The sequence below is a fragment of the Pseudophryne corroboree genome, chromosome 10 (genome assembly GCF_028390025.1).
Source record: "Pseudophryne corroboree isolate aPseCor3 chromosome 10, aPseCor3.hap2, whole genome shotgun sequence".
In the NCBI taxonomy this organism is placed as follows: Eukaryota; Metazoa; Chordata; class Amphibia; order Anura; family Myobatrachidae; genus Pseudophryne; species Pseudophryne corroboree.
Window position 1 is genome coordinate 45,543,161 of NC_086453.1, and position 72,089 is coordinate 45,615,249.

Below are 72,089 nucleotides of genomic sequence, written 5' to 3' on the forward strand. Positions count from 1 at the left end.
TTCCACCCATCTCTCTCCCCCTATTCCTCCTATTTCACTCTTGCCTTTCTATCATCTTCCCTTCTCACTCCATATTCCTCCCATATCACCCTCTGTTTTCTCATTGGTGGGTGGGTTGATGAATTGATGAACCTTTGCTGGGGGATGGAGGTGAGAGTTGCTGATTTGTGGGCTCTCCAGTGGGAAAGAATTTGAGTAGTCTCTATATGTGTAAACTCTGCAGGGGTTGTGTGCTGGGGTACTGACTTCTGGGTGGGATGCTTTGTAAAAGGTGCATAGCTTCAACTCGAACTGCATGAGCAGTAGCATGGGTCTTCTGGCTTCACATACTATGCTTGCAGTACAGGAGAGCTGCATGGGATGTTTGAGGTGTTCTCCTATGGTGGGGGTGCAGTGTGACATGCCTGGTTTGGGATATTTTGGTGTTAGGTTTGGGGGGTGGGGAGGGCTGTGTCCTGTCAGGTATCCAGTGAGTGCAGACAGGGGATAGGGAAGGGATCTCTCCCCGGGTCTCTACTTGCCTTGCGCAGACAGACAATGGAGGTGATTCAATTGCCCATGGTTATTTACCATGGGCTAGTTGATCCTCCAAAAGTAGCCTGATGCCGAAACTTATCTGTTTTTTCAGGGGGTGACTGGAAAAGTGCCCTGTTTTTGCAACAGAGACCCTGAAAACACATGTGTTCGGAACTAATCCCAGATCTAATATATGTGTTTTTGACCAAAATTAGGACATTTTTTGGGAGAGAAAAAACAAAGGGCTGTAATTGAATTGCCCCCCTCCCCCCCCTCAAAAAAAACACTGGTCAAAAAACTGCAGTAAAAGAAATTTTTTTCTTACGAAAATATTTTGGTGATTAGTGAATTCCCCCAACAGCTTGCCTATAATATACAGTAGATGTTATATCATTAAAAATATTTTTCGGACATATTTCATTAGATGAGCTAAAACCCATTTGTATAATATATCAAATTGAGTTTACGTACATAATGTTTTCAAGTGAAACATTATAATAATAAGCTTGTATACATTGCATTGTTCATTATGTCAACTAGTAAAACATGAATAGTATAATTATGTTAAAGTCTGACAAGTAGAAGAATATGCAGCTGATACAGGGTCATGTGCAAGTTGGCTGCAAATTACATCTTTGTAAATAAATGCAGATTTCCACCTATGTTAAGAGCTGGAAGGACTTCCCCTAGTCATCTGCTTATGAAACTAGCATACATCACTGTTAGCCAGCATTGCACCAGTCCTATCCTTGGTGCAAGAGATCTGTCTGATTTGCCTGCCATTCCGGCTACATGCCCTCAGAACACTTAGAGGTATAATTACTGAAGCTTCTAAAAATGAAAAGTGTTGATGTTGCATCACAACTCTGTCTATTGCATTCTAGAAAATTATAGACAGAATCTGATTGGTTGCAATGGGCAACATCACCACTTTTCATTTTGAGAAGCTTTAGTAAATATATCCCTCAGCCTATGTGACGGAACGTTACACACAGTCTGCTGCAAGTGAATTAGCCACTGAGGTGCCTGTGACTCTGAAAACTCTGTTATTCCTGTAGTTGCTGAAAGTTTCTTACACTTGGCTATGGAGCGTGTGCAATGCAAAAACTTGCAAGATCCTTTGGCAAAGTGGACATGTGTGCAACTGAATCAGCTAATATGTCTAGTATACTTTGCATCATAACTATTGAGCTTGATCTTATAATCATAATAGTAAAAATGTAATTATAGAAAATGTGTATATAGTTCAACTTAAATTGTGTCAACAATTAAAAACAATGATAATATGTTTCAGATATCCAATGTAACAGTTATCTCATTGTGTTTTGTCTTTACAAATTCAGGGATTTTCCTCCTTCAGTAGACTTTAATTTACTGGTTTGTACAGTTCTTATCCTCTTGCAGTATAACCTAAATAAATTGCTTTACTTATTACTTGTATATTTTCTTTTTGTTCTTTTTTTTGTATACTATAATTAGATATCTATTAGTTTCAGGTTAATTTATACTTCTGATTGGAGATCATTAAATTTGATGGACATAGTTTAAAAATGCCTAGTGGGAACATCTTCAGTGTGATTCTCTTTCTTCTGAAGTCTAAAGAGCCCTACACACTGGTCAATACCAGTGAAACATATGAACAATCTCGTTCATTAATGAACGAGGTACCAATTATATCTTTCAGTGTGTAGGCACCAGCGATGAACGATGCGCGGCCCAGCGCTCATTCATCGCTGGTGCCAGCTCGTTTAAACATGCAAACCAATATGGACAATCTTGTCCATATTAGCATGCATTGCTATGGAGCCAGGTGACGGGGGGAGTAAAGAAACTTCACTCCGCCCATCACCTCCCCACCGCCGCCGGGTCGCCCGTCTGCTGTATCGGTCATCAGGCAGCTCAGTGGCAGGTCGCTATGTGTGTAGGGCCCTTAAGTAGAGATCTTATTTAGAGCACTTTCCAGCCTGGAAGGTATTGATTTTATAAAAGACTCTTTAAAGTCCTGGCCTATGAAGACATAGAGGATGGGATTAATGCAACTGTTGAAATAAGCCATACAGACACACATAATATTTATTGTATTATCTATGTGCAATGGTATGTAATTTGTTGGTACTAATGGCCAAGTGTAATATGGAAACCAGCAGATAAAGAAACACGTCAGAACTGCAATGATAATCCTGTACGATCGCTGAGATTTTTTTGGTCTTTTAACATTTTTAAGTTTAGAAAGGATGACACCATAACACAACAGAATAATGGTGAAAGGAAGCAAAAACATTGTGACAAATCTGATGATTTTCATCATCTTTCCATGAGCTGTTGTTAAAGCACATTTTCCTATACACTCAGAAATATCAATATAGGCAACATTTAATGCCACATGAGGAACACTTAACATTAGACTCAAAACCCAAATTTGTACCGAAATTGTGCGGACACGGTTTGGTGTTCTATGAATCTTAGACCAAAGCGGCCACATTATCGATGCACAGCGATCAATACTCATGGCGGACAGAAAATTGACACTAGCACACATGGTAATATACAGTACACCGGTACTGATTTTGCATAATGTGTTGAAAACATAATTATCTATATACAAAGCCCATTCTCCAAATTTAAAAGGAAGAGATGCACAACATATGAAATCAGCTATGGCCAGATGGAGGAACCATACAGCGCTGGCTTTCTTCATCTTGTATCCAGCAATCCAGATAACTAAGCCGTTCCCTGTAATTCCCAAAACAAATGTGATGCTGTAGAAGATATTAGACAGGATCCGAAAGATTTCGAAAAATGAGCGGACAAATATGGCGGTTTTGTAAATCCAGTTATAGCCTTCACTGTCCGTAACATTGAACGTCCTGGTGAATTGAATTCCAAACCTAAAATGAAAGCAGTTTGGGCAGAAAGAGCGATATTATTACTCAGTGCATTCTATATGTAACTTAAAAACTACGATGCAGAAAAATAACTTAGGAATGCTACTTTATTTATATTTTGCTATTTAACTCATTAATGTAAATAAAAGTTAACTAAAATAATAATAATAATAATAATAATAATGGAACATGATATGCACAGAGTCACATGATTACATAATCACCTCAAAAACTGTATCAGACAGATGACAGCAGCTCAGTGAATGAGTGAGTTAATTAAAAAAATAGGATGGGATACAATGGGATCAGTATGAGATCCGGCGGTCTGGATCCCGGCGGTGAGTGCAGCATGTCCCCTCGTGGGCTCGCTGCGCTTGCCTTGCTTTGGGACCGATTGCAACCTTCGATCACCACAGGGTTCTATTCCCCAAAGGGTGGTGGTGAGGACCAAAACCCAAGTGGGAAAACCAGCCGGGGGTTGGGACTCTGACCAATCCCATCCAGCGGTCAATTGATTGCCTCCCGATACAACAACTATAACTAGATTACTAACATACAGCAAATTATGAGATGAAAAACTGCTACTGCTTTTGGAACTAACACAACATACATAAATGACAAATTGATGTTAAAAAATAGCAAACATAAATTACAGTACAGTAAGTGAGAGCAATCCTGCCAGCAGTTATATAACATATGCATTTGTGACATAACATTATGTGCCAGATGTAATAAAGTCTGAGTTGGCCGGAGGTGCTGGTGCCTGGCTGAACATACACTTTTTTTAAAGCAACAATCATGTACAATGCATGGTTTTGACTTGTACATGATTGGCGCTTAAATTTTTTTTCTAAATTCAGCCGGGAACCTGCACCACCAGCCAATTCGGCCTTCATTACATCCAGCCCTATATTTTAGTATAAAGCTGTTGGTATGTTAAATGAACTGCCAATAGCTCACATCGCATAGCTGTAAACCGCTACTGCTCATGCATCTACAGTATAGTCCGGTTACTGATACATTGGAACCCAGCTGGAAAAACCTTCAAACAATTCACATTGTACAACTGTTAACATTTCTAGGTGATTTGTTATTTGCAATACATACTATAACAAATATCAGGATATCTGGAGAAAGTCTGTGGTGGATCATGAGGAGTACTTTTATATATTAGACCACAATACATGTGTCAAAATAATGCCAGTATGATAGATAGATAGACAGACAGACAGACAGACAGACAGACAGACAGACAGACAGACAGATAGATAGATAGATAGATAGATAGATAGATAGATAGATAGATAGATAGATAGAGAGAGAGATACACATGTTTTCACATACACCTTTCCCCATTTAAGCCATTTGGCCAAATTAGCCATGCAATGGAATTTGCGACTTTGCAATGCTTTGTGGTTTTTCTTAAGATCTGATACTTTAATCTGCTACTTTATACAAAATTGTTTGCACCAAAAAAAAAATTGGGAATCCATCCAATCACTACTAGTGGTGGATCGTCTTAGCCATGCTAAGCATTTTGTGACAAATTAATTAAAAAGGGAATGGTGTATGAAGACAGATCTGTAGATAAAGATGGAGCCACGCTCCATCTTCCCACTTCACTCATTCCAGAGTGAAGTTAGAAGTTGTGTTGGCCTATGACAAGTTTCATGCTGAACTGAGTCTTTTTACCACCACTGTATAATGCTGGTAATCACTGCTTTGTAATTCGGGAGGCAGAATCACTATGATGCAATCATGCCATCACAACCCTACACCCCCCACTTATGCCATGTCACACTCCCTCTGTGCTATTCTGGCTGCCTCAAAGTCAGCAAGGTAGATAGATAGATAGATAGATAGATAGATAGATAGATACTGTAGATAGATACAAATTGGGGAGTAATCACTATACAATGTAAATTGGTATTTAGTGATGGTAGGAGACCTGATTCAGAGATGTACACTACTGCAATTGCAGCTGTGTTGGTGCTCAAACCATATGCATCACTATATTAATGAGTGTGACTACATCTGTATTAGTTTAAGCATTCCCCGCTTAACTGAGTAAAACAAGAGACACCACTGATAAATTTTATTGCCACTATGCATATACATTCTCGCAAACCACATCGACAAGCTCCCTACAGTTTTAATGATCTCAAAAAGAGGGGGCGTAGACTTGAAAGACATGCAGGAAGAAAACCTGGTAGAGGATAGGAAAAACTAATAAAACATTATTAAGAATATTAATACACAATCACCCATAGGAAATTAAGAGTTTTTGGCACATGAGATCACAGCAGAAAACAGTAGGCCAGTTCACTTTTTCCATACATTGAAGATGCTTTGCAAGCCAGCATTCCTGCAGCCTGATAATCCATTCTCTAAGGTAAGATGCAAGAACTTATTTTCAGATAAAGTATCTGCCATCCAGGGTGGAATCTCCACAGTGCCATCAAAGGAGTGCCAAATTACCAAGCCGGACAATCTAAGCCACCTGTTATCATGGACCAGTTTTGACCCAATGGATGCAAAAGACATTGCTGAAATTGCCTGAATGTTGCGTCCCAACACCTGTGATCTGTACCCGGCCTCAGCCAATCTTCTAATAGGGTGTATGCACATAATAGTCCCTGTATTTGCAAAAATAGGTCAATGCTCTCTGTAGACAGGAAGTCCTCCTGAACCCTTGAAGGCAGCAATTGTTAGACCTCTTAAAAAAAACTAAGTTAGATCCCAACTGCATGACCAACTTTCTAGGAAAGGTTATTGAGAAAGTTGTTGCAAATTAACTGGAAACCTGCCTGACAATCCATGATATTTACAGTATGATCCATTACAATCAAGATTCAGGGGAAGACACAGCACTGAAACAGCCCTGGTTAGTGTGTTAATTGATCTTCCCATGGCAAGAGACAGAGGTGATTGTTCAATCTTAATTCTTCTGGATTTCTTTGCAGCATTTGATACCATGGACCATGGGATTCTGATTGAGCATCTAAAAAAATGTACCTGGACTGGACGGCACAGTCCTTCGCTGGTTCATATAATTTCTCACTGGCAGGTTACAGAGAGTTTTTTTCTGGAGTACACTTATCACCAGTGCCACTACCACGTGGTGTTCCATAAGGTTCTATACTATCCCCCATGCTTTTTGCCGTATACATGCTAACACTGGGTGATATAATCAGATGCCATGGCCTGGTCTACCACTGCCATGCAGATGATACACAACTGTACCTGTCCATTGCTCCATGTACTGAGAATCCAATATCAACCCTAAATGGCTATCTAGCTTAAATCTAGGAGTGGATAAGTGCCACTTGGCTGCAACTAAATCCTGATAAAATAGAGGTCCTTATGATAAAGGAGAAGACTGCAGCATTAAAGGACAAGACTGCAGCATAGCCAGCCAATTGGACTTACACTTGGGGAATCAGAATTTCAAACCACTGATCATGTGCAGAATCTTGGCATTGTCCTGGTTGGTGGCTTGACACTTAAACCTCAGGAGCCAAATGTAATAGAGTGAGAGTTTCAGAAAGTGAGAGATTTGGTAAGGTTTTTCAGGGTTTTTTTTTAAAGTGCCAATCATTTACACTGCAAAACCAGGTTGATCATGCTGTGCAAATGATTGCCACTTTTGAAAAAAACTGCAAAGCCTTACCAAATCTCTCACTTTCTGAAACTCTCACTCTATTACATTTGGCCCCTGATATCAGCCACAATCAAATTCTCATTCTTTAATCTGAGAAAAATAGCCAGAATCAAGGACTTAATTCCCCCTGAAGATCTGACAAAAGTCATACATGCATTTGTATCATCTTAATTAGAATACTGCAATGCCCTCTACATTTGTTCACCCAGCAAAATAATTGCACTGCTTACAGCTGGTACAAAACACAGCTGCTAGGCTATTAATCAACCATCCCCATTCCAGCCACATAAAATTCTTCTCTACTCCCTCCACTAGCTACCTGTAAGGTAGCGAATCATCTTCAAGATTTATTTTACAGGCTTTCAAAGCACTACATGACAAGTGCACAAGTTACATACCTGAAGCAGCTCTTGATCCCATACTGCCTTGCTCAATTATTACGATCTGTAGATGAAGGGCTTTTAGCAGTAATTAGAATGTCCTGTAATTCGTCTGGGTTCGAGCTTTTAGCCATGAGGCTCTGACTCTATGGATCTCTCTTCCCCAAACAGTTCTAGAGGCTCCAACTCAAGAAACCCTCAAAAACAGACTCAAGACTTTCCTGTTTACTGAAGCCAATCCATATTGTCCCTTTAATATCTCCATGCCCTCTGTATTTTATGAAAAGCTTTTCTGTACTACATTGTTTCTGTACTCTATTATGTTAATTTTGTTAAGTTCCTTGAGTCCTCTCGAAGAAAGAGTGCATATAAATAAAATTATTATTATGATTATATTGAGGAGGGTGCAGATTGAACACAGGCTGTGACAACTCCACCAGTGATGCAACATCAAACACACATCAACTCATCGAGCATGCCCCAAAATCCAAAAAGACTTCAAAGACCATTGCGATGTCATACAATTTGCAATCACTGTTGCAGGCCGTGGTTTGGGCAAGCATAGTGAGGTTTGTCTCACCTTTTTGAACATGGTCATCTTTTTGCAGGCACAGTTCAATATCTCTCAGGTGGAAAGCTAGCGGTGCAGTGCATTCTGTGAAATAATCATGCTCTTCCATCCCAGGTGAAGCACTGTACCACACATGATGCCATCATGCTGGGTTGCACAAACGCGCTGTGCAATATGCAGGGCACCGCAGCAAAGGGGTAAACAGGGGAGTTTAAGTAACAGATGGACAGACTGTCATCTAATCTTCTCATTATATTGTTCCCATGCAACACCGACACACTGATGATACCCTACCCACTCCCATTGGCTACCACTGGGTAATTTTTATTATTTATTTATTTATTTATTTATTTATTTATTAACAGTTTCTTATATAGCGCAGCAAATTCCATTGTGCTTTACAACTGGACACAATTATAAGACAAAACTTGGTAAAAACAAACAGCCATAGAGGTAGGAGGGCCCTGCTCGCAAGCTTAAAATCTATGGGGAAATAGACATTAATACACAAGGATAGGTGCTGTTTATTGCATAGTTGTCCAACAGATTGCAAAGGTTCTTGGTGGGCTGCATGATATCACATCACAGCAGTGATGAACCAGGGTCAGGAGGACGGGAGTGTGAAGAAAGAAAATATGTGGGGGATATGTGTGTACTGTACTGTGGGGATATCATTGGACAGAAAAGCTATGAAGGTAATGTGATCGGTTCTGGAGATTATGAGAGCATGGATTAGGGATTTAGCAGCATCTTGTGTATGGTATGATTGTATTTTGGATATGTTTCTTAGATGCATGTAACATGATTTTGAGACAGATTGAATGTGGGGAGCAAAGGACAGTTCTGAGTCAAGTATGACACCTAGGCAGCAAGCTTGTGGGGTAGGGTTGATTGTAGAGTTCTCAACAGTGATAGAAATATCAGGTTGGTAACTGTTATTGGCCGGTGGAAATATAATTAACTCTGTTTTGGAAATATTAAGTTTGAGGTGGCGAGATTACATCCAAGATGAAATGGTAGAGAGGAATTCAGTGCCCCGATCCAATACAGATAGACAAATCAGGGGAGGATATGTAGATTTGAGCATCATCTGTGTACAGATGATACTGAAATCCAAAAGAACTGATTAGTTTCCCAAGAGATGAGGTATAGATTAAGAAAAGCAGAGGACCTAAGATTGAGCCATGTGGTACTCCAACCGAAAGAGGTAGCAAAGAGGAGATGGATTCAGAGAAACGGACACTGAAAGATCGAACAGATAGGTAGGATAGGAACCAAGAGAGGTCTGACTCCTGAAGACCTAGGGGCTGCAGTGTTTGTATGAGAAGAGAGTGGTCAACAGTGTCAAAAGCAGTGTCAAAAGCAGCAGAGAGATCTAGAAGAATGAGTAGTGAGTAACCTTTAGACTTCGCAGTGACCAGATCATTCACTACTTTAGTCAGTGCTGTCTGTGTGGAGTGTTGGGAGTGAAATCCTAATTGATGTGGGTCCAATAAGTTGTATGAGTTAAGAAAGCATGTGTGGCAAGTGTAGGTAAGTTTCTCAAGTAGCTTGGAGAGACATGGGAGCTGAAAGATGGGACGGTAGTTTGAGAGAGAGTTAGGGTCAGAATTATGTTTTTTCAGAATGGGAGTAATCACTGCATGCTTGAACAGTGAAGTAAAGATACCAGTAGAGAGAGAGTGATAACAGATGTTAGTTAAGGTTGGGATGAGCACAGGAGACAGAGATTTACTTATTTGTGAGGGTATAGGATCAAGAGGAGAGGTAGTAGAGTAGCAGGATGAGAAGAGTGTTAATACTTCATCTTCATTTGTGGGATCAAATGAAGAGAAAGTGCCAGGGGGTTCAGGTAATGAATTGAGTAGATCACTGGATGAGGAAGAGCATTCCATTTCATCTTGGATCTTGTCAATCTTGTCCTTGAAGTAGGAAGCAAGATCTTGATAGTGGCTGGCGGGTTAGTTAAAGGAGGGTTGAGAAATGATTTAAATGTATTAAAAAGTAATTTGGGGTTAGAGGCTTGAGCAGAGATGAGAGTTTGGAAATATGTTTGTTTGTCAGTGTCCAGAGCATTATGATAAAAATGGTAGACAGTCTTATATGTAAGGAAGTCACTTGGAATACGAGATTTATGCCACTAGCATTCAACTTTATGTGACAGTTTTTGTAGATGTCTTGTTACTTTAGAGTGCCACAGTTGACATCTAGGCCTACGTGGAGTGTGATGGGTAGATGGAGCCACTTCGTCAAGGGCTATTTCCAGAGTCTCGTTCAGGGGTGATACAGCCATCTCAGGAAAAGTGAATGCAGAAATAGGTGAAAGCTGTTGTTGCAGTGAGGTAGAAAATTCTTGAAGATTAATTGCATTAATATTTTTTGCAGGTTTGAGGAGGATTGGAGGATGTCAGTGGCACAGAGTTTGAAGTATTAGAGAAGAGCATGCAGGTGATTAGGTTGTGATCTGAAAGAGGGAAAGGAGTGTTAGTGAGTTCAGAAATGGAGCATAGTCTGGTGAATACTAGATCAAGGCAGTGGCCCTCCTGGTGAGTAGAGGAGTTAGTCCATTGTGAGAGTCCTAGAGAGGTTAGAGAGAGTAGAGGGTATTTTGGGGTCATGGAAGTCTCACAGCACCTCAGAACCTCTGGGCCTGAAACAGTATCCCCCTTAGTCCATGCAATTGCTGGGCCTGGATGTCGATGTCCTCTATACACTGCTACTTCTGTTCTCTATAATATGCAGTAGCCTGGATTCACTGGAAAAGTCAACATGTGGGTTTAGTTGTCCGCAGCAGTTGTGCGTTTAGGTTCTCTTCCTTGCCATTGTTACGAGTCTCTGCTCTCCTGTGATTGGGAGCTTGGAGTAGGTATATACTGGGCCTAATTGCAGCAACTTTGCAAATTGCAAATCCAATCGTTTGTAATGCAAATGCAGGAGGAGGTGCAAAGCACTTCCTTCCTGCATTTGCAATAGCAGTATTGCGATACAGTACATGTGATCACAGTACAGGATGAATATCGCAACCATTAGTCGTGAAGTTCATCTGCAACAGTAGGCTGAGTAAGCATGAGCTTACTCAGGCTTGCCATCACAGGGTGGCTTGCAAGGCCAAGGAAACTGTGTCTTGCGACACAGTAATTGGCCTTGCCACTCAAAGAAAATGGGGGCAACACGACCCTGTTTCCTGCAATGCCAGCTGCCCCCGCACCCGGACTTCCCCCAACTTCCTCTGTCTATCAATCAGGCAGAGGCATTCTCATTTCTACGATGTGATCCCAGGACCAATTCTGCACATGCACAAAATGGGTCCTGAATGTGCACAGTTTCCTAACCATCGGAGTGAAGAGTGAGACAGTACAAGTATCACAGATATGAGTAATGTACACAATTTCAATGCTGCTGCCTGTAGTGTATGTGAGTACACAGTGAACAACAGGTGAGTGATTTAATGTATGCTAATACCCATGGAAGGAAGAAAGTGAGAATCTTGATGCTAATGTGTACCTGCTGTATCCTCAGTTATGAGTCAGTGCAAATGATCAATGAGCAGCCTCACATGAGCAAACAGGGAAACCCAGAAATAAAAAGTACCTGTAGATGATTTAAAAGGACAGGGTGGTGTTGTTGTTCAGTTGTCTGTTCTGTGCACAGGAGATGCCCTGGTGTGTCCAAAGATGTGCACATTCTGCTGGATATGGCTTTCTCAATTTGGTCAACCCTAGATACTGTACTCCAGGGTATTTTATATTAGATCCTTACTGAGAAGGAATTGTAAGCAACAGGGCCATCATAAACCATTCAGCAGAGTCTGCAAAGCAGGCAGATGGTGGGCAGGAGAGTCGCTCTCCCTGCTCTGCTACACTGCTACTGTGTACAGTGACATGAGGTGCTGCTGGCTGAGACTCCCACAGTCAATCTGTATGACAGACAGAGGTGCTGGAAGCAGAAGGACAGGAGATTTACGGTGGGGTTAGAGCAGATGCTTATTCTAACATTGTCTTCTATATGTTTTATTCAGTTTCTCTATATTCTGGGTCCAGTATTTTTCTTGCCCCCTCTCTCTCTCTGTCCATCATTTGTCCCCCCCCCCCATCTCTCTGTGCAGCATCTGCCCCCTCTCTCTTCCCAGCATCTGGCTGCCACCCTCCCATCTCTACCTAGAATATGATTGCTTTCCCATTTCTCTGCCCAGCATCTGCCCCCTTTCCTATCTCTGCCCAGTGTCTATGTACTCCCTCTCTTTGCCAAGGATCTGGTTGCCAACCCTAATCTCTGCCCAGAATCTGTGTGCTTTCCCATTTCTCTGCCCAGCTCCTGTCCCCCTTTTTCACTGCCATTGTCTGTGTCCCTCCTCTATCTGCCCAGGATATGGTTGATTTCCTATTTCCCTGCCCAGCATCTACCCCCTTCATCTCTCTGCCCAGCATCTGTGTCCCCCCTATCTCTGCCCAAGATCTGGTTGCCACTCCCTGCTCAGAATCCGGTGGCTTTCCCATTTCTCTGCCCAGAATCTGGCTGCCCTACCTTTTTTTTCTACCCAGTATCTCTCTCACCGTATCTCTATCCAGTATTTGGTTGTCTCCCTCCTCTCTTTGTCTCCCTGTACCCCATCTATCATATCTGTACTCCATCCTTCTTCCACCATTTTCTAACACCCACTTTTCCCTTGTTACATTCACAACTCATTGTTCCTCTTACTTTCACCTTCTCATGCCTCCTCTTTCTTTTTCCCATTCTGCTCTCTTCACACCTTAAATCACTACTACTGTGGGAATTATGTGTATAAGGGTCAATACTACTATGGGCATTATGTGTATAAGGGGCACTACTGTGGGTATTGCGTATAATGGGCACTAATGTGGGCATTGTGTATAAGGGGCACTACTGTGGGCATAGTGTATAAAGGGTACTACTTAGGGATTTCTGTTTGAGGCACTACTATGTGATATAACATGAATAAGGGACAGTACAGTATGGTATAATGTGAATCAGCGGCACTACGTGCGGTGTAGTGGGAATAACATTGTGCTACTTTGTGGTGCAATTGAATTGGGGGTACTAATGTGTGGCCATACCCCTTCCATGTGAGAATACACCCCCTTTTTGAACCTTCAGTGTGCATTGTTACGTTTTTATATATGTGGCATAGGGCACCAATTTATAGTTGCATGGAGGCACTGAACAACATAGTACGTGCCATGGTAAGCCATTTCAAAGCCATATTTCTGACACTTGTATCCCTTTCCCCGTTCACTGTTGTGGTGCAACACCTGTGATTTTCTACTGTACTTGCCAGAGCTACATACAATACATTGGTGCACCAACAAGGATATGTACTTTTAGGGGTCCTGAAGTGTCATTCTTTTTACCACATTAGTTCTTGTTACCACACTGTTCTCATCTCACAGTGTAAGTAAGTGTTGGAGCTACAGATTGCTCAAAAGTTGTTGCTCACTTTTTTCTTCTGGACTTGGTATATTTTGGTTACTGATGAATTTGTGCAGTTGCCTGCAGGGCCGGTGCTAGGGTGTTCGGCGCCCTCCTGCAAAATATAAATTTGCGCCCTCCCATACTTTACATGCAGGGCCGGAGGGTTACCATGGCCTCTTGGGCCCCTGAGCTGCAGGAGATCCGTGTAAGCCTATGAATGTGAACTCTCTGCCCATACACACCCTGTGCAGCGCTAGTTACGGCCCTACACACAGACAGTGCCGTAAGTAGACATTTTAGCGCTGTGTGCACAAGAGGGCATTGGCGGCCTCCCTGTATGCAGAACAGGGGCACTGCGCGCCGCAGGCGCACGTAAAAAATTAGGGGCGTGGCTTCATGGGGAAGGGGTGTAGCCACAAAACAATACCAATTCATATTACATATTATAGTAGTCAATTAAACACAAAGAGAAAAGGTCGCACAAGTCGTTTCTATTTCTTCTAAATGACCCCCTTAAATTTTTAAATTTTGTTCATGTGAATTGTCTTCACTGGGGGGTGCTACCACAGGCAAAATAGGGTAATATGTATACAAAGGAAAGAGAACAGAGTTGCCTTTTTGTGATGCACACTACTAGTTATAAAAATTAACTTTTAATTTGTATCAATAAAACCGTTGCGAAATATAAAGTAAAATATAAAGAGATGAAAAGATAGAAAGAGTCTTTAAAATATATGACTTCCTGCACACAGGGCGTCCGCTAGGCTATAAATTCCGTATGCCTGTATAGTGTACAAATAACTGTACGTCTCTCCGTATTTATAGGTAGACGTTATGTAATCTCCAGCAGTGATTCAAATCTTATTTCGTGTTGATAAGCAAATATGCAAATGCTAGCAATTCATATCTTGTTTTCTATTGCCTTTACTGGCATATTATGTGATTTTTAAGGATGTTTATATATTGTTTATTACTCTTATATTTTCAGGGTGGCTATTATAGGTCGTATGTAGTAGAATAGACTGCCATTCAATCCATGTGTAGGATAAACACTGTGCTGATCTCTAAAGAATCAATCTGCACGTAGAGAGAGCCCTAAAGTACCGGTCTCTTTATTTGTGTCACTAGAAAATCAGAAAGGATTCAATGTTGCATAACAGTTTAACTGTGACTCATAGATTTGCTCCTTATTGTAATCAATTAAATGGGATTAGGTCCCTTTTACACAAGTACTTATTTACAAATATAATCTCCCAAAGTGTGTGTCCTTTATTGTCAGTAAGAGGTGACACAGTCTAATTGTTGCTTATGTGTTGCTCAAAAAGTTACAATAGTGTGGCTGTTTCTCACAGATGTAGCTTCTATTGGCACACACAGTTATGGCTTGATGTTGTTATACTGTATCTATTCCCTTCATTGGTGACCAGGTTGTGGGATCTTGCTATGACTCATATAGTGCTGTACGTATTACAATTCTGCAACAGTTTCAATAGGAGTGCCTCTCATGCAAACAGCTATAAGGACATGAGACGCAGTGCATGTTCTTCTCTGATTGTATTTTGTATCACGTATTAAATCTCATACTATAGTGTGCTGACAGTAATAGATAGTGAGAATCACTGTCATTCCGTCTCTCTATACACTGATTGAATTCTTATATTACTGCAAGTCTAATGGATGTTACTGTTTTACGTATCTATTCTTCATCTGCAGTACTATCACATAGGTTGGTTGTGACTTATAGACTCCCGCATGTGTTTTACTGTTGTAATTAATCCAATAGGATTGATTCCTGTCAGCACAGACAGCTTTCAATATATGCAATTACACAGCGTCTATCTTTTATTATCAGCACAAGTCACACACATTCTGGCCGTAGCTCAGTGGTCAGTATTGTTGCTGTGTCTATAGAGATCGGCTACTATTAATTGTCCTTTATTATCAGCATAGATCATAAGCACTGACATTAGTCAGTATTGTTACTGTCTCTAATGGACTCGACTCCTATTGATAAATATGATTACACTGCATTCACCCTTTATTATCAACACGGGTTACACACACTCTGACCGTAGCTCAGTAATCAGTATTGCTACTGTCTTAAATGAGCTCAGCTGCTGTTAATAGATATGGTTATACAGCATTTACCCTTTATTATCAACACAGGTCATGCACACTGACCGTAGCTCAGTGGTCAGTATTGTTGCTATTTCCAATAAACTCGGCTCCTATTAGTAGATGTAATTATATAACGTTTATCCTTTATTATCAGCACAGATCATATATCATAATCATAGCTCAGTAATTAGTATCGTTGCTGTCTCTAGTGAGCTGAGCTTTTGTTAATATAGATAGCTATTGGTTGCTGTTATTGCATTATATTCAGGACGTATTCCACCTGAATGAGTATATTGTTTGCTAAACTGTCTGTTTAAACATACTTTCTGTCTGTGTGATAGCACTCTTCGAAGGGTGTGGTGTCTCAGTATCAGTCTGAAGTACTGGTATATTAAATCACTGGCACAGCTGTCTAGACACACTTTATATCTGTGTGAGTACACCCTTCGAGGGGTGTGATATCTCAATATCCACCTAAATAGCTATCTTGCTAGATTGCTGTATTGCACGTTGCTATCTACATTCACATTTGTCTATCTAAATTGCTGTATTGCACATTGCTATCTACATACACATTTATCTATCTGAATTGCTGCATTGCACACTGCTATCTACATACACATTTGCCTGTCTAAATTGCTATGTTGCACATTGCTATCTACATACACATTTGTCTGTCTAAATGGTCTCTCCCCTCCGGGAGTGTGTTTAATGTGTAGTTCACTGCCCCGGCATTTAGTTAATGGCGGACGCCGTTGTGCGCAGGGAGGCCTGACGCACGTTTCGCAAATGCTTCTTCTGAGGCTAACCAGATTGCCTCCCAGCTCCAAAATTTATACCGACACACGGACCATCAGAGCCAATCACTGCCCTGATTCCCTATGACGTTTATTGCGATCATGTGACCAGCAGGTTCACCGGGATGTGCGGATTTACCCAAGATTGTTGTAATCAGTTATCAGCACTAACCCGATGTTTTTAAGTGTAATAGATTCTGAAATGTAGTGTGTTAAATTGAATTAAATACGTGCCCACTCAGACTCCGTCATTCAATGATGAATACAGATAACATTTATAACTCATGTATAAAGTGTCTGATGTTGAGGTTTATTGAGACATAGTAGTCACACTGAAATATCCATCTCCATCATTTCTGTCAGTTGAGCCATCCTGTTTATATCTCAGTAATAATTCAATATAATCCAATATGATCAGGATCACCATACGGTATAAAAGACCATAAGTCGATTTAATCATTACCTGTGGTTTCAAAATTAATTTCAATTGTATTTGTGGTTATATATATAATTTAATTCTAACTCTAGTGTGCATGACCTGTGTTGATAATAAAGGGTAAATGCTGTATAACCATATCTATTAACAGCAGCTGAGCTCATTTAAGACAGTAGCAATACTGATTACTGAGCTACGGTCAGAGTGTGTGTAACCCGTGTTGATAATAAAGGGTAAATGCAGTGTAATCATATTTATCAATAGGAGCCGAGTCCATTAGAGACAGTAACAATATTGACCAATGTCAGTGCTTATGATCTATGCTGATAATAAAGGACAATTAATAGTAGCCGATCTCTATAGACACAGCAACAATACTGACCACTGAGCTACGGCCAGAATGTGTGTGACTTGTGCTGATAATAAAAGATAGATGCTGTGTAATTGCATATATTGAAAGCTGTCTGTGCTGACAGGAATCAATCCTATTGGATTAATTACAACAGTAAAACACATGCGGGAGTCTATAAGTCACAACCAACCTATGTGATAGTACTGCAGATGAAGAATAGATACGTAAAACAATAACATCCATTAGACTTGCAGTAATATAAGAATTCAATCAGTGTATAGAGAGACGGAATGACAGTGATTCTCACTATCTATTACTGTCAGCACACTATAGTATGAGATTTAATACGTGATACAAAATACAATCAGAGAAGAACATGCACTGCGTCTCATGTCCTTATAGCTGTTTGCATGAGAGGCACTCCTATTGAAACTGTTGCAGAATTGTAATACGTACAGCACTATATGAGTCATAGCAAGATCCCACAACCTGGTCACCAATGAAGGGAATAGATACAGTATAACAACATCAAGCCATAACTGTGTGTGCCAATAGAAGCTACATCTGTGAGAAACAGCCACACTATTGTAACTTTTTGAGCAACACATAAGCAACAATTAGACTGTGTCACCTCTTACTGACAATAAAGGACACACACTTTGGGAGATTATATTTGCAAATAAGTACTTGTGTAAAAGGGACCTAATCCCATTTAATTGATTACAATAAGGAGCAAATCTATGAGTCACAGTTAAACGGTTATGCAACATTGAATCCTTTCTGATTTTCTAGTGACACAAATAAAGAGACCGATACTTTAGGGCTCTCTCTACGTGCAGATTGATTCTTTAGAGATCAGCACAGTGTTTATCCTACACATGGATTGAATGGCAGTCTATTCTACTATATACGACCTATAATAGCCACACTGAAAATATAAGAGTAATAAACAATATATAAACATCCTTAAAAATCACACAATATGCCAGTAAAGGCAATAGAAAACAAGATATGAATTGCTAGCATTTGCATATTTGCCTATCAACACAAAATAAGATTCGAATCACTGCTGGAGATTACATAACGTCTACCTATAAATACGGAGAGACGTACAGTTATTTGTACACTATACAGGCATACAGAACCTATAGCCTAGCGAACGCCCTGTGTGCAGGAAGTCATATATTTTAAAGACTCTTTCTATCTTTTCATCTCTTTATATTTTACTTTATATTTCGCATCGGTTTTATTGATACAAATTAAAAGTTAATTTTTATAACTAGTAGTGCGCATCACAAAAAGGCAACTCTGTTCTCTTTCCTTTGTATACATATTATAGTAGACTCCATTATTCAAACTACGCCGCACAGCAGCGCCACTACACCAGGTAGAGCCCCTTTTACACATTACGGCGGACAGATTTCCCTTTTTACACATTACGGCAGACAGCGCGCCCCTTTTTACACATTAAGGCAGACAGCATCCCCCTTTTTACACATTACGGCAAAAAGCGTCCCCTTTTTACACATTACGGCAGACAGCGTCCCCCTTTTTACACATTACGGCGGACAGAGTACCCTTCTTACACATTACGGCAGACAGCGTCCCCCTTTTTACACATTACGTCAGACAGCGTCCCCTTTTTACACATTATGGCAGACAGCGTCCCCCTTTTTACACATTACGGCAGACAAAGTCCCTTTTTACACATTACGGCAGACAGTGTCCCCTTTTTACACATTACGGCAGACAGCATCCCCTTCTTACACACTACGGCAGACAGCGTCCCCTTTTTACACATTACGGCAGACAGCGTCCCCTTTTTACACATTACGGCGGACAGTGTCCCTTATTTACACATTACGGCAGACAGTGTCCCCCTTATTACACATTTCGGCAGACAGCATCCCCCTTATTACACATTACGGCAGACAGCGTCCCCTTTTTACACATTACGGCTCTGCATACAGATACACACATACATAAATACAGTATATACATAAATACAAACACACACACACACACACACACACACACACACACACACTTTCTCTTTCACTCTTTTTACATCCACTTACCACAGTTGTGCTGGCCAGATCTTCAATAGCATGATCCTGTGTAGCCCCGCCCCCTTGGTCCGTGTAGCCCCGCCCCTTTTCGGCCGAACGATCACTGACACTCCTCTCCCTGTCACAGGGGAGAGAGGAGAAGGCTTCATGCTGCCGGTGCTGCTGCGGCTGCCTGTCAGTGTGACAGGGCAGGCGCAGCAGCAGCAGCAGGGGGGGACAGGACGGCGCTTCAGCTGGGATGCAGAGCAGTGAAGGCGCCTCTCCTGCCCGGCGCCTACCTGCACTGCATCCCTTTGCTGAGCGGGTAGCGCCGGGCCTGGTTGCCTGAATATTTCACCTGGCTTAAAGGCTTCATTTGAAATAGCTACTAACTTCACAGGAATCTTCTATATACCATAAGTTTTACATGCCTTAATTGGTCTGTGAAAGCTTTAATTTGTAATCTACTAAAACACAGATTTTAGTACATTTTTTTATATTTTCTTGCTGCTTAATTCAATTCTAAGAACCTATTAAGTAAGTCTTTGTTAAAATAATTCTCAAATGGTGTTTTTGTAATCCTAGGACAGTTGGTCTAGTTTATTTATTTTGCAGAGCTCAAATTCATATAATTGCTGCTATAAAAATGTTTATATTATGTGTAATTCAGCTTGTTCATTCATTGGGAATAGTTATCATTTTGGGGGGACCCCCACATCATCTGTTTGAAATTATCCAATTTTTCAACTTCTTATCCATGAAAGAGTGCACAGATCCTATTGATCTTTTCACTGACTAAAATTTGCTGAAACAGATTCTTGTGGATTTTAAAGTAAGAGAAGGGCTTCAAAGCCAATGGCCATCACTGGCTGATGTTTACATGACACTCAAAACCGATGCTTCTGCTACAGTAAACCTTAGAAATTAAACCATTGTTGGTTATGAATTGAATCTAAAACTGATACTTACTACATTTACGTCATAGAGTTTCATAGCAAGTTTACAATGGCCACTTCTAAAAAAGTTTAAAAATTTCACTTTTGAACAAACTTTTTAAAAACATGAAAAAACTTTTATAATGTCAATTTGTTTTTAACAATCAAACTGTATATTTTGTAGCCTTTAAATGTCTTTTTTTGTTTTAACCATTTATCAAAGATTTGTTATTTGATTTCCTAATAATAATAAAATGAGTCAAACCTGCAAATCAATTTGTGAAAAATGTGCAAAATCAAAAATTTAAAAATATTGCATTGTGATAAATCATACATAGTTATGTATAAAATGTGTACATAGAAAAATAACTTTATCTACAATATATAAATGAATATGCTTACCCAAAACACTCATATGTAGAAGTTTCCAAGCTTGATTTTATCCTACAAACAAATGAATAATGTAAAGTTTACTGTATTTTAAAGGCATTAAATAAGCATAAAAACCTAAATACATTTACTGTTCACTAAAATTGTTAAAAATGAGTAAATGACATCCAATTAAACAAAGAGATAAAAATAAAATATTATCAATTATCCAGTTCTATTTTATACATGTAATTTGCCGTCTGTCTCAATATACAGAAATAACAAATGCAAATACTGTAGTGTTTGTAGTGGCTTAAATGTGAATTGATCACTTTTACATAAATGGCCCACTCAGGGCCACACTTACATTCTCATAATTGGTGGTAATACAGCAAACCTCAGTGTGCCAAGGTTAGAGGGTTGTGCAATAACCTTTTCCCTTTTACTCTTAAAATACTATTCACTTTGCTCTAATGAACTAACATGAGAATCAGGGCTGTATGTGCTCTATGTAAAACTGTGGTATGCTTAATACTTCTCTTAAGTTCGGAAAAGTGCATCTAGAAATGTGGAAGATGGGAAATAGTCCCATTAAAAATATGAAAAAAAAGACTTGAAAATAAAAAACTCCTAAATAATGTTATTTGCTCTTCCACAAATCAAGAATTACCCTCTCTGCATTGCTTCACAAAATGGAATATATTTTTTTTAACTACTCCACACACTTACAGTAGGTACAGTACAAAGGCGCAGCTACAATATATTTTGCAGTATAAGTCCTCAATCCAATGCCTCCATAAGGCCTATAAAAATGTTTAACCCTTGGTGTACTGAATGTCATTAACTAAAAATGAACACTAATGTTTTTTGATAAACCAGTGAAAATCAAGGCATGTGATGTTATCCAAGAGATCTTGAGTTGTCTTGTACTTTATAAAGTATCATTGCAATAGGTTTAATAATGTCAGTATTTCTTTAAACAAGTTTCACTATAGAAAATTACTTTTGGTACACAGCAACACAGTCATACCATTAAGAGCAGCTGCGGCTCATGGCTGTAGCAGGTCTGGTAATTGCCAGGTGACCGGGACACCACGTCATGCAAGCCGTACTGTCTGATGGTCCCTACAGTTATTTGGCTGCGCTGATTCCTGGTCCCAGCTGTTACCAAGCAGCCAGCATGCCTCTGTGTGTACTGTATGTGCAGCATTACAGCTGCAATCTATTTGCTCATTAAGGGATCTGGTCTACCTGGTACTTTGCCATTGGTCCCTGTTCATGGTAAAAGGCTGCCAGCCCTGCACAGCCTTGCTGGGGATGGTACCATAGGCTCCCCCTATCCCTGATGCCCACTCTATGTGAGCAGCTGGCATTTTTTTTTTACCAAGAGAGGAGAGGGAGAGTGACTTGTGAACAGGGGAGTGTAGCTGCATGAGACCAAGGAGGGCTGCTGACAGAGAGAACAATGGTGCTGCTGAAGATCCCTGGTCAGCCAGAGCATGACAGAACCATTTTGCCACTTTGAGGTAGTCATGTGTGTGTAGTGTTTGTGTGTGCAGTGTAAGCAGTAGGAGTCACAGCACAGTGTGAAGGGATGGAGGGGTCAGAAGATGAGAGCTGTGGAAAAGAGGAAAGGACACAAAAAAAGAAATAAAGCAGGTAAGGATGATAAACAAACAATAGAGTGAAAGCTACAGTATAATAAACAGATCAGACTTATAGAAAAATGGGAAAGCATTGACAAGCAATTCTTCACTGACGTGACTTGAAGAAGAGGGTGCAGTCAGAGGGCAGATATGAATATATACTTGAGTGTACGAGTTGTATTATCCCAGAATGTGCAGTTAGTGGGATATGATAATGAAGTCTCTAATGTTGCTTGTACTGTGCTTTAAGCATTGAATGTTACACTAGGGTACTTTAATCCTAGAAGAATAATGTATTTTGGACAAAATCAGATAAAGTAATAGCACTAGAATGGACAGTTGCAGAAATATAGGTGGTCATTCCGAGTTGATCGCTCGTTATTTTTTTTCGCAACGGAGCGTTTAGTTGCTAATGCGCATGCGCAATGTCCGCAGTGCGACTGCGCCAAGTGAATTTGCTATTAAGTTTGGTATTTTTGCTCACGACATAACGAGGTTTTTTCTTCGTTCTGGTGATCGTAGTGTGATTGACAGGAAGTGGGTGTTTCTGGGCGGAAACTGGCCGTTTTATGGGAGTGTGCAAAAAAACGCTGCCGTTTCTGGGAAAAACGCGGGAGTGGCTGGAGAAACGGGGGAGTGACTGGGCGAACGCTGGGTGTGTTTGTGACATCAAACCAGGAACGAAACTGACTGAACTGATCGCAGTGGCAGAGTAAGTCTCGAGCTACTCAGAAACTGCTAAGAACTGTCTATTCGCAAATCTGCTAATCTTTCGTTCGCAAATCTACTATGCTAAGATTCACTCCCAGTAGGCAGCGGCTTAGCGTGTGCAAAGCTGCTAAAAGCAGCTTGCGAGCGAACAACTCGTAATGAGGGCCATAGTCAGAATTGTCTAAATAATTTTCTCTTTTATAGGGTTGTGCACACCTGAACAGAGCAACACTTGAAATCACCCCCATAGAGGTGAGGAGCAGCATTAGCATTTTATTATATAGGATACTGTAATTGATTCTTCATTTTCAACAAACTAATTTAACATTGTCTTGGAAATTATATGTTTAATCATAAAATCATAAGAAGAATATGTGGCTACCAAAATTTAAAAGAATAACTCAGTTAAAGCTATATTATTGCACTGAGTTAACTAGAATGCACCCAATTTAACATAAGGTTCATACGGTATACACATGAGTACATACAATATATTTTACAATAATCAGTTTCTAGATTGTATCACAAACATATACAGTGGAATAAGGACATTACTGCTGTTAAGATGGTTTATAACTAACTATTATCAATAGTTAGTTAATCATTTGTACTAGTGAACAACAATGTGAGATGGACATACTGTATTGGAAATCTGAGTGGGATTATTTGCAGTATAATTATCTCTCTACACGTTATTTAAAGCTCTATAGAGCATGTATGGTATGAATTAAATTAAATTCTATTTAGTATTTTGACAACTGCTAAAGTAAATCATTTAAATTATACATGTCTAATTATCTATATATTGTATTAATATATGTATATGAATTGTCCAAAAATACATGGAAAACAACAAAGGTAAAAGAGTTATTAATACACTTATATTAAAATATGAAAGCAAGGCAGTAGTGTCCTGATTAGTTACAGTATACAGTAGATGAGAGCTGCATATAGTTATATTTATCACTTAACATAAATTGTATTTCTGAAATATAAGACTTCTATATTCACAATCAATTCTCAAAGTCTAAAATTAATTTCCAAATACATGAATGCAGGTATGTAGCCTTCTACTTTAACCTCAATCATATGCATTGTCTTTTATGCTTTTTTTATTCCAGTAATATTTCTGTGCATATGCATTATGTTTTATTCATTCTTCTATCATATTCCATACAGAGTCATGTGCATTACGGCTCAGTGTTTCTTAGCTGAAAGAATGTAGCCCTATCTACTGTATATGGGGCACAAGTTATGTAGTAGCTTTGCTTATTGGTAAGTTATTGTGTGTGTGATGCCCCAGTGAGTTCAACCTTTAGAGGTTTAGTTCCTGAAGTATATAGTGGGGGGAATTCAATTGTTTGAAAAGTCGATTGGGTGTTGTTGTTTTTCCTGTCTATTAGATAGGATAAACAGACACCCAACTGACTTTTCAAACAATTGAATATCCCTTACTGTCTTCTTACCACAATAGTGAATTCTCTTTAGCTGTTCAAATCTCATGGTGTGAGGAAGTGTTGGAACTGCAACTTGATCCAAAGCTGTTGGTCACTTTTATCTTCTGATCTCAGTGTATTTTGGTCACTGGTGACTTTTTTGCTATTGCCTACATGTTTCATCTTGCTTACCAGCTTCAGCAGAAATTACTTCACACTGCAAAGGAGTCTTCATTATACCCAGAGGCGGATTTCCCACACTGCAGTACAAGCAGCCACCTAGGGCCTGCCTGCTACCAGTGTTTTTTGTTCTTCTTAGCAACTCTAGGGAGAACAATCATTGTGAGCGGTACCTCTGTCTGTCTGTGCCTGTGTGTGACCCTAACTGTATGTAAAGTACTGTACAATATGCATGTGTCTGTGTGTGACCCAGACTGTAAATTTCAATTGAGTAAAAATAAATCTTTTGTTAAAATGTTTCTCAATTGGTGTTTTTTTTAATGGGGACAGAAGTTGTCAATTTGATATATTCTGTATATCTCCTAATCATATAATTGCTTATTTAATGGGTTCTTCAGTGCAATCATTTTTTTAGGATCATTAATGTAAACAAAAAATAATAATAATTCAATTATAAATGGGGGTATATAGCCATGAGGCCCATATATTAAAAAATCTGCAATACCTGTATATAATAATAGTGTGTTATGAACCATTAATAGCAATAATGTGAGCATCCCCTTCTTTTACCTGTTTGTGATACAATCCAGAAACAAATTTTTGTGGAACAAACAGTATGTGGTCATGTACAGATGGATCCACATTTATCTTGACCTTTAGTGGTATTAACGGAGACTGGCCAATCGGATTTAATCCCCTGCTGTAATGACTTAATCCCCTGATGTATTTTTCTCTCTATTGTATTACAGTTGAGAATAATAGATGAAGGGTTTATGCTAATAAATCAAGTAGTTATAAAACTTACACGGGTAAGTGACTTTTCCTTTCAAATCCTAGCAGTCAAATATTCTTCTTGTATAATTTTGAAAGGAAATTTATTTTAACAAAGGAGAAATTATTGAAATATATGAGCTCTGCAGAATAAATTATTTGACCAATTACCCAAGGTTAAGTAAGGACACTCATTTAGAAACAGTTTAATTTCTTAATCTGGCTCTTTTAATCAGATTAAGAAACCATAATAATAGTAAATATGAAATAGTAGCTGTAAAATTAGTTACCTAAAAAAATTAAAGAATTTAAAGACTAATTGAGTAATTTAAAGTTTAAGGTAGCTAGAGGAATCATCTGCAATATGAACCTATCTGTGGTGAAGCTCACAACCCTAGGGTATGTTATTTCACAAAATCATCTGGCCACTCTCTGTCCTGCTAAAAACAATCCACTTCTTTTCTAAAAAGACTAATACTTCAGAACTGGTCTGCACAAGGTGGGAGACAAACAGGGCTTCACTCATGATTTACCAGTAAGCAACTTTGACAGTTCCATATAGATTGTACTACGTTTATTTAGCTGTTACTGTGTATGAATTACAATTCTATTGTGTGTACAGTATGCACACGAATCTTACAAGAATATGACTTACCAGACAAGCATAAAAGACTGAAAATGTTGGATAGTTACCTGTATTCTCTGCTTTGGAAATTCGTTTTAGACTTTAGAACTTCTTGTGAATACTGTAGTATCTTTATTTGGTGAAAACAAATGATTTTAAGAGATCTATATCTACAGTATATGCTACAGTATAATGAGTATTTACTACAGTATTTGCTCATTTATAATGAGCTTGGATTCTACTGCCTTAACGTTATTCTTTATATTCAGAACTCATGATATGACATAATAATATATTAATACGTGAGACCAGGCCACTATCAGGATTGTGTTATTATATTGTTTGTCAGTGTTGTGATTGCCGGTATTTCATCTGTCAGCACGTGTGCTAGGATTACTCTTTGTCAATATTGTATTGGTGTTGGTATTTTGACTACCGGGATTGTGTTAGTATCGGTATATTGTTTGTCAGTCTTGTGATTGCAGGTGTTTCTTCTGTCAGCATTAGTGCTGGAATTATTCTTTGTCAGTATTGTATTGGTGTCGGTATTTTGACTATTGGAATTGTGTTAGTGTTGGTATATTGTTTGCCGTGTTGTGGTTGTCTGTATTTTGTATGTCGGAATGTCAGTGTTTGGTATTCTGACTGGGGGGTTTGTGGTCTGTAAGGATTACAACCTTGCCGGCGTTGTGTTTACCAGTATTTCGATTTTTCAGTAACTTCACTGTGTCAGTGTCTTCACAGTGTCTGTATTTTGTGTTGTTGGTTTTTATTATCGTCTTGACCTGTCAGTATTTTGAGTGTCGGTATTTGAGGTGTGCCGGTTTTTAAGCTGTATTGGTATATTGGTTGTATGTTTAGTGTGCCTGTCGGGATTTTTTTGTTTGTGATTTGGTTGCCGATATTATGTTTGTCAGCATTGCATCAAGCAGTATATTAACTGCGACCATATTAATCAATACTAGCCAAGCCTGTACTAGGAAGCCTGGGATTAGTTATATATATATATATATATATATATATATATATTTTATATTTTTTTTTGGGGGGGGGGTCCTCACATCATTTGTTTTGATTTTCCCCTTTTTTTTTACTTTTTATACATCAAAATCTGTACAGATACTATGGGTCTGAACAGTGCTTGACACCCATTGCTGATTGACAGCAGCTTTTATGGGTTTTTTGGTGATAGAAGTGCTTTAAAATGGATAGCCATCAATTGGCAGATTTTAAATGACAAACAAAACCAATTCTTGGTACAGACTTTAGACACTAAAAAGCTATTGGTTATTAATTGAATCCCAAACCAATGCTAAGTAAATTTACATCATAGACTTTAATCACCAGTTTGCAATGATCACTACTGAAAAGTTTTAGAATTTGTACAAAAGTCACTTTTGAACCTATTTTTTTAAATATGTTTAAAGAATCAAATTGCATATTCTTTAGGATTAAAATAGCTTTTAAATTACTTTTTTTTGTTTTAATCATAAACTAAAGATTTGTACTTTGATTATCTAATAAAATGAGTGAAACCTGTAAATAAACATTATCACTCATTACCACAAATGTGCAAAATAGAAAAGGTAACAAAAATTTTCATTGGGATAAACCATACCTAAATATGTATAACATTTTCACACATAGAAATACATTTTTCTACTTAAACAATATACTTACCCAGGGAAATAATCATCTGTCCAATTATTTGAGGTCTGATTTAAATCAGCAATCTCCATGTTGGCTCTTCCCTACAAACACATCAATAATGTGCAGTATCATAGACATTTAAATGGTTGTAAACAAACATAAAAACTAAAATACATATTACTGTTCACAAAAGTAATTTGTTACAAATTTAGTAAATGACATCCATTTAAATTAAGAGATTAAAAATAAATGACAATTAATTCCCCATAGCTATTTTATAAATTGTTCATAATCTAAGTGTTTTAAAATGAACAGCGGAATAACACAATCAAAATAGGTTTTTGAATGTTTAACTGTAACAATTGCAACTTCATTATTCTCTAAGACTAAATAACTTTAGTTTTATTTCAAATACATCATGTTCAACAAATTGCTTCTCTGCATTTCACTTCATGGTATCCTTTCCAAAGCAATTACATAATTCACTCTCCCTGCCACTCACCCATCTCAGAATCAGAATCAGCTTTATTGGCCAGGTATACTTGCGTATACTAGGAATTTGTCTTCGATTTGCTATACAACAGCCAATTAGGTAACAGATAAGCAGGTGGGGGGGGGCAAGTAAAGTCACACAGATAGGTATACCATAGGGACGCAAGTTAGTTACATGTACGTCTAGTCAGTCAATGTTCAGGAGTTCAGCAGGCAGACCGCATGGGGAAAGAAACTTTTGAGGCTTCTGGTGGACCTGGCGGGGACGGCCCTGTAACACCTGCCTGAAGGAAGCAAGTTAAACATGGTATGGCCGGGATGTAGTTGGTCTTTTACTATCTTCATTGCCCGCTTTTTAGCTATGGACAGGTACAGGTCCTGGACTGAGGGAAGGTCGGCCCCGATGATCTTCTCTGCAGTTCTGACCACCTTTTGGAGCCTGCATCTGTCCCTCGCACTGGCGGAGCTGTGCCATACGAGTATTGAGGAGCACAGTACCGACTCCACAATCGCGGAGTAGAAGAGGAGCAGAAGCTTCTGTGGGATGTTGAACTTCCTTAGTTGCCTGAGGAAGAACAACCTCTGCTGTGCTTTCCCAACAGTGGCATCTGTGTTGGACCCCCATTTAAGGTCCCGGGAGATTGTGGTCCCTAGAAACTTGAAGGAGTCCACTAGAGATACCACACTTTCAGCAATCGTTAGCGGAGGTGCACTAGATAACTTCTTCCTGAAGTCCACTATCATCTCGGCAGTTTTGAGAGGGTTGAGCTCAAGGTTGTTGTGGATGCACCACTGGGCCAACCTGTCTACTTCCCGTCTATAGGCTGATTCATCCCCGTCCTTGATGAGGCCGATGACGGTAGTGTCATCAGCAAATTTTATGATCTTTACTGATTGCACCTCTGAGGTACAGTCACAGGTACAGTGTACAGGGAGAAGAGCAGGGGTGAGAGGACACAGCACTGAGGGCCCCCTGTACTAATGGACCGTGCTTGAGAGGTGAATTCCCTGTACACATTGCCTCCTCAATTGTCCACTCCCCTCTGATTAACACTCATGAGCTTTCTACTTATCATTATACATTAACCATAACATCCACAACCTGTCACCATAAAAAAAAACATTCACAAACCTCCTACACTCACATCTATCTCTCTCTGCTGGTTCTGGTAGCTGGTGATATTTCATCAAATCAGGGACCAAACCACTTGTCCCACTCACATTCACCTGATTTGCAGCAATGTAGAAATCCTGCCAACATACACATCATGTCTCCCTTCACCCTCCAAATCGCTAAAATGTGCCTTATGGAATGCAAGCTCTGTTTTTACCAAATTAACATCTATCCATAACACAGCCTCCCCTGCAGCACTGTCACATGGTGGTCTCCACTTCACACACACGTCCAGTCCAGGTAACAGTAAAGGAGGTGGAGTTGGACTTTCCTAATCCTTCGCATACACAGTTCTACAACAGGTTCTATCACTCACATTTACATCATTTGAAGTACATTCTAGCAAGATTTACACTTGTTTCTCTCTGTGTGTTGCAGCTATCGCCCACCTTGTTAACCTAAACAATTTCTGGAAGATTTTTCTGCTTGGCTCCCTCACTTCCTATCTTCTGGTGTCTCCACCATCATCATGGGTGATTTCAATATTGCTATTGATAGTCTGAAATCTGCTGCTCATGCCCCGAATCTACTCTCTCTAAACTCCACTCTCGGCTTCTCCCAATAAACTGACTCCTCTACTCATCAGGAGGGTCACTGCATTGATCTAGCATTAACCGGACTATGCTCAGTTTCTGAATTCACTAACACTTCTTTACCGCTCTCAGATCACAATCTTATCACCTGCATGCTCTCCTCCAATACTACAAACTCAGTGTCACTGAAGTATTCCAATCCTTCTCAAACACACAGAAATATTAATGCAAATAATTTTCAAGAACTTTCCACCTCTCTGCAACAACTGCTTTAACCTAATTCTGCATTCACTTCTCCTGAGATGGCTGTATCACACCTGAACCAGACTCTAGAAATAGCTCTTGATGAAGTAGCTCCAGCTAATCATCACACTCTACATAGGTCTAGATGCCAACAATAGCACTCTAAATTAACAAGACACCTAAAAAAAATCTTATGTAAAGTTGAATATCAGTGGTATAAATCTCATATTCCAATGACTTACTCAAATATAATAGGTATATTTCAGTCCTGGCACAAGTTAGTGATTATAACTAGTGTAGCAAATGTGAAATTGCATCTGCCTGGCTGTCTAGAGGAGTGCAAACCCTCTAATAAAAAGGCTATCAGAAAGAAATCCGCAGCACTGCTGTAGCACAAACTTAACACACTGTATACAATTATTAACAATTTATTTATTTAAAAAAGAATAAAGCTATATAGAGCAACATTTTTGCATTTGGATAAAATAATGTAGCTCTGCATCAGCAGTTTAAAAAAACAGTAAATAATTTATTTTTTAATTAAAGGCTGTATATTAATAGATCTCAGAGATACTGTTTTAGCAAACAAAATGACAATACAAATTGGCCAACAGCAGCTTTTTGTATCCACATTAATTTATGATAATAGTAGTACCAACAGTGGTTGGCATACATTTTAATGCTGTGCAGATTCTCAGTGCAGTCCCATCAATCTCTACACAGCAAAGTGTCACTCACCGGAGTTCTCTGTTAAGTGGCTTGTTTAAGAGAATCCGGGTGCTAGGCACATAGGTAGCATTGTAATATATAACAAAGCAGGGCACATATGCGAGCGATGTATAACCTGCTGGAATGGAACTTAATTTAGCAGGAGGTAATGATCTCCTTAGGAGCCCACCAGGGCCATTGGTGCAACTGGGTATATCACCCTTCATCTGATGTTTATGCTCTGTGGGGAAGCTGGCAATAGTGCTGTGCTTTAAAAATCACTCTGCATGAGGCTTCAATGCATTTCTCTGCTCCTGGCAGCTTTCTCAGAAGAAGTTGCCTCATGCAGTATAGGAAGCTGTGTAAATCCTTGATCCACAGTATAGTCCAATTAATTAATTAATTAGTTGAAAGGGATTTCAGCATAAGTAAGCTTGCAGTTTTGTTATAGATGTTCAGTAAAAACACATCAATCAAAAATCAAATATTGTAGACAAATAAATAAACAAACACATGTACAAAGAGAGTTTAAATACATAATACATAGTTCCCAAAGCCGTAAATACATTATATGCTTATACTTATATGAACATCACCTGCCACAGATGGACAGTTTCTATCATCATAAAAAGAGGGGAAAACAGATGGAGAAAAAGAGGGAGAAAAAGAGAGGGTGTACAATCCGGTTGGTGTAGAGTCTTGTACAAATAATTCCATCATAGTACTGTATAAACTGCTGGTGGTCAATTGGTTAGGAGGAAAATATGTGTTAGATAATCTATTAATTCAATATATCTTTATATAAGGAGGTAGAAATATTATAAGTACAAAATTACAAAAAAATTACTACCTAAGTTTATTTTTGATACACAACTTTTACCCGAAGGTAAACAAGAACTCTCCTATGATGGGGCACTCAGGTGGTATTTATCATTTTGTGCTACACCTAAGTTTATTCTCATATATAAAACAGTCTACCTCTTATTGTAATGCCCTGGACACTACCAAACAAACATATTTTCAAACTCTAATCTCTGCTCAAGCCTCTAACTCAAAATTACTTTTTAATACATTTAAATAACTTCTAACCCCTCCATTCAAGGTTGGCGACAGAGGGGCTTAAATGGGACACCTGTACAGTGTCCCAAGGATCAGAGGGGCCCCAAGGATATGCTGCTTAGTGCCGGACAGGGTTGTGAGGCGTCTTGTCCAAATAGGGCAATGAGCTACAGGCAGTGTGGCCACAGTCTCAGAGTGACAGGAGCCTCTCACACACAGTCTATCGGGTCCAGCTCTGTTGCAGGCAGTTATGGGACATGGCAGCATATCTGCTAGCCAGGATTCCTGTGCCCTGAGCTGACCTCTACTAGTGGAGTCTGCTTGGCGGTATTCAGGTCTGGGTACTAGGGAGTACAGTGCAGGTGAGCCTTTCACCAGAGTAAGAGTGGCATGGTGAAGGGACAAATGGTTTTGGGATGGGGTGGTGGAGTTGTGAATGCAGCATGGAGTCATTGGGGAGAGACAGACTGTGGGTAGTGTGAGAGGAAAGAGAGAGAGGGAGACACAGGCTGTGGTGAATGTGGGTGAGTAAGAATACTGTAGATATACATATTTATATATGTGTATAAATATATATATATAAACAGTTTCTTATATAGTGCAGAAAATCTGTTGTGCTTTAATATATAATATATATATGAGAAGATTAGTTACGCTGATGCGCTCCTTCCTGTACTGTATTTATCTATGAAGATTGTTCGTAAAGGTAGTTCACTCAGCAGTAGCTCAAGTAGTGACTTCAACACTAGAACCACAGATTCCTCTGTGGGTGGCAGTTCAGTTCCTTATATAACACTTGGTATGTGCTTGTTTGGGTAATCTGTAAAGACAGTGGAGGAGGGAACAAGCGCCTGATAGTGTAGTATCTTTGGGTACAATGACAACACACATGTACAATATAGGTAGTACCCATACCAGATTCTCCGAATTACATCAGCCTGTAGTTAGATCATTGATGAAGCAGCTCCCAAGACATGTGTCCACTATCTTTATGATACCTCTTATGCGGTTAAACTTGTGGTTTCTGGACAGCTACCATTTCTTCATTGCTCTCAGCAAAGTTGGTCTCTAGATATATTTGTAAACAGACGTGATTCTGGGATATTTCCCTTTTCTTATGTAAGTTTGTTTTATTTGGCACAATGGAAAATCAGACAAAGATCCTGTACTGCATATACCTGTGACAGTGGACAATGGAGGGTCTTTACTCTACCAATACCACCGGGTTGGGGGAAAGGTAGCTCGGCAAATCTCTACAATGCTGGCATGTGATTACTATCAGGCACTTGTTCCCTCCTCCATTGTCTTTACATATATATATATATATATATATATATATATATATACTGTATGTATATATATATATATATATATATATAATAATCTGAGGGGGCCCCCAGAGGTATCACTGTACCATGCCCCAAGATTTCTACTGCCAGCCCTGCCTCCCTCACCCAACCAACCTGCCAATATCAAGACACAAGATCTTGCTTCCTACTTCAATTACAAGATTGATAAGATCTGAGATAAAATGGTAGTGACCTTCTCAATCATCTAGCTGAACTCCCTGGCACTCTTTCTTCATTTGAACCCACAAATGAAGATGAAGTATCAATGCTCTGCTCGTCCTGCTACTCTACTACCTCTCCTCCTGATCCTATACCCTTACACATAAGTAAATATCTGTCTCTTGTGATCATTCCAACCTTAACTAATATATATAATCTGTCCCTCGATACTAGGTTCTTTCATTCACTGTTCAAGCATGCAGTGATTACTCCCATTCTGAAAATAAAATTATTCTGAACCTAACTTTCTCTCAAACTACCATCCAATCTCTCAGCTCCCATGCCTCTCCAAACTACTTGAGAGACTTGCCTACACTCACCTCACACACTTTCTTAACTCACGCAACTTTTTGGACCCACTTAAGTCAGGCTTTAATTCCCTATCCACATAGACAGCACTGACTAAAGTAGTGAATGATCTGGTCACTGTGAAGTCTAAATGCTATTTCTCACTTCTTATTCTTCTAGATCTCTCTCCTGCATTTGACACTGCTGATCACTCTCTTCTCATACAAACACTGCAATCCCTAGGTCTGCAAGACAAAATCCTTTCTTGGTTCTCATTCTATCTAATCACTCCTTCAGTGTCCACTTTTCTTAATTCACCTCCTCTTTGCTACCTCTTTCAGTTGGAGTACCGCAAGGCACAATCTTAGGTCCTCTGCCTTTCTCAATCTGTACCACTTATCCTGGCAAACTAATCAGCTCTTTTGGATTTCAGTATCATCTGTATGTAGATGATACTCAATTCTACCTATCCTCCTAAGATTTGTCACCATCTGTATTGGGCCATGTCACTGAATGCCTTTCTGTCATTTCGTCTTGGATGTCAACTTGCCACCTCAAACTTAAAATTTCCAAAACAAAGTTAATTATATTTCCACCAGACAATAGTAGTTACCAACCTGATATCTTTATCACTGTTGAGAACTCGACAATCAGTCCTATCCCACAAGCTCGTTGCCAAGGTGTCATCCTTAACTCTGAACTGTCCTTTATTCCCCACATTCAATCTTTCTTAAAATCATGTTGTATGTATCTTAAAAACATATCCAAAATACGACCATACCTTACACAAGACACTGAAAAAACTCTAATCCATGCTCACATTATCTCCTGCATTGACTATTGCAATAGTCTTCTTACTGGTCTTATCAAAAAGAGACTCTCACTACTGCAATCCATTCTGAATGCAGCTGTGAGGCTTATCTACCTTGCTAGATGTTCATCAGCTGCAGATCCACTCTGTCATTCCCTCCATTCGTTACATGTATTCTACCATAATCAATATAAAATACTTTTACTCACACACAAGGCCATTAAACTAACTACACCAATGTACATTTCTTAACTTATCTCAAAATATCTCCCAACTTGACATCTCCTCTCTTCACAAGATCTACGTCTCAACATCCACACCCATTATTCACTCCCTATTCATTAAAACACTAATTCACAAGAACACTATTTCATTTGGAACGTATTTCACTTGAACTATTCATTGCACAACAATTTCCTTGATATTGCCTTGCGTATTGAGAGTCAAGAGATATTCACTACTACTTATAGTAAACAAGTTGATTGATATATTTTTAAACTAGAGATGTTGTCATTTTGCACCTTGGATGCAAAATATTCCCAAGATTCAATATTATAGGTTGTGCCATTACTGTTCTGATGATTCTTATCTTGCTATACAAGCAATGGAACTCAAAGACGCCTTTAAAGAACAGGGATACCCAGAAGTTTTACTAAAAAGGGCTTTTCAAGAAGCATTTATTAAATACAGAGGATCTTTACTTTTAATAGCTGAAAAACACCAGAAACCTTCAAGGCTATCTTGCTCCTAGTCATTTGACTCCTATTCCATTAAAACCAATCTCAGAATATATAGAAAATAACCGGTTTTATTTCTTTGTATAACCAGAAGACTGTTATAAATGTTCACATTTTTGATGTATAACTTACAAATTTATTAAACATTAAAGTAGTAAATTTGAATCGCAAACTTTAGGACAACCATTTGATATTCAGGATTTCATTAATTGTCAAAAAAGGTATGTGGTTTATCTGATTACCTGTACATGTGGAGCTCAATATGTGGGGAGATCCCTAAAAAGGAGGTTTTTGGAACATAGGCTTAATGTGATTAAAGGTATTAACACTCATAGCTTGTCAGGATTCACCATAAGCGAAGGAAACAGATTTAACCTTCTCTGCAAGAGAAAAGCCTTTTGGATTTTTGCTTTTAATGCCCTGTCTCTAATTGGTTTAAATTAAAATATTGAGATTATATTATTAATATCTGATATATATATATATATATATATATATATATATATATGGGAATTTCAATTTGGTATTAGGTGCTTTAGTAAGAGAATTCTCATGTTACCATGAATCAATTGGTATAACTATGAGTGGTGCTTATTTAACAAGATACAGCTTATTTAACAAGACACACCTTATTAAATTGTTGAAATCGAAGAAGTTATGACAGGATTATTGTGGTCATGGGGCCTCATTTTTATTATTATATAATTCACCTTGTAATGATAATAATGTTAATAATAGTAATAATGATGATGATGATGATGATGATGATAATAATAATAATAATAATAATAAATAGACTATAAATGATGAAGGAAAAATCCATGTTAGGTGAGATTTGAACCGTGGATCTTATGATGATGAAGACATAGCTCTAGCCAGTGGGCCATACAACATACTGTGCAAATTAACTATTATAGACATATTTAGTTTCATATAATATGACATCTTCTTGAGTAGAGTAGTGAGACAGATAATATTAATAATGTTTCTAATTGATTTAATATTGGTGATTGTTTGTTATGCCATTTAAACCATGAAAATTTGCTATACTGTGATTAAAAGGTTAATGTAGACACACTGTACTTTTTTATGCTTTGCACATTAAATAATAACAAAATAATGGAACTTCAACTGGGGTTAGATTTGAACCATGAACCCTGTAATAATGGAGATGTGGTCTTGACCTGTTGAGCCACAGAGATTGTTATAGAAGTCAGCTATTAAAAGTATATTTAATATAATTATGTTATCTCCCTAAAATGGAATAGAGATGCAATATTGTTTTACTGTGATTAGATGGTTAATATAAATATACGCAATTTTCTAAGTTAAAATGGAGTGTAATTATAAAAAAAATAAAATAAAAAACCTCAAAATGATGCAGTACTTGAATCACGGACCACTTGGTGACAGAGATGTGGCTCTAGTCAGTTAAGCCACAAGGATGGCTATTAAGGGCAACTATTTGAAGCATATTTAACAAGAATAAGTAATCTCTTCAAAGTGGATCAGTGATGCCTAGTTCTAGTAACATATAAATAATTATGTGCTTACTGTATCTCTTATATACTGATACATATATTGATGTTTATAGTTTAAATGTCTTAAAATATGTTGTAAATACTTCTCACCTCTATTTTCTTGATTAATTATTTCACTTTTATGTTGATCACCGTTTATACCCAGGTGTACTAATTATAAATAACAGCTGATTGTCTGCTTTCAGTATAAATACACTAACTGGAACTAATTCACACCTATGGACTCCTTTTGATGAAACTGCCAAGCTCTGGAGGCAGAGAAATGCATTAAGGAGAGTGGAACCCACATTCCATGGACTTATTCTACCTGGGAAAGCCTGCTACTATCTGCAACTAAGGCGTGTCTTTGCAGCTACAATCTCCCTCCGTTTAGGGTTACCACCTCATCCCTTTAATTCTGGACACATACTAATTACACAGGATCTGTGGCTGTCTGCCTTCAAGACTCCATTTCACCTGGTTTATAATCAGCCACAGAACCTGCGTAATTAATATGTGTACAGAATTAAAGGGATGAGGTGATAAGCCTACCTTCTCTCCTGCTCACAAAGACAAGCAACTAACAGACTGTAAGGGGATCACTCTGGTCATAGTCAGCTCACAGTTCACAGAAGGACTGATCTGGATCTACAGTATACACACAGCGCTGGGAGTACACATGAGAAAGACTCTGACTGGGGGTTGTGTCATCAGCTTCCATCACATGGTGATCTGCGTGAGCCTGGGACTTCTGTACCTGTGGTGACCTATTTCTTCACTGTGCATTCTGAAAAGGGTGTTGACCATAGCATGACTGCTAGATAATTACATCTAAATGCTATGAAGCTGTTTATTGTACACTGAAGGGCAGATGTATTAACCTGGAGAAGGCATAAGGAAGTGATAAACCAGTGATATGTGCAAGGTGATAAAGGCACCAGCCAATCAGCTCCAATATGTAAATTAACAGTTAGGATCTGATTGGCTGGTGCCTTTATCACCTTGCACATATCACTGGTTTATCACTTCCTTATTCCTTCTCCAGGTTAATACATCTGCCCCTGAGAGCTGGAGTGAACACAAATATATGCAGTCATATCAGCTTGAACTTTCTAAAGGAGAAATCTGTTGCACAATAATTTATTAAGGCTACCTAGTAAAATATTATATATTGGGCGGTACGGATGGTGTAATGGTTAGCATTACTGCCTCACAGCATTGAGGTCATGGGTTCGATTCCCACCATGGCCCTAACTGTGTGGAGTTTGTATATTCTCCCTGTACTTGCATGGGTTTCATCTAGGTACTCCAGTTTTCTCCCACAATCCAAAAATATATACTGGTAGGTTAATTGGCTGTCAACAAAAATGATCCCTATTGTGAATGTGTGTACATGTGATAACTCCACTGGGGCAGGGACTGATGTGAATTACCAAATATTCTCTGTAAAGTGCTGCAGAATATGTGTGCACTATATAAATAACTGGAAATAAATAAATATTACTGAAGTTTATTTAATATGGAAAAAGGGGATGCGTGGATTATATATGTTTATGTGTTTTAATTGTTAATATTTTAATTGATATTAAAATTAACATGCGCTCTCTTGTGATAATAATAAAATTATTACTTTATGCTTCTCTTAGTAATAACTGCATTTACCTCATTATTTTAAATAAAATAAAGGCTATAATTTATTGGTTAACTAATTATTTTCTTTGTCTGTAAAAAGATCCTTCAGCATTTGGTAGTGATTACAAAACTTTTTATTTTTATTAGATGTGTATATATAATTTTGGTAATGTATTCTATTTTTTGATACTCATTAATAATAATTTATTTAGTAGTTAAATAGATCAAATTTTAATTCAGCAATTATTGTACTGTATAAGCAGCATTTGTTAACAGATGATAGTGATATTTTTTCCAATTTGCTAATGATGTAAATGGCTGTCATTTAATATATCCATTCTACTTTCAGACCTCACTCACTGTATTTAAGTTCATACATTGTCAATAGTACATACATATTATTTTCTTTTGATTGATTACTTTTATTTTCCTTACTTTATTATCTTAGAATGGAAATTTCACAACTTCTGTTCAAATATCTTTGATAGTTTAGAGGTTTTTCATTTTTGTTTCAGTGAATATCAGCCGTTCCAGATATCTGCAAAAACTGGAATACAAAACAAACACAACCATGGAGAAGCAAGTTTAATTGCCGTTAATTAGATACTGTAGTTACAAAGTAATAGCTTGCTAATACTTACTTTCTAATTAAAATTGGAATAACACTTATTACTACAGGTTGAATCTCCCATGTCTGATAATCTGATATCCAAATTCCAATTTTTTTTTTTAGATTCAGTATTGTCACATTTGCTTTCTGATATTTCAATGTAAACAAACTTGTTTTTCATGCACAAATTTAATAATGTATAAAATCCCCTTTAGGTTATGTGTTTAAGGTGTACATGAAACAAATACACTTCATGTTTTGACTTGAGTCCCATAATCAAGCTATTTCATTATGGGATGCAGATAGTCCAAAATACAAAAAAATCCAAAATACTACTAGCCACAAGTATTTCAGATATGGAAGACTCAATCTGTAGTATTCTTATTCTTCTTTTTCTTCTTCTTTTTCTACTTCTTCTTATAATTATTATTATAATAATAGTAATAATAATAATAATAATAATAATAATAATACAGGTTGGGTATCCCATATCCATATATTCCGAAATATGGAATATTCCGAAATACAGACTTTTTTGAGTGAGAGTGAGATAGTGAAATCTTTGTTTTCTGATGGCTCAATGTACTCAAACTTTGTTTAATACACAAAGTTATAAAAAATATTGTATTAAATGACCTTCAGGCTGTGTGTATAAGGTGTATATGAAACATATATGAATTGTGTGTATGTACACAAACTTTGTTGAATGCACAAAGTATATTATAACATTGGCTAAAATGACCTTCAGCCTGTGTGTATAAGGTGTATATCAAACATAAATGCATTCTGTGCTTAGACTTAGGTCCCATCGCCATGATATCTCATTATGGTATGCAATTATTCCAAAATACGGAAAAATCCGATATCCAAAATACTCCTGGTCCCAAGCATTTTGGATAAGGGATACTCAACCTGTAATAATCTTTTTCTTCAGATATTACCAGTTGCCAAGTGTTACTGCCTTTTTAATTAACCCAGCTTCGTTATGTTTTCAATGTTTATAAAACTTCTTTATATCAGCCTCTTCCACCAGCACACACTGTATGCTCTGTGTGTTATTTATGAAGAGTGATTACTAGTAATTAAGAAATTAGGTGCAGATACATACTGTATATATAATTATATAATATAGACTGTGCTGCACTAATACATAATTAGCAACCCTTGAGGCTCTAAGAAGAATCTATTCAGGCTGAGATTGGTTGCATCCTTTAGGTGAGATGCCTTATTCTACCTATCATTGGCATCAATGGTATCAAGTACAGTAGCTATTACTTTATATGGTTTAGCAGGAGATATTTCAATATACTGCAAAGTATTATTGGCTAATTCTATACAAATGATGGGATGCCTTGGAATTGAACTACCTCTTGTGTCAAGAAGATGAATCAGTGTTGTCTGATAACTTAGACAAAAGTTGTGTAGTACTCTTGTTTGTTGTTACTTTGTATAATTAAGTTATTTTATTTTGTTTCAGTCAAATGTTTGCACTGTGTCTATTTCCTTCAGTCAGATGAACAAAAAAAAAACCCCAAAACATAATTCAGATTAAAAATATGGCCAATCTCCCCAGGATGAAGCCAGACATGGATCAAAATGAAATTACAAAAGAAAAAAACAAAAAAGATGCTCATATTGTAGTATTTTCACTCCCACTATTCTAGGGAAAAGGGAAGTGGAAAAACTACTGCACAAGTACTATACTATATATTATTTTTCTACGAACCCCATATTATTTTCTATTTCATAGATTTGAGTTAATTATGGGGGTGCTGCCACACACCGTGGTGTTACCAACATTAGAGAACTTGTTTACCAAAGAGAAGAAAGAATTGGTCTTAAGTGGCGCACAAAAATGATTGAACAATTACCTAAAATATAACTTTTATTCTAGTTTATTTAAAAGACCTGTAACTGTGAAATATTAAAACCAACATGTAATAACAAGACAAAGTGTATGCATTAAAAACACACGCTGCACTCAGAGTGTCATGCACTGCTCTTCTATTTACTTAGTGGGTACAATGACCTCTATAAATTTTGTGTGTATTGTCTGATACTAAGTGAATAAAGATTTGTATCAGTATCCGTATTGCAATCTGTCTCTGTTTTATGTCAGTTACCAAACTCTCCAGTATATTGTGAGATATTATATCACTTATGAGATTTTCAGTGTGTCTGTGTTAATACACCCAGTCACTCTAGAATTTTAATAGCTGCTGGCTGGTGAACCCCTATCTCATATATCAACAGATTTTACTCTGCAGGGTGCATGTGTATAGTTTTAGTTTCCGAAGGTTTGCTGTTATTTTTACCAATTGTTTATGATATATCGCAGCAATTGGAATAATATTAAATGATTGTCATACTGAACAGCCCGTTAGGATTCTATAATATTGACTAGTGCTCTCAATCCTCGTAGTCAGCACTATCATACAAAAAAATACTATGTCTCACTGTTGGTACATTCCACCCTTTATTGCAGTGATCATAACCAAGAATCCTAACTTAAGTGGCGTTCATTTATTGTGAGTATATTCTTATTCTCTAATGTCACCCTAAGTGATCAATTAAGATTCCATATTATTAACTGGTGCTCTCAATCCTTGTAGTCAGCACTGTCAATGTAAAAAAGAAATGCTGTGTCTCACTGTTGGTACATTCCACCTTTTATTACAGTGATCATAGCTTAGAATCTCAAATTGGATGGCATTCACTTATTATAAGTGTGTTATTCTTTGAGGTACTAAATGTATCTCATTGTACTACACCCATTTGTTGCAGAGAAATGATACTTTATTATGAGAAATTATTCAAGGGAATTCACTGCTCTATGTATGCAGCTTTAGATTAGAGTGAGTGAGTTGAAACATTAAATTGTTTCCAAAGTGGTCCACACATTTAATTCTCTCTGGAGACTTGGTTATTTTTGTAACAGATTTGTTGCAATTATTTCTATGTAGAGTCTGCGGGTTAATAGGTACATATGATAGTTATTAAGTATCAACCTCCTGCCATTCCACCTCAAGTTATTACACAATTGTTCACAGTGTATTCAGAGCAGCTGCGTGCCACTGAATATTAGGTGAGGGCAGTAATGGTTTCCTATTCTAAAACAGACAATTCCAGCTTTTTACTCCTATATAGTAGTGTCTTATGATATTATATTCAATCCACTATGAGCTACTGCTTATGGTTAGATGCTTGATATACTTGTTATAGGGCAGGTGTTTAGTTACCATGTATTGATTATAATATCATTTATAATATATCCCCCACACGTGCATAGGATTGATTACTAAATAGAATCTGCATCATTCAGCCGATTGACTAGAGAGAGCCATGGTTTCATACCCTATCATATTATATTTGCTATAGGATTATATGATATACCACAGGCTCCGTTATATATGCGGTCTATACAGGAGTATGTTAGGCACTGTGTCTCACTTTTAGTATTAAGATTCCTAAGTAGCTGGTTAATTGTGCTGCTAGCTATTTGACTCGCCACCCCTCTACATTAAAAGTACATTTTTGATCTCAATCACACTAGGACAAATACAAATATAATTAGCATGCATGCATTATTTCCACTCTAGTGCAGCGTGAACCGCCGACGCGCGTTTCACAGACTGTTTTTTCACAGACTCTCCCCCTTTTTGGTGAACACTGGCAGCTTGTCTCTACTATGCCCGTAACCAGAGATATCAGCCTTCCAGTAGCTGGTCCCTGCTCCAGCTTCACATGCCTGGGATGCAGTTTTATATTTTTGTTGGTGCATTGCTCTGGCTCCTGCACTCTGATCCCCAAGTCCGCAGTACCTCCTGAAAGGTGGGACTCTCTAGTTTTTTTATCTAAGAACTGGAGATATCTGCAGTCACGCAAGCTGCCATCTCACCATAAAATTATGAATATTAAGCTCACTCCACTATCGACCCCTCCCCTACGTATTAAACACCTTCTACCACCTTGAAAGTCATATGCCAGGGCCCCTTCATTCAGCCCAATGTCACCCTTATACAGTTTAGTGTTCTCCTTCCTGCCCCATATGTGCAGTAAAGGAGTAATTAGCAGAAATTATCTCTCCAGGTCATACATGCTGAACGGAAGATAGAACACCCCCTACCGCCCGTGGGACATCAAAGCTGCCGCTGATAGCACTTCCCACCCCTACCGCTAGAGGATGGGTAGGGGCCCCAGTGCATTGCTGTGCCCAGGGGCCTACACTGCTGTTAAGACGGCTCTGACTGTCCACAACATCTTTTCATCCAGAGGATGGAAGCTCCTCCAGAACATTGGTACCATGGGATCCTGCATCCCTGAGGAAGTCCTGGTTAACTAAATGCTTTGGTGAGCACTCACCCTCTGGACACTACTTACTGTATGTGTGCAGTAATTCTAGCCAGCAGCTGTATATAAGGCACTTTTTTTTACCAGAATTTGTGATGCGGTTTTATCAATCAGTGCTACTTTCAACTAATGTCTACCTCATATCTGCATCCTCTGTATATAACTATTAGGGTTTTGTGCAATTTGAGTTAAAGGATATATATGGATTCAGTATGAATTCCCGACTGTCAGGATCCTGGCGGTATGTAGACCGACACTGGTATCCCAACAATCAAAATCCTGACACAGCGCTTCGAGCTCAGCACACTATTCTATTTCACCTCGGGTGGTGGCATGAACCACCACCCTAGAGGGAAAACTGGGCATCTGTCGGGATTTCGACAGCCGGCATTGTTTCCGCTGTCGGTATTTAAACTGCTGAGAAATTAACTGCATACCATCTCTCTCTTTCTCTCATATATATATATATATATATGGTTGAGTATCCATTATCCAAAATTCAAAATCCCACATTTTTGGTTCCCCTACTGAGATAACGACACATATATATATATGTATATTATATTATATACCTATGTAATATATATATATATATATATATATATATATATATATATGTACACATAATATAATATGTAAGCCATTATCTCAGTAGGGAACCCAAAAATGTGGGATTTTGAGTTTTGGATAAGCGATACTCAACCTGTCTAGTGTTTTAGCAAAATGTACTAATAGATTGATATATAATAATCAATTACATTTTACTATATTCAAAGAGATGCCTTTTTTTAAATACTGTAAAACAAACAAATTACTCTTGATTTACAAAGCAGCATCTGCTTTATCCTTATACCTATATTTTATTTTGATAGCCAATTTTGTTTAGACAATTTCAGCATATACTGGTGAAATGTATTTTCCATATATTTATCTACAAATGATAATGGATGGAATATTTTGGACTCTTACCTGAGATTGTTATTGCTGCGGCAGTTTGTATCCTTATGGAAGAAATCACCACATTAAAGATCCTTCAGTGTCCTTAGTGTTTGCTAATTATCATATCTCAGAGTTGCTAAGAGCAAATTTATATTTACGCTCCTTGTGATAATAAATATAATCTTTGTGACATAAAAAACCACTGTACTCACATGGGTGTATAATCTGAGTATCTAACATGCATTGGTGTGACTCAGAGTGATTAGATTAAAAGATTGCTCATGCCTTGAAATTGTTGTCGGTTACAAAACAAAAGCAAATACATTCTAAGTTTATAAATATGAAACAATCATAGCAGCTTTTAATGCTATAAATGGACTATAAAATGATGCCACATCCAAGGCCACAACTGATGTTTATTGCTAAGTACAGATGTATCCTCATACATCTAGCCTCTAAATGAGTGATCCGGCAAACATGCATCTTAGTCTCTGATTCATTTTATTAGTGTTTCCTGGTGCATTGTGACTAAGATGCTTTCTCTGCAATAAAAGATTCCCAATGCTAGCAGAGTTGCATTGAACCTGACATATTACTCCCATCAGACATCTGACATTGCGTGGCGTAAAGTATTGAGGATAGATTTATAAGGACTAGTGATGAGCGGATTCGGTTCATCGGGATCCGAACCCCATCGAACTTCACCCATTTTACACGGTTCCGAGGCAGACTCAAATCTTCCCGCCTTGCTCGGTTAACCTGAGCGCGCCCGAACATCATCACCCCACTGTCGGATTCTCGCGAGATTCGTATTCTATATAAGGAGCCGCGCATTGCCGCCATTTTCACTCGTGCTGTGGAGATGATAGCGAGAGGACGTGGCTGCGTATTCTCAGTTTCTGTGTTCAGTGTGCTGCAAATATCTGTGCTCAGTGTGCTGCAAATATCTGTGCTCAGTGTGCTGCAAATATCTGTGCTCAGTGTGCTGCAAATATCTGTGCTCAGTGTGCCGCAAATATCTGTGCTTAGTGTGCTGCAAATATCTGTGCTCAGTGTGCTGCAAATATCTGTGCTCAGTGTGCTGAAAATATCTACGTTCTCTGCCTGAAAAACGCTCCATATCTGTGCTGCATTGTAGTATATTGTAGGAGGACAGTGCAGAATTTTGCTGTGACCACCAGTATATATATAGCAGTATGGTACAGTAGTCCATTGCTCTACCTCTGTGTCGTCAAGTATACTATGCATCTATACCTGTGCTGCATTTTAGTTGTGAGCAGTATATAGTAGGAGGACAGTGCAGAATTTTGCTGTGACCACCAGTATATATATAGCAGTATGGTACAGCAGTCCATTGCTCTACCTCTTTGTCGTCAAGTATACTATGCATCCATACCTGTGCTGCATTTTAGTTGTGCGCCGTATATAGTAGGAGGACAGTGCAGAATTTTGCTGTGACCACCAGTATATATATAGCAGTACGGTACAGCAGTCATTTGCTCTACCTCTGTGTCGTCAAGTATACTATGCATCCATACCTGTGCTGCATTTTAGTTGTGCACAGTATATAGTAGGAGGACAGTGCAGAATTTTGCTGACCACCAGTATATATATAGCAGTACGGTACAGTAGTCCACTGCTCTACCTCTGTGTTGTCAAGTATACTATCCATCCATACCTGTGCTGCATTTTAGTTGTGCGCAGTATATAGTAGGAGGACAGTGCAGAATGTTACTGTGACCACCAGTATATATATAGCAGTATGGTACAGTAGTCCATTGCTCTACCTCTGTGTCATCAAGTATACTATGCATCCATACCTGTGCTACATTTTAGTTGTGTGCAGTATATAGTAGGAGGACAGTGCAAAATTTTGCTGTGACCACCAGTATATATATAGCAGTAAGGTACAGTAGTCCACTGCTCTACCTCTGTGTCGTCAAGTATACTATGCATCTCTACCTGTGCTGCATTTTAGTTGTGTGCAGTATATAGTAGGAGGACAGTGCAAAATTTTACTGACCACCAGTATATATATAGCAGTACAGTACACTATCCTCTGTGTCATCAAGTATGCTATGCATCCATACCTGTGCTGCATTTTACTTGTGCGCAGTATATAGTAGGAGGACAGTGCAGAATTTTGCTGTGACCACCAGTATATATATATAGCAGTACGGTACAGTAGTCCATTGCTCTACCTCTGTGTCGTCAAGTATACTATGCATCCATACCTTTGCTGTATTTTAGTTGTGCGCAGTATATAGTAGGAGGACAGTGCAGAATTTTGCTGTGACCACCAGTATATATATAGCAGTACGGTAGTGTAGTCCACTGCTCTACCTCTGTGTCATCAAGTATACTCTGCATCCATACCTGTGCTGCATTTTAGTTGTGAGCAGTATATAGTAGGAGGACAGTGCAGAATTTTGCTGTGACCACCAGTATATATATAGCAGTACTGTACAGCAGTCATTTGCTCTAACTCTGTGTCGTCAAGTATACTATGCATCCATACCTGTGCTGCATTTTAGTTGTGCGCAGTATATAGTAGGAGGACAGTGCAGAATTTTGCTGACCACCAGTATATATATAGCAGTACGGTACAGTAGTCCACTGCTCTACCTCTGTGTTGTCAAGTACACTATCCATCCATACCTGTGCTGCATTTTAGTTGTGCGCAGTATATTGTAGGAGCACAGTGCAGAATGTTGCTGTGACCACCAGTATATATATAGCAGTATGGTACAGTAGTCCATTGCTCTACCTCTGTGTCATCAAGTATACTATGCATCCACACCTGTGCTACATTTTAGTTGTGCGCAGTATATAGTAGGAGGACAGTGCAAAATTTTGCTGTGACCACCAGTATATATATAGCAGTAAGGTACAGTAGTCCACTGCTCTACCTCTGTGTTGTCAAGTATACTATGCATCCATACCTGTGCTGCATTTTACTTGTGTGCAGTATATAGTAGGAGGACAGTGCAAAATTTTACTGACCACCAGTATATATATAGCAGTACAGTACAGTATCCTCTGTGTCATCAAGTATGCTATGCATCCATACCTGTGCTGCATTTTACTTGTGCGCAGTATATAGTAGGAGGACAGTGCAGAATTTTGCTGTGACCACCAGTATATATATATAGCAGTACGGTACAGTAGTCCATTGCTCTACCTCTGTGTTGTCAAGTATACTATGCATCCATACCTGTGCTGTATTTTAGTTGTGCGCAGTATATAGTAGGAGGACAGTGCAGAATTTTGCTGTGACCATCTATAACAGTACGGTACAGTAGTCCATTGCTCTAGCTCTGTGTCGTCAAGTATACTATGCATCTCTACCTGTGCTGCATTTCAGTTGTGCGCAGTATATAGTAGGAGGACAGTACAGAATTTTGCTGTGACAACCTATAGCAGTACGGTACAGTAGTCCATTGCTCTACCTCTGTGTCGTCAAGTATACTATGCATCCATACCTGTGCTGTATTTTAGTTGTGCGCAGTATATAGTAGGAGGACAGAGCAGAATTTTGCTGTGACCACCTATAGCAGTACGGTACAGTAGTCCATTGCTCTACCTCTGTGTCGTCAAGTATACTATGCATCCATACCTGTGCTGTATTTTGGTTGTGTGCAGTATATAGTAGGAGGGCAGTGCAGAATTTTGCTGTGACCACCTATAGCAGTACGGTACTGTAGTCCACTGCTCTACCTCTGTGTCATCAAGTATACTACAAAAGTTCAGTAAAATGACCCAAAAATCAAAATTAAAAGCGGCTGATGAGAAGCGTAAACTTTCCAATATGCCATTTACGACACGTAGTGGCTAGGAACGGCTGAGGCCCTGGCCTATGTTCATGGCTAGTGGTTCAGATTCACATGAGGATGGAAGCACTCATCCTCTCGCTAGAAAACTGCAGTGCCACTTCTCGATGGGCCAGGTGTTTGTGTCGCCCACTTGGGTTGCTTAGCTTAGCCATCCAGCTACCTCATTGCACCTCTTTTTTTCTTTGCATCATGTGCTGTTTGGGGACTATTTTTTAAATCTGCCATCCTGTCTGACACTGCAGTGCCACTCCTAGATGGGCGAGGTGTTTGTGTCGGCCACTTGGGTCGCTTAGCTTAGCCATCCAGCGACCTTGGTGCACCTCTTTTTTTCTTTGCATCTTGTGCTGTGTGGGGACTATTTTTTAAATCTGCCATCCTGTATGACACTGCAGTGCCACTCCTAGATGGGCCAGGTGTTTGTGTCGGCCACTTGGGTCGCTTAGCTTAGTCACACAGCTACCTCATTGCACCTCTTTTTTTATTTGCATCATGTGCTGTTTGGAGACTATTTTTTAAATCTGCCATCCTGTCTGACACTACAGTGCCACTCCTAGATGGACCGGGTGTTTATGTCGGCCACTTGGGTTGCTTAGCTTAGTCATACAGCTACCTCATTGCACCTCTTTTTTTCTTTGCATCATGTGCTGTTTGGGGACTATTTTTTAAATCTGCCATCCTGTCTGACATTGCAGTGCCACTCCTAGATGGGCCAGGTGTTTGTGTCGGCCACTTGGGTTGCTTAGCTTAGTCACACAGCTACCTCATTGCACCTCTTTTTAGCCATCCAGCGACCTCGGTGCAAATTTTAAGGACTAAAAATAATATTGTGAGGTGTGAAGTTTTCATAATAGACTGGAAATGAGTGAAAATTATGGTTATTGAGGTTAAAAATACTATGAGATCAAAATGACCTCCAAATTCTATGATTTAAGCTGTTTTTGAGGTGTTTTTGTAAAAAAACACCCGAATCCAAAACACACCCGAATCCGCCAAAAAATTTTCAGGGAGGTTTTGCCAAAACGCGTCCGAATCCAAAACACGGCCGCGGAACCGAATCCAAAACCAAAACACAAATCCCGAAAAAATTTCCGGAGCACATCACTAATAAGACACATCTGTACTAAGCAAAAAAACACATGTTGGAGCCTGGCACGCAGAGAGAATCTGTTTGGATCAAAAATGTATTAGGACACACTTGTAACTCTTTGAATGGAATTAGACAGCTATCAAAACCATTAAACACAAAATGGCCCTGATTCTAAGTTCCACTCAAAATTGCACACAGCATTATCTATCTGTAGTCACCTATTTGTTTGTTTATTTAAATGGTGGTCCTAACTATAGTAATTCCCTTGGGTCCATTAATTTGCTGAATGTGCATGGTCTTTTTGCACACTAAAGGCAAGCTGAAATGGGATATCAGTTATGGAGCCAAATTTGAATCACCACCTATAAAAGGAAGTTCCTGGATACTCTTCTGTGCCAGAGTATAGGCTGCCAAACCATACTTTACCATTAATGCCTCTGTGCTTGCTTGAGAATTTCCAAGTAAAATTCTGTTTCCAGTTACTGTCACTCCTCTTTTCTGTTCTCAGTTTATGCCATTCCTGTGTTTTGTTCCCAGTCCCTGCCACTCCTGTGTCCGGTTCCCAGTTTCTGCCACTCCAGTCTCCTGTTCCCTCTTTCTGCCACTATTCCCAAGTTTTTCAATCCGGTCTGACCCAAACTGATGACTCTGTTACTATACACATCATGTCAAATTACAAGAACCCAGACAAAAGACCACCACCTGGGTGTTGGGTGTAGCAAAACCCAAACCTCCCTGTGGGGGTCCTTGGTGAATATCACCAGCAAATTAGCCTCTGTGCCTCTGTTCTGCATATCAGCAATCATGGAGTACAGGTTTGCATCCATGATACACATCTGTGAGTTTGCCACAAAATACACTGGTCCAAACAAGGTTGTCACTGGAAATGTCACCTAAAAAACTACTGGAACATCTTCTTGCCAGAGTTGAGCAGCAAGAGCATGACCAGGCCCAGATCAGGGCATTCTTAACAACATTGTAGGCCCTTGACAAAGCAAATCACAGGGGCCCCTACATGGCCATTCATGGTGTGTTACCAATTTAAAAAAAAAATCATAACATGCCCTTCCAACCTAATGTGCCCTTGCAACTCAAGACCTTTCTAGGTTGCAATGCAAACATAAATGTTATTATGGCCAAGAAGGGTCAGAAACTAAGCATTTCTTGTTTGCCATTGCAGATCCCTGTATAATCAACCTAAATGGTAATACATTTCAAACAGCTACCATTTAATGTCAAACTCAGAATCTAACCATGCAGGTTGGTGCTTTCAACAGGGAATTAATCTTGTACTTTTTTCCATCATCTGAGAGTCCTGTTTTGAGTTGACCATGGTCATTGTTACATGTGACTTTCGTAGATTGGAGCAATCCCCAAATTCTGTCCTGGGGAATGCAATGCCATCAGAGATGCTTACTTGCAATCATACCTTCACAGCAAGTCATTCAGAGCACCACCATCTCACAAGATAACGTCCTGCTGGCTCCATAATGATTCTTCTGAGGTGTGCTCAGCAAAATTTCAGCTGAAACACTACCTGTTCATTGGGAATGGTACTGCCATGTCAACCTGTTACCCAGTAAAGTGCCTCCTCAAAGTAGAGTGTTACCTCTGTTTTGATGCGCAGGCAGTATCTGAGTATATTAAGATGGGAAAATCAGGAATCTTAGGCTCTTCATTGATTTCCAAGGACTAAACGCAATCACCATAAAGTCTTTGTTTTATTAAAACATGAAGTAAAAGTGTATTAAAAAGTATATATGATGGTTGAATCAAATGCACATAACTGGCAAATGCCACATATATTCAAATATAGATCAAGATAGGTGTTTTTCCTAGTGTCAAATATGCAATTAGGCGAATCAGTGTTTGCAAATGTCTGTTCCAGAGGGTGGTAGATGACCTTGGAAGGATTGGACCTGGACCAAGCCCCCTCAATTGATTTTCCAACAATCGGACCCTTAAAAGAACTTCATACTATACCGTGGAGGATTTACATCTACCACCCTCTGAGGAACAGCCATTTGCGGATGCAGATTCGCCTAATTGCCTCAAGGGACGCTGGTGGTAACTATAACTCACGGATAAGACAGAGGGTCCATTTACTCAAGGGGACTATCATAGGAACAGGTTCCATTTACTATCTACCTTCTGCAAGGACATATTTGACACTAGGAAAAACACCTATCTTGATCTATATTTGAATATATGTGGCATTTGCCAGTTATGTGCATTTGATTCAACCATCATATATACTTTTTAATACACTTTTACTTCATGTTTTAATAAAACTAAAATTATACATACTACCTGTTTTTTGCTTATGTGACCAACTAAGCGCTGTATTTCCTTGTTTACATATTGTTTGGGGGTCTGACCAACCCCTTTTTGTATAGCTGCTGTGGGGAACCACCCATCTAGCGCCTGGGTATAGTAATACCTTCAGGTATTTCTTTTTTTATATCTTCTTGCAATCACCATAAAGGACAGATACCCCTTACACATGATCTCAGAGCTTTTTGATAGGATTAAAGGGGCAAAAGTATTTACCAAACTGGACCTTCGCTGGGCCTATAATTTAATTAGATCCAGATATGAATGGAAAACACCATTAACATTTGTGATGGACAGTATGAGAATTTAGATATTACTTTCAGTTAGAGATGTGCAGCGGGCATTTATTGGGTATTGTGTTTTGGTTTTGGATTCAATTCCACGGTCGTGTTTTGAATTCGGAAGTGTTTTGGCAAAACCTCCCTTAAGATTTTTTGTCGGATTCGTGTGCGTTTTGGATTTGGGTTTTTTTTTTAAAAACCCTCAAAAACAGCTTAAATCATAGAATTTGGGGGTAATTTTGATCCTATAGTATTATTAACCTCAATAACCATAATTTCCACTCATTTCCAGTCTATTCTGAACACTTCACACCTCACAATATTATTTTTAGTCCTAAAATTTGCACTGAGGTCGCTGAAAGACTAAGCTAAGTGACCCAAATGGGCAGCACAAACACCTGTCCCATCTAGGAGTGGCACTGCAGTGTCAGACAGGATGGCACTTCAAAAAATAGTCCACAAAAAGCACATGATGCAAAGATAAATAAAAAAAAGAGGTGCAAGATGGAATTGTCCTTGGGCCCTCCCACCCACCCTTATGTTGTATAAACAGTACATGCACACTTTAACAAACCCATCATTTCAGCGACAGGGTCTGCCACATGACTGTGGCTGAAATGACTGGTTGGTTTGGGCCACCACTAAAAAAGAAGCAATCAGTCTCTCTTTGCACAAACTGGCTCTACAGAGGAAGGATGTCCACCTCCTCCTCATCGTCCGATTCCTCACCCCTTTCACTGTGTACATCCCCCTCCTCACAGAGTATTAATTTGTCCCCACTGGAATCCATCATCACAGGTCCCTGTGTACTTTCTGGAGGCAATTGCTGGTAAATGTCTCCACGGAGGAATTGATTATAATTCATTTTGATGAACATCATCTTCTCCACATTTTCTGGATGTAACCTCCTACGCTGATCGCTCACAAGGTGACTAGCTGCACTAAACACTCTTTCGGAGTACACACTGGAGGGGAAGAAACTTAGGTAAAATAAAGCCAGTTTGTGCAAGGGCCTTCAAATTGCCTCTTTTTCCTGCCAGTATATGTATGCACTGTCTGACATGCCTACTTGGATGCTGTCACTCATATAATCCTCCACCATTCTTTCAATGGTGACATAATCATATGCAGTGACAGTAGACGACATGTCAGTAATCGTTGGCAAGTCCTTCAGTCTGGACCAGATGTCAGTTTTCGCTCCTGACTGCCCTGCATCACCGCCAGCGGGTGGTTTTGGAAATGTTATCCTTTTCCTGGCAGCTCCTGTGGCGGTAGAAAATAAAGGAGGAGCTGTTGGCGGGTCACATTCCGCTTGACTTGACAAGTGTCTCACCCGCAGGTCTTTGAACATCTGCAGACTTGTGTCTGCCGGAAAGAGAGATACAGCGTAGGCTTTAAACCTAGGATCGAGCACAGTGGACAAAATGTAGTGCTCTGATTTCAACAGATTGATCACCAGTGAATCCTGGTTAAACAAATGAAGGGCTCCATCCATAAGTCCCACATGCCTAGCGGAATCACTCTGTTTTAGCTCCTCCTTCAATATCTCCAACTGCTTCTGCAAAAGCCTGATGAGGGGAATGACCTGACTTAGGCTGGCAGTGTCTGAACTGATTTCACATGTGGCAAGTTCAAAGGGTTGGAGAACCTTGCACAACATTGAAATTATTCTCCACTGCGCTTGAGTCAGGTGCATTCCCCCTCCTTTGCCTATATCGTAGGCAGATGTATAAGCTTGAGTGGCCTTTTGCTGCTCCTCCATACCCTGAAGCATATAGAGGGTTTAATTACACCTCGTTACCACCTCTTGCTTCAGCTGATGGCAGGGCATGTTCAGGAGTGTTTGCTGGTGCTCCAGTCTTTGGCACGTGGTGGCTGAATGCCGAAAGTGACCCGCAATTCTTCGGGCCACCGACAGCATCTCCTGCACGCCCCTGTCATTTTTTTTAAAATTCTGCACCACAAAATTCATTGTATGTGCAAAACAGGGGACGTGCTGGAATTTGCCCACATGTAATGCACACACAATATTGGTGGCATTGTCCGATCCCCAGGAGAGTCCAAATGGGGTAAGCCAATCTGCAATGATGTTCCTCAAATTCCGTAAGAGGTTGTCAGCTGTGTGCCTCTTATGGAAAGTGGTGATACAAAGCGTAGGAACGAGTTGGCGTTTGAGAGATGCTTCTACTGGTGCCGCTGCTGCTGTTGTTGCTGTGGGAGGCAATACATCTACCCAGTGGGCTGTCACAGTCTTAGACTGCCCTGATCCACTTGTCCACATGTCCATGGTTAAGAGGACAGTGGGTACAACTGCATTTTTTAGCACACTGGTGATTCTTTTTCTGATGTCTGTGTACATTCTCGGTATCGCCTGCCTAGAGAACTGGAACCTAGATGGTATTTGGTACCGGGGACACACTACCTCAAGCAATTCTCTAAGTCCTTGTGAACTAATGGCGGATAACGGTCGCACGTCTAACACCACGTCTAACGCCAACATAGGGGTAGATTTACTAAGCTCCCGATTTTGACCGAGATGGTGTTTTTTCATCAAATTGTCATCTCGGGAATTTACTAAACTCAAATCACGGCAGTGATGAGGGCATTCGTATTTTTATTACGGCTGTGTTGTAAAAATACGATTGAATACACCATCGGTCAAACGCGGCTGTTTAGGTATAGAACTCGGTCATTTACTATGCATTCGTATTTGAAATCTCTACCGAGAAAGAGCATTTGTGCTCGTAAAAAAATACAATTCGTAAAAAAACACGGGAAAAAAGTAGACCTGCTTTTGAGAAGCGTGTTTACATGTGTTCCGACTTCATCATTAATCACACCTGCATTTTTGGCCCTTTAAAAGGTGGGCCAGCTCATTTGCCAAATGAATCACTCTGAAATGGCTGCTACCGTGTGTAGCAGTGAATTTGGTTTTGCTGTGGGATACCTGAGACTGCTCCATGAGGCTACAAGAAACCAGGGCCAGGAAAGTGAACATGGTCAGCAGGATGTACAGGTGCTGCGGAGGCTGCGCAGGCCTCATTTTTTTAAGGGGCGTTTGAACTTAAATGCATTGGCCAATGGCCAGGTCATACAGATGTTCAGGCTAAATAGGACCAACATTTTCCGTCTGTATGACCTAGTCAAACTGGACATAGACCCTGAGACAGCATGCTCTCGCTTTGTCTCAGGCCTGCACAAACTATTGGCTGTGTTTCACTTTATGGCTACTGGCAGCTTTCAGGCTGTGACAGGCGATGTAATAGGAATCTCACAGCCCACCTTTTCAAAATATTTAAATCAGGTGAGGCAAACCATACATACTCCTCTATGCCCCATTTCTGTATTGTGTAATGTGAATTTATAACAGTATATTTGAACAAAGTGCTTAAGACACTCACCTTATATGTTTAACTGTACACTAAGGTTTTGGATGCATTTGAACCACACATAGATGCCTCTATCTGCTTCCCTACTCAGGAGTCTCAGTGGCATGCAGTCAGTGTAGCTTTCTATAAGCTTGCTGGCATGCCAAATGTGCTGGGTGCCATAGATTGCACACACGTTGAGCTGAGACCACCTAGGGGCAGGCAATATATTTATATAAATAGACATTTTCGCCAATCAACTAATGTCCAGGTGGTTTGTGATGCAAAACTCAAAATTATGAGTGTTGTTGCGGGTTACCCTGGTGGCTGCCATGACTCCTTCATCCTCAGTCAGTCATCCCTCTTTGATAAATTTGAGGATGGAGAACTGCCGGATGGCTGGCTGCTGGGTATGTACCAAGTATTTGTGTTATATTTTGTGCTTACCTCAACCTGCATATTATGTTAGCACTGTGTTTGTGCATCAATGTTTTACAATGCTGCTAATCTCTGTTTTTCAGGTGATGGGAGTTATGGCTGCTACTCTTGGCTTCTGACTCAATTGTCCGCCCCTGATTCCCCTGCTGAACACAATTACAATCATGCACATAAGTCTACGCGGTATGTGATAGAACAATGTTTTAATGTACTGAAATCAAGGTTTCGGTGTCTGGATAAGTCTATCGGGCTTTTGTTGTATAGTCCCTTAAAGGTGACTAGGATTGTGTTCTGTTGCTGTTTTCTTCATAACATGTGTTTGCAGCAACATCTGCCACATGATGATGTTGATGAAGAAAACAGTCAGCAAGCAGAGAAGTTAGAATCATCTGGTGACACTGTGAGTACAGATATAGGGAGGCAGGTAAGGCAAGACCTGATTGTGGCACATTTTAGTTGTAAGTAAATTTGCCTGTGTGCTTTGTATGAACAATTAACGCACACCAATGTTTTTTTCAGTAGTAATGTGGCTCTTGCTCCCTCTTGAGCTAGTCAGCTGAGTGTTGTTTATTTGCTTGATATGTGTTTATGTCTAACTGTTGGGTATCAGTTACTTAGCTAATTGTATAGCAATTTTGGAAAGTAATTATGTCTTTATAATGTTCAAAGTTTTTTAAACACATTCAAAGGTAATGTTTGCCACAATACTACATAATAATTTAGTATGCACTAACAACCATTATTGTTTAGCCTATTGTTTGTGTTTGTTGTGTGTCGACATTCTTCTAAAGCTGTGTTTCAAATGTTACCTCATTAGCACAACATAATGGACATTAAGTATTGTGTGCCAATTAGCCATACATACATTGACTAACACCAACCTTACAAAATTATTGACACATAATTATGGCTGTGATGTGGTAAACGTTCATGTTAGTAATGATGCTAGAATATTCCCAACACATGTGAGTGTTAACTCTAAGAAATTTTCTCTTACACTGACAGTTTTTTACACATAACACATTGCACATCAATCACTTTTCACATTTATTACTGTACAACATGTGTTTTCATAACAAATAACTGCTATTGTGTAGACCTAGTTTTGTCAACAATGTGTATCCAGCTGCAGGGTGGAGTATTTCTTAGGCTGTTCTTTGGTGACTGACGTGGGTTTGGTTTGGGCAGTGGAGCGGGTTCAGCTGGATCTTCGAACTGGTGATGAAATTAGGCTGTGTAGGTGTGTTGGTTCCTGAGCTGGAACCTTGTTGGTGTTGTGCCAACAAATTAATATTTTGGCTGAGGTTTGCCATGGTTGTGGTAAGTTGTGTTGTGGCTGTTGTGTTGTTGTCTATGATGCGAGACATGGTTTCTGATATAATTTGATTACTTTGAATTAACTGAATGAGGGCTTGTTGATGTCGGTGTTGCTCATCCATTATGCGCTGAAAGGTAACAATAAGTTGGCTGTTATCTGCTCTCATCTGCTCCATACTGTTTGCGACTGCATAGCTGGACATTGAGCCTGCTTGTGTTTCTACACAGTCTCGGTAGATGATGGGGCAGACAAGCTAGGTATTGGGTGTGTGTGCGTAGGCAATCAATATTCTGTGCCTGTTGTTGGTTCCATGTTGACCAAAAGGATGGCTCAGGTTGGTGGGGTGGGGTTGTTTGGCTCAATTGTGGGTGTGGTGACATTTGTGGTGGCGGGGTACTTTCCTGAGGCATGCTTGGTTGGTGAACATCTATTGCTTGCATTTGGAGGGTGTATGTTTCCTGATCAGATTCCTGCTGGGCTTCCGGGGGCATGATGCCTGGTTCTGTATGGGGTTTAAGAGGACAACATTTGAGGTTTTTTTTTAAATTAAGTTGGTTTTGATATTTAGTTTAACTTTCTAGACTTGTTTGTCAAACATTTTTCTTTAGCAAATTAGGATGTTCACCTAGACTCATATACACAATCAAAAAGTCAAATTGTGATGGTTTTTATGTTGTCAAAAATGACTTCAAAACAAAAGTGGACACATGTTTGACAAATAACACACTTATGAAACAGACAGACAGAGGTATTAATTTTACAACATGAAAAAAAGTGATTTGTCACCCGCCATATCGTACAACCATTAAAATATAAAACAGTAAATGACAATATGAATTCTATCACCATTGTGAAAGGGTGTAAAACTACCTGAAGCTCAATATTTTACTATTTAAAAAAAAAAAAAACTACTGTAAGGCTCAAGAGAACCCTATTTTTATTTTGAAAAAATTGGTTTTGGAATTTAAACAATTTGCAAGCCATGTGCTTGCTGGTGTGGATAAGTACTATGATTATTACATTTTTTGGCTGATGTATAATTTGTGTTTTGTGTTTACTCACCAGACAGCTGAGGGGAATGTGGACCCTGTGATTGAGTACTCTCCAAAATGTGATCTGGTGGCTGAGGCAACACAGTTGAAATACGACGTGGGGGTGTGCTTAATGCTGGTGTTGGTACGTCGTCAGGATGACGTCTCTTGCTAGGCCTGCTCGTGTGGCTGCCAGACCCCTGTGAAGGACGTCTTTGTGGACTGTGATGCGATGTTGAAGTTCCTATGGATTATTGTAAACATTAGACTTATTTTTTTTTTGTGGTGGACACATTAACAGGTGTCGTTTTTGCGTTACCTGTATCGCCAGTATCCACAGCTCTTGACAGTGTTGCTTGTGTTCTGGAAGTGGAGGCTTGCTTTCGTACTGTAAAAATGATAAATTGGTGTTTATGACCTTTCATTACAGTGTGTACTTTTGTAAGCAGTAACATTTAGTGATGTGGACATATGTTTAACATTATGGGTACAATTTCTAACAATAAATGTTGAAACAATGGTTTGGTTCATTTTTTGTAAACAGACTAATGTGGTTCCATTTCCAAAGACATAAACATAGCCAAGTAGTCTAATTTTCCAGGGCCAACAGCTGAATATACACACATGTATTAACATATATTTGACATTATTACATTTATGAGTATTTTTTAAGTAAAAAAATAATAATAATTTTTAACATTTAAAAAAAACATACAATACTTAGCCATCTACACTAACATATTGGCCACAAAGACAAGTAAAAAACAGCAGACATTAAACAAAATTCACACAAAGAAACCAATACTACCTAACACCTCACTATACAAACACTAAATATATTAAAAACACACAGAAAAAGATAATCAATTTAGAAGATAAAAATATATTAACAATACAATATCATTTTAAAAATACTAATTAGACATAAACACATATGCAGATATAACAGATTAGTAAAAATACACTCACCATCAGGCCTAGGACCATCCGAATCCCGCACATTAGTCGCACCAACAACTTCAAGCGGAATAAGGGTCCACACAGGTTCCTCCCACTCCCGATAAGACGCTATAAAGGGATGGCCACCCCCTGTTTGCCTGGCTGACTTAGCCTCCTTTGCCATCTTGGCCTTGACACGGCGCTTGATGATGTAGAATCTCTTCCGACATGTGTCCTCGGTCCTCTTCACCACACCCTCACTGTTTACTGCCGCTACTACCTTCCCCCACAGAACAGTTTTCCTGCGTGAAGGCACCTTGCCCGCATCACGCCCAAACAGCTGGCGATGATGGCGCATCAAATCATGCACCAAAGCCATTTTTTCCGCAAAGCTAAATTTAACATTTCTGCCCATCTTGGTAGTGGTGCGTGGCTGCGGAGCAACACCACCATCACTGTCACTATCACTCGAGGCCACAGCAGCAACCTCACCCTCCTCCACCTCACTCACCTCCTCCCCCTCACTCACCTCCTCCACCTCACTCACCTCCTCCACCTCACTCACCTCCTCCCTCTCACTCAACTCCTCCCTCTCACTCACCTCTGACTGGGACATAATGACAAACAACAAATAACACTAATAAAAAAAACACAAAACACACTCCTCCACTACCACTGTACACCAACCACACATACACACACACACACACACACACACTTACAAACAAACAATGACAATAGACTGAAAGTAAAATGCACAAACACTAAAAATGACACAAACTTTTAAGAGACCACACAACAATTACCACAAGACTACTTACACACACAATACAGCACTCAACAATCGCAAGAAACCACCAAAACCAACCAACAATCACCAACTCCAAAACACCAACTTCCTCTCACCTCTCCACTAGCTAAGCCCACAAGGTGCGGCTGGTTGGGGGCGTTTTTATACTAATGAGCACAGACACTCCTCCATGACAAACACAACCAATCACGGACGAGTGACGAAAATGAAAGTAAGAAAATAATGCGGCCAGAAAGGGTCAAAAACACTGCCGTGGAATTTAAAGATACAAATTCTTAAAAAAAACACAAAATACGGCCGGGAAAACAAGAGTCGGCCGCGAACACATTAAAAAAAATACAAATGACATCGACACCAGAAAATACGAAAACATAAATTACGAACGCTTAGTAAATGAGAAGTAAAAAAAACAAAAAGTTGCAAATTCACACTACCGATGTCAGTCGCGTTTCAACTTCAAACAAATTCTGAACATTACGAATCTTAGTAAATATACCCCATAGTTGTCAAGGCCTGAGTTATCCATTTTGCAAGAGGATGACTGCTGTGATATTTCATCTTCTTCGCAAAGGACTGTTGGACAGTCAATTGCTTACTGGAAGTACTACAGGTGGTCTTCCGTCTTCCCCTCTGGGATGATGATCGACTATGAGCAACAACAGCAGTGCCAGCAGCAACAGCAGCAGAAGGCATTACACTCAAGGATACATCGGAGCAATCCCAGTTAGGAGAGGACTCGTCAGACTTGCCAGTGACATGGCCTGCAGGACTATTGGCATTCCTGTCTAAGGAGGAAATTGACATTGAGGGAGTTGGTGGGGTGGTTTGCAGGAGCTTGGGTACAAGAGGAAGAATGGATTTAGTTGTCAGTGGGCTGCTTCCGCTGTCACCTAAAGTTTTTGAACTTGTCAATGACTTCTGATGAATGCGCTCTAGGTGACTATAAGGGAGGATGTTCCTAGGTGGTTAACGTCCTTACCCTTACTTATTACAGCTTGACAAAGGCAACACATGGCTTGACACCTGTTGTCCGTATTTTTATTAAAATAATTCCACACCGAAGAGGTGTTTTTTTTTTGTATTTTGACCAGGCATGTCAATGGCCTTATTCATCCCACGGACAACAGGTGTCTCCCCGGGTGCCTGACTTAAACAAACCACCTTACCATCAGACTCCTCCTTGTCAATTTCCTCCACAGCATCAGCAACACCCATATCCTCATCCTGGTGTACTTCAATAGTGACATCTTCAATTTTAATTTCAGGAACTGGACTGTGGGTGCTCCTTCCAGCACTTGCAGGGGGTGTGCAAATGGTGGAAGGAGCCACCTCTTCCCGTCCAGTGTTGGGAAGGTCAGGCATCGCAACCGATTGGACTATCCTTGGGGATTTGTGATTTAGAAGAACGCACAGTTCTTTGCTGTGCTTTTGCCAGCTTAACTCTTTTCATTTTTCTAGCGGGAGGATGAGTGCTTCCATCATCATGTGAAGCTGAACCACTAGCCATGAACTTAGGCCGGGGCCTCAGCCGTTCCTTGCCACTCCGTGTCGTAAATGGCATATTGGCAAGTTTACGTTTCTACTCAGACCCTTTTAATTTAGATTTTTGGATCATTTTACTGAACTTTTGTTTTTTGGATTTTACATGCTCTCTACTATGACATTGGGCATTGGCCTTGGCAGACGACGTTGATGACATTGAATCGTCTCTGCCATGACTAGTGGTAGCAGCTTCAGCACTAGGTGGAAGTGGATCTTGATCTTTCCCTATTTTACCCTCCAAATTTTTGTTCTCCATTTTTGAATGTGTGGAATTATATGCCAGTAATATATCTGGAATTAGACGGCAGTAATGTCTGGAATTAGATACCACTAGATAGATACCAGATACCACTGTGACTGGAATCATGATGACCTATGCACAGTGAAAGGACACTACCACAGCACCCTACAGCAGCAAGATGCAGCACAAGACGCTGGACTTTTAGGAATGTACTGTAGTATACTGGTCACCACAATGCAGCACAAGACAATGAGCAGTGATACTTAGCACTGATGAGGATACTAGAACTGACACTGGGCAGTGAGAACAGCACTGGACTATTGTACTGTAGTATACTTTTCACCACAATGCAGCACAAGACAATGAGTAGTGATACTGAGCACTGATGAGGATACTAGAACTGACACTGGGCAGTGAGAACAGCACTGGACTATTGTACTGTAGTATACTGTTCACCACAATGCAGCACAAGACAATGAGTAGTGATACTGAGCACTGATGAGGATACTAGAACTGACACCGGGCAGGGAGAACAGCACTGGACTATTGTACTGTAGTATACTGGTCACCACAATGCAGCACAATACAATGAGTCTGTGATACAGAGCACTGATGAGGATACTAGAACTGACACTGGGCAACGAGATGCAGCACTGGACTATTGTACTGTAGTATACTGGTTACCACAATGCAGCACAAGACAATGAGCACTGATCCTGAGCACTGATGAGGATACTTGAACTGACACTAAGCAGTGAGATGCAGCACTGGACTATTGTACTGTAGTATACTGGTCACCACAATGCAGCACAGATACTGAGCACTGATCCTGAGCACTGATGAGGATACTAGAACTGACACTGAGCAGTGAGATACAGCACTGGACTATTGTACTGTAGTATACTTGTCACCACAATGCAGCACAGATACTGAGCACTGATATTGAGCTGATATTTAGCTTTCCACTCAGATAACATAGCCATGTCCTCTCGCTCTCTCGACAATGCACGAGTGATAATGGCGGCGCCGCGCGGCTCTTTATATGGAATCCGAATCTCGCGAGAATCCGACAGCGGGATGATGACGTTTTGCCGTGTTCGGGTTTTCTGAGTCAGGCGGGAAGAACCGAGGTTGCCTTGGACCCGTGTAAACCACGTGGAGTTCTGGGGGAGGGGGGGGGGGGGGGAACAAACCAGCTCATCTCTATTTTCAGTTTAAGTTATGCACCAGCTGTTTTCCTGAGGTACATGAGTAACATCTTCTGGGATCTTTAAAAATTTGCTGTGGTCTATCTGGATGACATACTGATTTTCTCCAAGGATTTAACAAGTCTTCGCAAGCATGTGTATTAAGTTCTTTCTTGATTTAGAACAAACCAGCTTTTCTGCAAGTTAGAAAAGTGCATATTTGAGCAAAAGGAATTGCATTACTGGGATATGTTATCTCTGGGGGTGTTCTTCAGTATGCCGGCTGTCGGGATCCTGGCGCACAGTATACCGGCGCTGGGATCCCGACAGCCGGCATACCGACACTTATTCTCCCTCGTGGGGGTCCACGACCCCCCTAGAGGGAGAATAACATAGTGTGGTGCGCGTAGCGCCCCACCGTGCCCGTAGCGTGGCAAGCGCAGCGAGCCCGCAAGGGGCCCATTTGCACTCGCCACACTGTCGGTAAGCCGGCGGGTCGGGCTCCCGGTGCAGGTATGCTGGTTGCCGGGATCCCGACCGCCGGCAATCCATAGTGAACCCTATCTCTGGTCCCAGCCTTCAGATGGACCCAGAGTTACTTGCCACCATTGATAACTGGCCCCATCCAACTGGTTTAAAAGCAACGTGTTTCTTGTGGTTCTGCAACTTCTACAGACAACTCATAAAATAGTATAATTTATTGCAGTTCCCAGTATTGCGCTCACCAGGAAGGGTCAAGATACCAGGATGTGGCCTTCAGAAGCTGAGGAAACATTTTCTCAGTTGAAACAGTGATTCATTTCAGCACCCATCCTCAGAGAACCCAACTGTGATCAGCCTTTCTTTCTGGAGGTGGATGCATCTATAGTCATCAATTGTCAGTACTGGGACAGTGCTTTCTCAAAGAGATAAAGCTGGGAAGCGGTACCTTTGCAGCTTCTTTTCTCGCATGTTTTGGGCTCTAGACAAAAATTATGCTGTAGGGGATAAAGAACTATTAGTCACTAAGTTATCCATGCAGGATTGGCAATATTTGTTGGAGGGGGCAAAATTCCCAGTGGCGGTCTTCACAGATTACAAGAACCTAATGTACCTCAAGATAGTTCATTGCCTGAACTACCATCAGTCCAGATGGTTATTATCCACTTCAACTTGTCTCTGAATCTACTTCCACTTAGGTGATATTTAAATATGTCAGAAGGAGAGATGGAGTGTTGTGCAGGAAAGGAACTACTAACATGGATATCATGAGGAGTCCCAATACCATGAGCCTGCCAAGTTGTTCCTCATAGATTCTGCACCAAACTTGAAAGTGCTGGGATAGAATGATTAGTGGTTGGAAGAAATATATATTTATGTTGAGAAATTAACCTATGCAAGGCTTGCAAAAATGCCAGCACAGTAGACGAGGTAAGAGGATAGCAAGGCTGGAAGCATGGAGAGTCCATAGGATATCAGAAAGTGGGAAGCCAGCACAGGTAGTTGACTCCAAGGCCATACAATACTTAGCAGCTGGGGGGCATATCATATCTTGCAATTGAGTAATACAGTAACTTCTTGGTAATGAAAAAGATCTGAGAGAGCTAGTCCACCTTGCTTTTTTGTAAAATATATTAATGAAAGTGGAATATGAGCATATATAATGGTCAGACGCATACACATTACAGTGACAATAAAAATGTCATAAAATAAGATATAAAGTGAATGCTACAAAAAACTAACTGTCCAGTTTTGTTACTGTATTTTTAGAAACCATTTGCTACCAACTGAGGAACGTCAAATATCATAGCCACCAAAAAGAAAGGGTGAAGGGGGATTTCAGAAAAGAAGGAGAGAGAGGGGTAATCACTGTTACAGATTGTGACATGCAAAATAGGTACAAGCGGTTTGGAGGCAAAATGACAAAATCCTGTGACATAACTAAAATAGGTGACTATTTGTTCCCACGGATATGTCTTTGAAAATATTGGTACAAGGGAACCCAGATGTCATGAAATTTATCCACTTTGTTGTGGAGTAAGGCTGTGATATTTTCAATAAAACAACATACCAAATCTTATTAATGAGTACGTGCATAAGAGGGCAGTAGCGGACTTCCAGTATGCCACAATTAACAATTTGGCTGCATTGTATATATAGCAAAGAAGCTTATTCAAAGGTTTTAGAGGCTCCAGTCACTGGCTTACATAATACAACAAATAACGGGTCATGAGTAGAGATGAGCGGGTACAGTTTTACTCGGTTTTACTCGGATTTACTCGGTTCTCAAAATGGCATCTTATTGGCTCACGGACTTCACGTGTTTTGGATAGCCAATAAGAAACATCCGGATAAAACCGAACTGGCGTTAATTCTGGCGTTACATTCGAACCCGCTCATCTCTAGTCATGAGGAGAAGAGAGAGACCAGTCACCATGCTACTGAAAGAATCGAGATTTACCTTTCCAAACTTAGGAGGTCAATACGGCCTGACATTTATTTAAATACCTCTTAGGGAAAGCATGAAATAAATACATAAGTTTACGGAGTAGTATCATTTTAAATGCAGCTAGCCAGTTTAGCCAGTAGACATCATAAGATAACCAGGATTTAATAAAAGACAATGACTGGTCAACAAAGGGTGGGCGGTTAACATGATAACATCAAATTCCATATGAGTAGAAGGTGGAATCTGAACACATAAATATAAAAGGGAATTTGACCGCAAATTGTACAGTAAAAATATTTGACATGGAGTGAGGCACGTTAAGTCTCTGGGAGGTTAAAAGGTAATATGGTGTGGGTTCAGCACTGATCTGTGGCCCTCATTCCGAGTTGATCGGTCGCAAGGCGAATTTAGCAGAGTTACACACGCTAAGCCTACGCCTACTGGGAGTGTATCTTAGCATCTTAAAATTGCGACCGAAGTATTCGCAATATTGCGATCACAAACTTCTTAGCAGTTTTAGAGTAGCTCCACACTTACTCTGCCTTTGCGATCAGTTCAGTGCTTGTCGTTCCTGGTTTGACGTCACAAACACACCCAGCGTTTGCTCAGACACTCCCCCGTTTCTCCGGCCACTCCTGCGTTTTATCCGGAAACGGTAGCGTTTTTATCCACACGCCCCTAAAACGCCGTGTTTCCGCCCAGTAACACCCATTTCCTGTCAATCACACTACGATCGCCGGAGCGATGAAAAAGCCGTGAGTAAAAATACTATCTTCATTGTTAAATTATTTGGCGCAGTCGCAGTGCGAATATTGCGCATGCGTACTAAGCGGATTTTCATTGCGATGCGATGAAAAAGAACGAGCGAACGACTCGGAATGAGGGCCTGTATTCCTTTTGAATATGTATGTTACTGTATATTGCTTGGCAAAGTTTCATTGGAACCAACATATGGTTTTCATTCACTTAAATGTGTTTATATAGGTCAGTTGGCGGTGCTCCCAAGAGTCACTGAGAATATATTAGTACACTCGAGCAGAAAGAAGACTCTATGGAGTATATTTACTAAGCTCCCGATTTTGACAGAGATGGTGTTTTTTCTTCAAAGTGTCATCTCGGTAATTTACTAAACTCAAATCTCGGCAGTGATGAGGGCATTCATATTTTTTTTTAAGTCAAAGAAAAAAAAATACGAATGAATACACCATCGGTCAAATACGCCTTTTTTTTCATACAACTCGGTAATTTACTAAAAAGTGTATTTCACAAACACTGCCGGCAATAGCCAAACACTGCCGTGAAAAAATACAAATCGTAAGAAAAAAAGCAGTTTTAAAACAGACCTGCTTTTTTTCACGGTGTTCTGATAGTCATGCACAGATCCATGATATCCGTGCATGGTTATCAGTGGGAATGGGTGGGAAATGATGTAAAATTCAGAAAAAAAAATGTGTCCTGGTTGAAAAAATATGAGGAAAAAAATGACTGGGGTTCCCCCATATTTAATCAACCAGCACCGGGCTCTGCACCTGGTCCTGGTGCAAAAAATACGGGGGACAAAAAGCGTAGGGTTCCACTAGCCAGGTACGTAATGCCAGAGCCGGGGGACACTTTTATTGTGGTCCTGGTGACCCTGGCATTGCATCTCCAACTAGTCACCCCTGGCTGGGGTACCCTGGAGGAGTCTGAACCCCTTAAATCAAGGGGTCACCCCCCTCCAGCCACCCAAGGGCCAGGGGTGAAGCCCGAGGCTGTCCCTCCCATCCAAGAGCGGTGGATGGGGGGCTGATATCCAAGTGTAAAAAATCAGAATATTGTTTTTAGTAGCAGTACTACAAGTCCCAGCAAGCCTCCCCACAAGCTGGTACTTGGAGTACCACAAGTACCAGCATGCGGTGGAAAACCGGGCCCGCTGGTACCTGTAGTACTACTACTAAAAAAATAATCAACAAAAAACAGGACACACACACCGTGACAGTAAAAGTTTATTACATACATGCACACCTCCATACATACATACTTACCTATGTTCAGATGCTGACTCGGCCCACGTCTCAACGTCGATTCCAGGGTACCTGAAAATAAAATTATACTCACTTAAATCCAGTGTGTCGTGTCCTTTTTTTATAATCCACGTACTTGGCAAAAAAACAAACCGCATACCCGATCCATGCACTAAAAGGGGTCCCATGTTTACACATCGGACCTCTTTCCCCGACTGCCAGGACCCCCCCTGACTCCTGTCAAAGAGGGTCCTTTCAGCCAATCAGGGAGGAGGGACTGTGCTAGGGTCCCCTAGTGACCCTAGTGCCCAGAGTCTACAACACTGCCGTCCGTGTCCAGACTCCATCAGGGCCCCCTCCTCTCTAGAAACGCCCCCTGGTGCTGCATGTGAGGTTGCAGAAGATGCCTGTTTTTGGGCCTGACTTTTGCAATAGTTCTTTTAGTGTACGTAAAAGCATTAACAGGCAGGGCCATCTTAATAGCAGTGTAGGCCCCTGGGCACAGCAATGCACTGGGCCCCCCTACTCATCCTCCAGTGGTAGAGATTGGGGGTGCTATCAGCAGCAGCTGTGATGACACACGGGGGGAAGGGGGTGTTCTATCTTCAGCTCAGCATGTATGACCTGGAGCAGTAATTTCTTCTAATTACTCCTTTACTGCGCAGATGGTGGGAGATGGGTCTGGAGGGAGAACACTACACTGTAGAAGATGGCATTGGGCTGAATGAAGGGGCCTCAGTACATGACTTCCAGGGTGGTAGGGGGTGTTTAATACTCAGGGGAGGGGTGGATAGTCGAGTGGACTTAATATACATCATTTTCCATTAGGAGGGCAGCTTGCTTGACTGCAGATATCTCCAGTTCCTGGAAATAGATTTCTTAGCTTTTAATGGGATAATTAGAGAGACCCACCTTTTAGGAGGCACTGGGGACTTGGGGATCAGAGTTCAGGAGCCAGAAGTGCAATATCTCCAGTTCCCTAGAGCTAATTTAAAAAAATCTGATAGTCCTGGAGAAAGGGGACCCTCTGCTATCATCATAGGGCTCTTATACTTCTGAGGCCCTTGGGAAACTGTGAATTTATACAAAAAGATGTTCCTGTTAGCAGTCCCACTATTCACAAATAGATACCATGCTCTAAGCCTTTCCTTACCAGCTACTGTAATTTTTTAAACACAGCCTATTACATGGCAGTTATGAGCTGTTTGGCTGGTAATTTATCTTGACCCCAAGGTTTAGTGCATCTGCTATTAGTATCAATCCACAGTACTGTGGAAAGCTGGAATTTCCTTACCCAGCTACAGTATAATGTTTCACCATCAATACGATCAGGTTTTTCATATATCAGCAAGAGAAGGAATGGGTGCAGATGCCCTGGAGTAGCCCAGATCGAACAGTTCAGGGGACCCCACGCCCCAATGTTTACCCCCCAAAAAAACTGACACAATATGAATTATAATAGGACTTACTTGGTACTATGCCTGAATCAATGATGTGAACCCCAAAGTGTAGGGACTTGCTCGATAGAGGTGACCTGGATGCAGTGGGCAAGCCAATATCATTGGCCAATTATATGCTAACAACCTCTTATTATATATTGAAACTGACAGTAATGCTTGCATAGCGTATCTGTATTCATTCCTTCTCTTGTAGTACTATAAAATCTCAGCAGATAGTACCTCTCATTACAACCACTAGGGTTTCAGTCTACACCCATTCCCCCTGTACTTTTCATATATCAACTTTATGGTGTTGGCACTTTACAGCTTACTACTTTATAGGGACACTCATATTCAAGGATAATAAAGGAATTTTACAGGTGCGCCTGAAAGGGATTGTGTCTGCAAAGAAATGTAAAATGACCTCTTTCCTGATTGAAAATATAATTGGTAGGTTAATGTGGTCGACCAATGAAAGTAATGGTCTTGATAATGACAAAAAGGCAGTAAAAAGTATTGATGAAAATAAAACTTGTACTTTTATTTTTAGAATATAATGCAATATATCTTGCTTTGGATCGAAAGAGAAAAGGAGGGGGGGTAAGGGGGTGGTGGGCTGGGGAGAGATTAATCTGCTATCAATGTAGCAGCGATGAAGTTCCTGAATGTATACAGGTGTAGATAGGAATATAGTTGTTTCACTTCAGAATGGTGGCGTCCCACCTCTGAGTGGAGTCTGAGTTAATTGAAAAACTGTCCAGAGCTGATAATGGGGCTATAAATGTCTTTTTGGCACCGGTGGGATCCAAAAGCAAAAACAAAAAGAAAGTAAGGGGTACCCCTGAGTTGCCACTGGTGATAAGAGGTCAGGATAGGGCTGGTGCTAGGGTAATGAGGACTCCGGACAGACCGTACCCCTCTACGCCCTGGATCACCCCGATGTTGCTCTGATGAGCGCAGCGTGGTGCCCTGGGCAGAAGGGGATCGGTCGTGAGTCTTGGAGAGAGAGGTAGGGGCTGCTTCTAGCACTGTCAGTGCTGTCCGCCACGCCTTCTCCTCTCCTACAGAGTCCCTTACCTTCTAGCTTCTGCTCCGTCTCCTTGTCCCTCCGCCAGTGGTCTGCTCCGTGTTTGCTGCACCCGACGTCGCGTCCTCCCGCACTTCCGGGTAATCCGTCCACGTGACCAAGCTCAGGTGTCCCCGGGTCCCGTCTCTTGCGTCTTTCTTCCTTCCTCCTCCAGGTCTCCGTTCAGTCGCTCTGTTACATCCAGCGGGAGTAATGAAAATAAATGTGGATGGGTTGTGTAATTTGTGCGCTCCAACGCGTATCGGCCAGTGTTGGCCTTCATCAGGGAGTCCTTTTCCACTATCTTAGATGTGGGCTATTTAAGCCCACATCCAGTGGGAGTGGCCTGAGTTGATTTGCTTCATAATTGGAAAGGGGGAGGGTAAGGTTGGAAGTGGGAGGTGTTTTAGGGGAAGCAGTTAAGAATAAAATAAAATAGAAAATAGAAATTGAGATTAGAATAAGTGGGGTTTAACCCTCTTATTCCTATGTATCCATAGACTAGTAAATGAATGCTGTAATATTTATAACACTTATTGCAGTAATTACACTTCAAATTCATAAAGAATAAAAAATAATAATTAATAATAAAATAAAATAAAAAATAAAATAATAATAATAAAAAAAAAAAAATTAAAAAAAATTACAATAAGTGGGTTTTAAACCTCTTGTTCCTATGTGTCCATAGACTAGTGAATGAATTCTGTAATATTTATATCACTTATTACAGTGTTGCACTTTAGATTCATAACGATCATTAATCATGAAGCGATTTAACAATCAGTAATAACAAAGAAGGGAGATTAAAAATGTTAGGTTTAACCCATGAGGTCTTAAGGTCTTTAGTGTGAACATCCATTTTAGCTCTTCCTTGTTAATCGTCCTTATAAAATCCCCCCCTCTCCAGTTTTGTTTCAGCAATTTTATACCTATAACTCTCATCCCTTCTGGATTCTGCCCATGTTTCTCTCTGAAATAATTTGAGAGACTGTGTGTCTCTAGACCTTTCTTTATGTTCCTTATGTGTTCTGAGGTTCTTGTTTTTAGTGGCCTTATTGTCCTCCCTATATATTGCAAGTGACAGGGGCATTCAATCAAATAAATGACACCCTTGGATTGGCAGGATATGTGTTCCTGGATGTCAAACGTCTCCTGTGTCATATTTGATTGAAAGCTCACAATACCTTTAGTGGAGACGTGATTCAATTTGCAGTATTGACAGGAATTACAATAAAAGAAACCTTTGCTGAGATTGTTTCCTGATAGGGTGGTCTGTAGTGTTTCTCTCTTGTGTAGGTGACTGTGTGTCACTCTAGATTTAAGGTTTGGTGCCTTCCTATATATCACCCTCGGTTTCTCTGGTAATATGTCCCCTAGTGTCTCGTCTTGTAACAGAATATGCCAATGGTTTTGGATAATTTTTTCAAGTTTCTTGTTCTTACTACTATATTGGGTCTGAAATGTGACTTTCCAATCTTTCATCTGCTCCTTTTTATTTTTGTTCATATATGTAAGAAGTGTTCCTCTCTCTAATTTCTCTACTTCCTTCAAGTCTCTATCTAATGTTTCTTCCTTGTAGCCTTTATTTAGAAAGTGTGTTTTCATTTTGTTGGCCTGAGTCTGATAGTCTTCAATTTTTGTGCAGTTTCTCCTAATTCTTTTAAATTGGCCGGATGGTACACTACGTAGCCAATTGGGATGGTGTCCACTAGTAGTGAGAATATAACTATTAACATCCACACTTTTGTGGAAAGTTTTGGTGTGGATGGTGGATCCTTCTATAAAGATGGTGATGTCTAGGAAGTTGACTGCAGTTTGGCTATAATCAGTTGTGAATACCAAGTTGTTAGTGTTGGAGTTGATGTATTTCAAAAAATCCTGTAGTCGCTCCTCAGTACCCTGCCATATGTAAATTACATCATCTATGTACCGTCGCCATAGGACCAGGTTCGCCCCAAAATCATGCGCGCTCCAGATGTACTCATCTTCCCACCTACTCATGAAGAGGTTTGCATAACTTGGGGCGAACCTAGTCCCCATAGCGGTACCAGTGGTCTGTCTGTAAAATGTCTCTTCAAACCAAAAATAATTGTGTTGCAAGATGAATCTAACACAATCTGAAATGAAAGTGCTCTGTGTTTTTTCTAAGGTCAAATCCTTATCAAGAAAGTACTGTAATGCGTCTAGTCCGTGTGATTGGTCAATTACCGTATATAACGATGTTACATCGCTAGTGCATATCCAAAAGTCTTCTGACCATGTCATGTTATCCAGTGTCTTGATGATGTCTGTAGTATCTCTGATGTATGCTTTCTGTATCTGTACATATGGCTGTAGGAAGGTGTCGATATATTGTGACAAGTTGGACGTGAGTGATCCTATCCCGGAAATTATTGGGTGGCCCGGTGGTTTTGTTTGATTTTTATGTATCTTGGGTAAGTAATAAAAGACTGGTGTAATGGGGTTCGCTGTATCTAAAAATCCATGTTCTTTTTTAGTTAGTATCCCTTTTTCCAGTCCCTGCATGAGTAAGTGGTCTAAGGTTTTCTTGTATTTTGTTGT

General features: G+C 39.9%; 1 protein-coding gene across 1 annotated transcript; it reads right to left on the reverse strand.

Moving 5' to 3' along the window:
* Nucleotides 1–2,446: 2,446 nt before the first annotated feature.
* Nucleotides 2,447–12,658, reverse strand: LOC134965176 (C3a anaphylatoxin chemotactic receptor-like). The gene is made up of 2 exons (XM_063941692.1): nt 12,567–12,658; nt 2,447–3,404 (listed from the first exon to the last, which is right to left on the reverse strand). Exons 1-2 carry the CDS (start codon nt 12,656–12,658, stop codon nt 2,447–2,449), a joined length of 1,050 nt encoding a protein of 349 aa, XP_063797762.1.
* Nucleotides 12,659–72,089: the final 59,431 nt, after the last annotated feature.

Bases quoted from the DNA above. Each gene is read 5' to 3' on its own strand.
- LOC134965176 (XM_063941692.1), bottom strand. From the start codon at position 12,658: ATGGTGGAAGAAGGATGGAGTACAGATATGATAGATGGGGTACAGGGA. The intron at 3,405-12,566 runs GTGAGAGAGATA...CTTTCATTTTAG, and splicing joins AAATACTGGATAGAGATACG to GTTTGGAATTCAATTCACCA.